The following is a 67,162-nucleotide window of genomic DNA, read 5'->3' as shown; positions in this document are numbered from 1 at the left end:
CATGAGTTAGAACCTAAACACAATATTAAACCCTAATTGTCCTCAGTGTATTGGATAATTATCATTACAAATACTATAGCTCCAATTAAAGAGCTTAAATTACCCCGACCCTGAGTGTTTGTGCTCAATTTGACAGAAAAAGTTACAATGTGCAAATTCTGGAAATTAAGCCAGCGCTAGCATGAGACTCAAACCACTCCGTTCAGCCCTTAACCTGCATCCTTGTGATCACGAGAACGTGATGTATTGACTTCTCTGCAAGGACTGGAAGTAATGGAGCTCTTCAGTTGCAGGTGTCAGGAGCTAGCTAGCCTGTGAGAAAGCCACAGCGACATCTTCAAGCCAAGCAACAACTGCCACAGCTTGAGACTGAAGCCATTGCAGAAGTACCTTAAAGTACAAACGACGGTCGCTAGATGCTCCAACTGACTCCTTCTCAAGAAGCCTCAACTTCTCTCTTGAAATACTAAAACAATCATTTTTTTCAACAAGTCATTATGCGTCAATTGCTAAATTCAAGCCCTTTAATAAATGTGCTGGTGGTCATTTAGGAAATTATTGCTCCGTTAATAAGATCTGGTACTTGCTTATAGTAGGTTTGATGTCTCCTGTGTGGATGTTGATTGACAGCTGTGATTGATAGTTGACTCTGGGACTCACACTGAGTCGGACTATTGTAGCAGTATTTCACTAACTTTAATGTTACTTGATTATGATGCCTGCCCTGTGAGCACAATTTAGCTGAAATAGCTAACGTTAGTCCAAGTGTGCAACGCTCAGTGTTCCCAGTTAGCTAACGTTAGCTTCAGTCCGGGGTAGCGGGGTGTGTTTCCAGGGCATGAAAGGCAACACCCCGCACATATATGGAAGGTCCTGGCCGCAAAGGGAAAAGATGTAGCACACCTTGCTATGTGCATCTGCATATACAGGCTATGCTTCCAGCAGCTAATGCTAGCTTGGAGCCTCGGTATGAGAGGAGTACTTGGTCAGAAGTGTGTTCACATAGTGATTGACAGCCGTGAGCTCCCACCTTTGACTTTGGCCTGCTGTGATTGATTAAAAGAGTGAGGCTTGCTTAACAACTTGAGAAGGGAATATCTCCGTATTGCTACCAGGCTGTTCAATGAGCCTGAGTCACGGAGGCCATCGACAACATCTCTCTGCATTAAAACATGCTTTGGTGCATATTTCAGCTAAAAAAAATATAAGAAAAGACTTACATACTGGAGCTTTAAAGTTAGTTTTCTGTTTGAATAGCAAAGACCATGGCCTACAGGTTTAATTTTGAGACTGTTATGGTCCTGTTTGCAGTCTAACTCGATGTCCCTAGCTGCCATTCTCCACTGGTCCTCCAGAGGTCCTCAGACTTTTCTCCCTTTTTGTTTGGACTGGACTGAGTGGGAGAAAGCTGTTTTCAGTTGTATCTTTTAAGACTTCTGGCATTATATAATTTTAGTTGCCTTTATTAGTTAGACTGTATTCATTGTGTTTCTGGGTTTTTGGTTTTCTGTTTGCCCTGTGTTTTTCCTCCTGTGTTCATGTACTCATCCTCAGCCTGCTTTTCACTTCACACCTGCCCTGCATTCAGTCTTGTTAGCCCTGTCCTGCTCAGCTTCCAGCCTGTCCTTGTGCCTTGCCACCTGTTCCTTGTTGTTTCATTAGTTTGGTTTGTATTTAAGTCCTGGTTTTCAGTTCAGTTTTGTTGGATCCTTTCTCCAATCTGCTCAGCGCTGCATTCTGTTTCAGTTTTGCGTTTGACCTGCAAGCTTTGTTTTTGTCTGCTCAAGCTTGAAATAAAGGCAGAATTATCACCTTTCTGAAAATGTCAGCAAAAACTGAAAATGTATAAGCTTCGTAAATGTAGAATTTGTGGCAGAGCTGTTGTATTGGATTGCTTTAGATTGACCAGGTGTACCTAATGAGGTGGCCAGTGAGTGTAAGTTTATATTCAAATGACAAAGCCCTCTAGCAGAAATTATGAGTCTATCAGGAGCAAAAGTGGAAGTAGTGTAACATGTGAAAGAAAATTGAATAGTAGGTTATCGTTTTATAAATCTTTTGTATATATGTTACAAATGTTTTCAAACTAAGGAGTCAATGTTTGTTATCAACTGAATGTGATGTAATGTCATCGTCATTTTGGGGACACATGTTGGTGAAGAAATCCTACTCCTAGGCTAGTTGAACTCTTGAACCTGTTTCTATCTGAGGGTTGCTTGCTGACCTCTGGGGTTAGCTAGAGATATCTTTGTCTTAAGCCTACTGTTTTAGAGACCATACTTGTTTGTAAGAAGGTGTAACGGTTTGTGGAAGTGTCCATTTAGGGACCAGACTGTTTTTAGCTTTGCTTCTGGAGAGGTATAAAGCTGTCTAGTTTGAGTTCACAATCTTTAGAAAAAGGGCTGGCTTTAGGGAAAGGGCCAGCTGAACAACATGCTTTCTCTCCAAAAATACAAGATGATTGTATTTTTGTTTGTGTTTGGACATTTGTATAATTGTTACTGATGATGTGATGGATTGTACAGTGTTTACAACTGCTTCAACAAGTAACAATGTTTAATGCTTTCTTTATGTCTCCACGTGCCTTCTTTCTCAAGAGAAAATTTCCACAACATTTGGGGGCTCGTCCAGGATGCTAACCCACTGGCCTTTTTCCTGGGAGAGTTGACCTGTCCAGTGGCCAGGACCGATCCTAGGAGATTGCAGAAACCTCGGGGACCTATGTAAGTTAGGGTCTTTTTGCGAGAAGGCTGGGGTCACCTTCCAGGAAATGGGGACAGTGGTGAGCAATCTTTGGTTTGTTGGTAATTGTGATTAATTCTGTGGAAATTGCATTTGTTATTTGCCTCCAAAATTCTTAGGAAAGGGAAGGGAGTTTAGTTCGAAGGCATGCATTGGTGGTTGTTGAAGTTTTAATGGCGTCATAGATACTCTAAGCTTAGAGAGGGAATTCCTAGGGAATTTGCCTAAAGTGAGAGAAAAGTGTTCTCTTGCCTAAAAAGTGCACAGAAAAGAGGCAGGGTTAGAGTCCGCTGCCAGGGTCCCTTTCAAGGTTAGAGTCCTTGATAAAAGCTAATAGGGGTTAGAGTCCCCTGGGCTAAAAGTGCGAGGTAAGATCGGGAACAACAAACGTGAGCCTGCGTACAATACGAGGTGAGATCAGAGTTCCATCAATATGTGAGCCTGCGTAACTAAAAGCCATATAAATAAAAGGGGTTAGAGTCCCCAAAAAGGCCTAAAATACGAGGTGAGATCAGAGTTCTATCAATATGTGAGCGCTTAGTACGGTTCGAGTCCGTGCTGTACAGTACTGTTTTTCTTTGTTTGAGTTACTGCATTTTGCTGTGCGGGTATGTGTCTGCAGCTCCTACCTGCAAAGAAGTTAATGAGAGGAGAGTTCAGAAAAGATTTAATTTTCCAAAGCAAATGTTAGCAATAAGTTGTTAAACTCGGGAGAGTAAAGGAAAAGTGGACAAAACATTAAAAAAAAAGAAAAAAAGAAAAGAAAAGTGAGTTATGATGGCTCTGTTGCCAAAGTGGCATAAGAATTCAGGATTTCCTCAATATGGGAGTCTACAACATGCTTCTCTTAGGAATCTGAGATAAAAAAATAGGTCTTAAGTAAGAAACCAAAGTTATTGAATATTGTTTGTGTTTAAGTGGTTGTACAAGGGTTTGTTTTATTGATGCATCACATGATTAGGCTCTTTCTGATGATGGAGATGTGCTTAGATTATGGAACACAGGAGGGAATCAGTGAGGAACTGAAGAGACCTACAACTCTGATATAGAATTTGTGTATGACTGTTTTGTTGTTGCATTGCACGGTTAAACATGATGTGTGTTAAAAGGGTAGACATGACATGCTGTAGCTTCGGCCCACACCTGTTTCAACTGTCTTTAAGTCGTGTTTCAACTGTGATGTTGTTATTAATTGACTGTGTTTGAGTTTTGGACAGTTTGGTTGGACGAAATGGGACGGTTGAAGACGTCATTGAGTGTCAAGTCACTTTGAAAGGTTTTGTGGGACAGAGTAAGCAGAGAGGCCTACACACAGGCAGGGTCTAAAATAACCCTGTGCAGCAGTTACCCCAACTCCTTCACATGAAGGCATGTGGTCATGAACGACACTGAACTGAGTTTGGACAGCAAAACTGAAGCTGCTTTGGGGCACCAGGGCTGTGAGAAAGCCACAGGAAGGACCAGGAGGGTTGTGTGGATAAGCCTGGTGTAATACAAGGACAAAAGGACTCGATTCAACACTTGCTATAAGCTAGTGGCTGCAAGGGTCTGAGCAAGACTGGTTCTGAGAAGAGCCTGCTTGAACTCTGACTGCAAGAGTTGTTCTCACAAGGCTGGGACGAGCAAAATCAAGTTTCTGGGACAGTGTTGAGAGGTTTGGTAAGATCGTCACTATCGAACGCAGGTATATGACTCTGGGACAAGGAGAAACATCAGAGCAAGGGACATTGTTCATCATCATGGGACACTTTTCATCTAGTTATTGTACACTGAGTGTTGTATAATACATGCAGTTTCATGTTTGAGAATGTCTTAATGTAAGAAGAGTCAAGGATTTGTGGGTTGTCAAAAGGGCATGTCATGTTTACCTTTTTGGAATGTGTTGAAAGAGGTTTAATTTTACATCAGATGTAGTGCTTTTGTTGCAATGTAATGATGATTAAGTGTTTAGGTGTTTAGGTTTCAAGGAAAAGTATATATGTTACAAATGTTTTCAAACTAAGGAGTCAATGTTTGTTATCAACTGAATGTGATGTAATGTCATCGTCATTTTGGGGACACATGTTGGTGAAGAAATCCTACTCCTAGGCTAGTTGAACTCTTGAACCTGTTTCTATCTGAGGGTTGCTTGCTGACCTCTGGGGTTAGCTAGAGATATCTTTGTCTTAAGCCTACTGTTTTAGAGACCATACTTGTTTGTAAGAATGTGTAACGGTTTGCGGAAGTGTCCATTTAGGGACCAGACTGTTTTTAGCTTTGCTTCTGGAGAGGTATAAAGCTGTCTAGTTTGAGTTCACAATCTTTAGAGAAAGGGCTGGCTTTAGGGAAAGGGCCAGCTGAACAACATGCTTTCTCTCCAAAAATACAAGATGATTGTATTTTTGTTTGTGTTTGGACATTTGTATAATTGTTACTGATGATGTGATGGATTGTACAGTGTTTACAACTGCTTCAACAAGTAACAATGTTTAATGCTTTCTTTATGTCTCCATGTGCCTTCTTTCTCGAGAGAAAATTTCCACAACAAACACTGTTATAGTCATAAGTCTGTAGAGGGAGGAGATCAGGGTGGATAGATGTGTCAGTAAAATGTCAGACTTTAATAAGGGTGACTGATGTTTCTTTCACTCCTCCTTAATGACAACATGGTTTTACACAACTGTGAATGTGGCTGTTTAAAGGTCACTGACCCGGAGTCAGTGGACGGCTGGAGAAAGCTTAAGAAGGTTATTCACATCACAACATATTTGAACAGATACTCTTTTCTCTATTTATCTATCAACTTTATCACATGGTTGAAGTTTTGCACTTAAGTCACATGTTGACGCCTGAGCAAGTTCCATTTGCCGAAGACGGCTGTGAGATATGGTTGAAAGCCCTGGGAAAAAAAAAACACCAAGTGAATCATGAGGTTAGACTAGTTTATCATAATGAAAGCATTTGTGTGGAATATGCACAGGCTATGAAAACAACCCCTCCTTGGGACAATTAAGCCCATATTTATCTGTCTTTCTTAAGGTGGTCTTAAATAGTGTGAAATGTTTTCTCCCCCACAATCAATCACTGACATGATAGATTTCCAAGGTGGACTGTAGGGCTGTAGTCGACTGGTCGATCAATTGGTCGAGATGCTCTCGTCCGACCAAATTCTCATTGGTCGAATAATTGCTGTGCTACTTTCATAAGGAGAAAAGTGCTACATCAACAGCCTTCCAGGATTATTCTATTGTTTCCTGTGACGGGAAAAGTGAAGGGGGTTAGCTCCAAAGATAGCAACAATGGGTTAGCCCAACCTGAATATGCAAAACAGAGAAATAGAGAACAGAGAAATGTGTGACTGCTGAGTTCTGTTTTTACTTATATTCCATATTATATTTTATATAATATAATTATAAGATGTTTCTGTTATTACATGTATGATTATTATCCTATTTTTCTTTTGTTCCCCCTTCTAGTCTTTGTGCTAAACTATACATCCTGGACGAATCTCTATAGCGGACGCACAGATTAAATATCAATGTCAATCTTCATCAATCGTCTGATTCTGGCTAAGGAGTCAAAAAAAGAGGATTTTCCAAAATGTCAACTTTAACAATAACTTAAGTTTAGCAGAGTCTACAAATGTGGTAGCTGTCTGTGTTGATGACATGTGGCCAGATAAATTAAAGTGTGGTCAGGCCTTCAGCACTGAAAACAGATGTGATGTTACATGACCAACAAAGGTAACTACCAGTCAAAAGTTAAAGAACACCTCAGTTTTTCCAAATTGGCATAGTTTAATGTCTCAATATACTCTGAAATTGAAGCATTTAACAAGTAAGCAATTGGAGATTAAAAAAAAAAATCAGCGAATCTTTTTGTTTAACAAGATTTTTAACTAATCAAAGTAGCCTTTTGCAGATTATCGTGTTGTACGGTGAACACCTGACCAACTAGGTGTAGACCAGAGGGTACTGCATGGCTCTGCAAAAAGCTGTGGTAGCCATTTTGGACCAGGGTGCCAGTTGCCAACTCTGGATCCAGTAAAAGAGCCGCAGTCATGCATCCTCATCCATGCTTTTATACAGACAGAGGAATTGTTTGCATCAACTTTCAAAGCATTGCTATTAAAAAGCTGTTGTTAACCCATAACTTGATTCCTGAAATTTTACATAATTTTTCAGTTTTTGGTACCCATACCCATAAATATGGGCTGATCTTAGTTTTTTTCCGGTGGATGTTTACCGCGTACCTTTGAACCCATTTAAGGTTATTCACTGGACTTGAACTGCTTAAATTAAATAAAAACTGGAAAAATGGTGGTCTTGTAAAACTTTTGACTGGTGGTGTATATTATTTATGCATCAAGACAACACTGTTTCAACTCCACTGGTTCATTTTTAATCTTTGCTGGTGGTTTTTAAACATTGTGCTTTTGGTCTGTGTCGCTTTACTCTTTACCATGTGGCTTTAATGATTATATCAATAGACTGAAATTACTCAATACAGATACAGTAATGCAACTCTCTCACCTCTTCTTTAAACACGTCAATGTGTCCCTTGAGGGGATGCTGATGCAACTGAAAGAGTTTCAGTAGATTAGTAATAGATTAGTGTTTGCGGAGGAGGAGGCAAATACATTACATAATCACATTACAATTACTGAGAAAATTGAATGTAAGTATAAAATATCATCTAGTTGCATGTTAAAATCTGATGTAGTAGTATTGGTTTAACCTCAGGAGAGCATGTTTCTGCCCATTAGTTATACAACACAAACTTCACAATCTTCACGTCTGATTCTGGCTAAGGAGTCAAAAAAAGAGGATTTTCCAAAATGTCAACTTTAACAATAACTTAAGTTTAGCAGAGTCTACAAATGTGGTAGCTGTCTGTGTTGATGACATGTGGCCAGATAAATTAAAGTGTGTTCTAGAGTGTTGTCAGGCTCTACAATGGAAATAAAATATCATATGGAAAGTTCTTCCCAACACTGTTGCAGAAGTTCCCACAAAGGTCACAATGAGCAACACCTCGCCCGTTACACCCTGTCATTTGATACATTGTTATTATAAAAAATACTAATTACAGCTGAAGTGTCAACAGGGGTTTGAGTTGTGACTTTGACCTACAGGTCTGCCAGGATTCACATCGAAACACGAATCTTGTCATTGATGTTGAAACTGATGAGGAAATGATTGCTGTCAAGATAACATATCTCAGTTGAAGTGTGAGTGGGTGTAAAGCACCTATTTCAGCCTCACAGTTTGTTTTAGATGTGAGTAATGACACTGTCATGCCATTTTCCTGCTCCATACATCGCAGGTTGAGATAATGATTGAATGTCGATACAATTATACAAGTTTCCTCTCTCTTTGTTAATGTTGATGGATATTTCAGTGCTTGCAGGATGCGGAAGCTGACACTGACCACAAAACATGTGATGATGCCTCACTCTGCCTTGAGAGGCTGCTGATGCACTTGAGTTTCAGTGGACTGGAAAGAAAAACATTTTGAGGGGAAATTAAATAATTGTAGGATAATGGAACGATACCAGCTACTGGCAACTCCTACATTTCATGTCACTGCTTGCCGCAAGTTTGAGATTTCATCTCCGCCCGCACATGAACACTGCATCACCTTTTTTGATGAAGCCATTCCTCCAAGAAACAATAATTCACATTCCACTAATTCCTGCAATATCTCTTCTCACACAATTTTCCCATGCAGGCTATGTGGGCAAGCTATCACTTATCTGATACTTTAAACTAACCATGTAGTTTGGAAAGCTTATTGGCAGCACACATTTTCAAAGCAGGAAGCTCTTGTTGTCAGTTTGCTTCGGTGCAAGCTGAAATATCTTAACAACTATTTCAGGGATTACCATGAAATATTGCATAGATTTTTATGATGACCAGAGAATGACTTTCCCTCTAACATTTTCGCTTATCTGGTGGAATATTTCAACATCTACAGAGGGATTTTGTACAGACATTCATGGTTCCTAGAAAATGTATCGTTGTGACTTTGGTGACTTTTCCCCTAGTGCCAGCATGAAGTTGACATTTGTGGTTTTAAAAGGGATGTATCATGCACATTTCCAGTTCTATATTTTTTATTCTGGGGCTCTACTGGACAGGCTCCAATATGTCCAGAACTCAGATGCCAGGGTTCTTACCCACGTCACCCCCACTCTCATTCACCTACACTGACTCCCTGTGAAATACTGCATCTCCTACAACCTCCTCCTCCTCACTTACAAATCCCTCCACTCCCTGGTCCCCACCAGTACCTTTCAGACCTCCTCCACCAACACACACCTTCCCGAAACCTGTGGTCCTCAGACTCAGGGCTGCTCTCCGTCCCCCGCACCAGCCGACGCAATTTCAGAGACAGAGCCTTCAGCGTGGCAGTCCCCCACTCTGGAATTCTTTCCCTTCCGAGATACAAAACGCTCCTACCCTGGACTCTTTCAAATCAGCCCTAAAAACCTACCCGTTTGCTCAGGCTTTTGGCCCACAGTTAACCAGTTAACTTCTCAGTTGCTTATTATTTAAGCTTGGCTTAGTTTTCTTTTTCTCCTTTTTTGTAAAGCGTCCTTGGGTGTTTTGAAAGGCAATGCAATTATCTTTGCATGATCTACAGTTAAAAAAAAACTCTATACTCGCTCTTTATGCAGCCCCTTAGCTCAGCCTCTGTCTGAACTAAGGGGCTACGTTTTAGCTCCTGTCTCGTTAAGGCCTCCCTCCTGATGAGCACACAATGTTCTGACTTATTTTTCTCATTCTTTACTCAAAACTCAACTCCTAAATTAAAGCTGCAAGCAGCGTTGGTCGGAACCTCGCACTCTGGCCCGTCGGGATCAGATCATTTTGCTTTTTAAAAATGAGGGATATTTCTTACAAGTGTGGTGTGCTTTAATTTTGAAAGTTTGATTTGAAAGTTTTGGGCCCATTCACTTGAATTTCAATTAGTAAATTGAAAACTCTTGATGAGTTTGTGTGTAAAACAAATTATTTTCCTAATTTTCATCAAGTCTATTTTTAGAAAATGAAAGACTTTTAACCCACATGACCTGGTGAAAGTTTGATTGACATGTGTACTGTCAGGTGTGTAGAGACAATAAGTAACTGCAGCTGGACACAGAAAAATACTCATATGTTTGAATGGAGAGTGTGAGCGAACCCACACCTTTTTGAACATTTACTGCTTCTGCATAGTTTTAGATACAAACTTCATTCGAAAAGTCTTTAGTTTACAGTGCCATATAACCGCAATGTCCCTGGGTCAAATCTGCCAGGGGACCCTTTCTGCATGTCGTGCCCCCTTCTCTGTTGAATAATGGCAAAAAAAAGGTCCCAAAAAACAAATCTTTAAACAGGTGGTGTTCTAGGTCTTGCAATTACATCACAGCTCTTCAACAACTCAGAGCTTAAATCAATGTGATGATTCACTGGAGACGTGACTTTGCACAGGTGGCTTGGCTTGATATAGTATAATAACCAGGTATACATCAATTATTTTTAAACTGGTGTTTCAATAGTGTTAAGTAAGTAAATAGATGATGTATGTTTGATTCCAGGAAGTCATTGCACCTTGATGTTGGTAACCACAAAATAATGCTGGCCTATAAGCTGCTGTAAAACCACAACTTTTTAAGGCAAGGCAAGTTTAAAAATATTAACCCACAACTTGTCCTCAGCTGTGATTTAAAAGAAGTGAGAGTTGCAGCAGACCTGCAGGAGTTTGTTCCAGATATGTGGAGCATAAAAACTGAACGCTGCTTCTCCATGTTTAGTTTTTACTCTGAAAAATACTCATATGTTTGAATGGAGAGTGTGAGCGAACCCACACCTTTTTGAACATTTACTGCTTCTGCATAGTTTTAGATACAAACTTCATTCGAAAAGTCTTTTCTCGCCCCGCCTGTGATTTTATGAGTGTGAGTGTGTATTGCAGAATGTTTCACAGCACTGAGGGAGTGACATCATCAGGAGCAGTTGGAGAGGAGGATTTTAGAGAACACTTCTTGTGAAATCTCCTCATAAATCCCATGACTTTGGTCAAATCTTACATTAAAAATCATATTTTAGTAGGAAATTTCGTGGCGAATCCATTGATACAGGTTTGAAAGTGGTAAGACTTATAGTTTAGATGTCATTTGACACAAAGTCCATGCCCATAGATTGCCTCCCCATTGGTTTACATTGTAAGGTGTGATGTGGCACTGCAACTTTCAGGGCTTATAAAATCCAAACCGTTCAAGTTATTACAAAGATTTTAACAAATTTTTTTCAGCACAGTCACCTATTAAAGCTTGAAGCCTATACCATTAACGCCCTCGGAGGAGATAGCGTTTGTTTGGGGGCAAAAATTAGGGCAAAGTCTTATTTTGAAAGGCTAATTGCGGACTTCCTGATGGATTTAGGTCAGGGGTGTCAGTGTATGATTTGTAGATCTTGATACGAATAATTGAGTTTTGGTTTGATCTCTCTACGACATTCCTATGGGCTGTGGCGGCCATTTTAGTGACATAGGTGGTGCTAGAGAGAGAATCTTGGCATTTTAGGGGTTAATTTTTACATTTTATCAAAGAAGGCCATTGCAAATTACATTCTTTTGGGTCACAATTTTTGATAGACTCATCTTCAACTGGGTACCTCCTACAGTTTCGGATTCGTCTTGTTGCTTTGACAACCGATGTGAAACCAAACACAGGTCTCTTTTGTAATTCTCTTACTTCAGGTCGTTGGCATGCAAATCCCTTGTCTACACCCTTACAAAAGATATCAATAAAATCAAAAGGTGTTTCCTGTTACTCACTATGTGATATCCATTGTTCAACGGTGCATGACTTAAGATTTGAGATTTCTCTTTTCTTTCTAAAAAGAGGTGGGAGTGCTGCGGCAGTTGAATGTTTACAGTGCATGCCACATAACCGCAATGTCCCTGGGTCAAATCTGCCTGGGGACCCTTTCTACATGTCGTGCCCCCCATTGCAAAAAAAAGGTCCCAAAAAACAAATCTTTAAACAGGTGGTGTTCTAGGTCTTGCAATTGCATCACAGCTCTTCAACAACTCAGAGCTTAAATCAATGTGATGATTCACTGTAGACATGACTTTGCACAGGTGGCTTGGCTTGATATAGTATAATAACCAGGTATACATCAATTATTTTTAAACTGGTGTTTCAATAGTGTTAAGTAAGTAAATAGATGATGTATGTTTGATTCCAGGAAGTCATTGCACCCTGATGTTGGTAACCACAAAATAATACCGGCATATAAGCTGCTGTAAAACCACAACTTTTTAAGGCAAGGCAAGTTTAAAAATATTAACCCACAACTTGTCCTCAGCTGTGATTTAAAAGAAGTGAGAGTTGCAGCAGACCTGCAGGAGTTTGTTCCAGATATGTGGAGCATAAAAACTGAACGCTGCTTCTCCATGTTTAGTTTTTACTCTGAGAACAGAAAGCAGACCTGTCCCAGACCACCTGAGAGGTCTGGATGGTTCATAACGTAGCAGCAGATCAGGAATGTATTTCAGCCCTAAACCATTCAGTGCTTTATAAACTAACAGCAGTATTTTGAAATCAATTCCTTGACAGACAGTGTAAAGATTTGAGAACTGGAGTTATATGATCCACTTTCTTAGCCTTAGTGAGCACTCGAGCAGCAGCGCTCTGAATCAGCTGCTGCTGTCTGATAAATTTTTTAGGGAGACCTGTGAAGACACCATTACAGTAGTCGAGTCTACTGGAGATAAATGCATGGACAAGTTCTTCTAAATCCTGCTGAGCCATAAGTCCTTTAATTCTTGATATATTCTTCAGGTGATAGCAGGCTGACTTTGTAATTGTCTTAACGTGGCTGTTGAAATTCAGGTCTGAGTCCAAGATTTTGTAATGCACCGTAACTGTTACAAATATACTGAGACTGGTTGACGACTTAAAGCCATTAAAAAAAAACATGACAAAACATGTTCCAATTAATTACAACCTGATGTATTACCCATAAATGAGGCCATTGTGACTCTATGTTTTCAAGCTAACTTTGCTCTCTCCAGCTTGATTATAGAGATTCGCTGCTGCGCCTCCTAGATCTTTCCAAATAACAAGATGCCTGTAGCAGCCATTATGGCTAACTGCATAGGGAACTACATCTGGGGCAACTTGCAAAGATTATTGAAATAGGTCTTTCCTTCCATAATCATTCCTCCTGTTGATACTAGCCATTAGAAGATTCCTTCACTTTCAACATAAGTGTGTGGGGCCAAAATCCACAGTCCTCCTTCTGTGCAAAAATGTATTTAAATGTATCTGGAGCTAATATGAAGCGTCAAATCAAGTAGATATCTTTCAATGTTACAGTCTTTTTAGACTGCTGAAGCCTCATATAAGTTTCAGATCAACTTTTAAATGCATTTTTGCACAAAACTGACTGACAAGATGAGTGGACACACTGTGGATTTTGGCCCCCATCACTTACAGTGAAAGCACATTTGAAAGGGCTCTTTTAAGAGGAAACTTTGGTATTTTTTGACCTGGGCGTTACAGTTCTTTTCTTAATCTATCAAAATACAGACTTATAGATAACGTCATGTCTGTTTTCAGTTCTCCTGTCCAGGAGCCATCTTTCCCAACTGACCCCCAGATGACATATCTCACCCTGTCTCCAACGAATTTTAATTTCTACATCTTCCTCTTTACAAATAGAACTGAACTGAAAAGCTGAACTTCCTTTAACCTTAGCTGATGAGTCTTGTACTGCAGAGTTGCAGTACAAGACTTGTACTGTCTTGTACTGCAGAGTTGCAGTACAAGACAGGAACAATTCATCATGATCTATGTAATATAGTAACACTCATACACAGTGTAATCATAATTTTTATAACATTCTGTACGTTTATATACCAGCCATTACGGTAAGAGCATGTAAGAACTGATTTCAAAACAAAAGCAACGTTATGGTGAACATGATTTCACATTCATGATTTCACAATAGAGAACAATTTGTATCCATAAATGGTTGCAGCTCAGATAGATTAACATTACTTTTTGGAGTACCCCAAGGTTCTATCCTTGGTCCTCTACTATTCTTGATTTATATTATATATATTATATATAATTACTTGCCCATGGTTTGCAAAGATTTTTTTCCTATTTTATTTGCTGATGATACTAATTTCATAGTTACTCATGCTGATTACTAATCCAGTATGCAAACAATGGAATGTCCCTGATCTCTAAATGGTTTCAGATGAACAAACTCACTCTCAATGTCAAAAAAATCAAATTTTGGGATATTTCGCAATAAAAACAAAAAATATCCAAAAGATGATGCTAAAATATTCATTAATGATACAGAAATATTTCAAGTCCCATTTACAAAATTCTTAGGAGTTATTGTAGATGAAAGACTAACTAAAAACTTATTGAACATGTTTGCAAAAGGTCAATGAAAATGATTGGGATATTGAGGAAAGTTTGTTCCCTGATTCATCCTTCTTATTTAACTCTGTATTATAGTATAATCTATCCATATATCAATAATTGTAATATTGTTTGGGCTGCTACATATTCTTCACACCTCAATCAGTTATTTTCAATCCAAAAAAGGTTTTTAAGAATGATTTCAAACTCTACTAGCCAAGAGCCATCTGCACCTTTTTGTTTAGGAAATTTAAAATTTTGTCAATTTATTCTGTAAATACTCTTCTAACATGCGTGTTTATGTTCAAATTCATATATCTCTGACAAAACCTTCCAGATACATTTCACAATTTTTTCCTTTTATCATCAGACATTCACCCTTATTCAATGAGGCGATCAAAGGACTTTCATTTACCTTATTCTCACACTTCCAAGCATCAATTTTTTTTTTAATCAAATATAGAGGTCCTCATCTCTGGAATTCACTAAATACAACTTTGAAGTCATCATCGTCTTTAATATCATTTAAAACACATGAAATGAAATGTGAAAAATGTATCTTTTATTTAAATAGAATTTTGTGTGACTGGGTATATATTACCCTTCTTGCACATTTAAAGGGTTCAAATTTCTGATTTGCTTATTTTTTCCTTTCTTTCTTTTTCTTGTTTTTTTGCTATACACGTTTCTTTGTCTATTTGATGTTATATTGTTTTATGACTATGTTTTTATGACTTGTTGAAATGAGGGGGAGGACTTTGTATAAGCCCTCTGGGCTCCCTTCCTCTCCTGCACAATTTAATATAATTTTTACTGTGTAATATTTTTATTGTAACCTCTGTGCAAATAAAAAAAATACTATATTTGCCAAACTGTAAACCATTTTAAAACCAAACCATTTAAAACTTTCCTTACTAAATAAATTATATCTCTAAATGATAAGACAAAATAATAATTGGGTTACTCATAACTGCCAGTTAGCAAGTTAGCTCGGTTGCTAACTGGACATAAAAAAGTTAACACAGTTTATTCAGGAGATGTTTTTATACCATTGACTCTTCTCCCATGAATGTGGAGCAGTTTATACTCCGGCACAGTAGGGGTATATAAAAGTGGATATTGCAACATTTATGATATTATAGCTTCTTCCTTTTTGGATTTTCTGTTCTTTCAAACATCAGTGCTGTGCGGTTGGTAAACGGTGCAAATTTACATGTCAAAGTTCACCAAAGTTGAACACATGAAAAAATTACTTCTCTTTCCTCAAATGGAAACTGAAGCTTTGCTTTGTTCATCTTGTGAGTGGCTGGGTGCTGGTTTTGTTCAGTTTCGGTGAGTGTTATTTTCCTTTTCTTCTTCTTTCCCATTTCCATGTGTTATATTACATTTTTCTAAAGATGCTACTTTGTATAGTGCTTATTTTAATGTTTTAATGCACATTAAGTCAAACCAGTTCTCTGATGTCTCCCAATTGATCAGAGCCAATTTTAGTTACTGGCTGGATCAAATTATTCTCAATATCATTTTGTTTTTTAACCTCTTTTTTCCTGACCACATTCAAAAATGTCACAAAGTCAACATAAAATTCAGAAATGACAGCAATGCCCATAGAAATCTGTCTAAACTTCACCCAATATTGTGGGTTGTCTTTTAAATATTTCTGGAACATGAACTTTTTCCCTTAATGGTCTAAAGCTGAAAGAGATCTTAAAAGAACCACTAGAGAACCTTTAATTTGCATTTAAAGACTTCACATGGCTTTTATCATGGCTGCCACTTGGATACTTCAAAGTGACTTAATCTATTTAGGAACCTTCATAACCAAAGACTTTTTGACCAGATACCGTTGTTTTTTGTCTAATCTTTTTAGCTGTTGGTATGTAGGTGTGTTCCCATCCACCTGTTTTTATTCACATTTTCAATTTGAGTGGAAACACAGAAAATTTGGAAATATTGCCAAAAGGCGACATGCGACAAAGTGCAATGGAAGAGAATAACTCATGATGTACATGAAGCATGTGATTTTAAATGCCCACTGAAAGATTCCAAAGAAGGAGACGTAAACATTAGATGTGTGTGGAGCGATGAGGAGACTGTAATGCTCCTCATATTCATACATGAGACAAACATAAATGCCATATTTCCATCATCTTTTTTCTTTTAAAATGATGTCATTCTGTTTCGCACCAGCTGTTTGTTTTGACAACTCAACTCCAAATATTTGCAAGACGGCAGTGGATGTGAACGTCTGTCAAAGTGAGACATAATTGTAGTCATACTTGATCCTATATTTTGCATGTCTTATTTTTATTATATGCATCTGGTTTTAGTGAGTTGCCCTGCATGCTTTTTTTTTATATGGTTTTATATTTTCTGATATTGTGTTTTGACTCGGACTGAGTGAATTGAACTTGATCAAGTGATGGACTAGGTGAGAACACCGGTGAGTGATTGGATGACACACCCCCCTTCACTCAGGATTGGCGGACTGGACTGAGCTCCTTGATTTTTGGCTGAGTGTGAGAGGTGAACGGAGGTGGAGAAGGAAGGGAAGAGAGGAGAAACTTGGAGACACGGGGAGTGACGGATGTGAGAGGCTTCGCTCCACAGAAAATCGGTTGCAGTTGGTCGTGGGAACCTGAGGACGGAGACTACTCTTTGAAGCAGCGTGGATACACCGGAGGAAAGGTGCAGCTGGGACAAGGAAGCAGACAGACCACAGCGGGTATTTTTAAAAGAACTTCACACTTGTGTGACATGTGCATTAATTGAAATTCTGTTGAAATTTGCGCTATACTTGGATGGAAACCCAGCTAGAGTGAATCTGGAGTATCAGTCTTCTGCATTTAAGTCAACTTTGAATGTTGCTTATTTATTCATCAATATATACTATATATAATATTGATTGACAGTGTTGTGGGCAACATAACCAATTAACTCCTCAACTGTCATCAGATTTTGATTAAATTGATTGGTGCAAATAAAAATAAACTGAAACAAAACAACCAAACAAACAAACAAAAACCCCTAAGGCAAAACCTACAATAAAACTATACAGGAGTGCTACATTTGATTACAATACTTCACTTTTCTTTCACTTTTCTTTCTCCTTTGCAGTCGCTTTTTTCAGTTTTGCTGCTAATTTTTTACTTTTGGGGGGACAAGTCAATGGTCTAAAGTGCAACAAAATTTATTTCCCCCACCAACTTGTTCTGTTTCTCACAACTGACAATCTTAAAAGAAAGTAAGAGTCTTTTAAAAATTTTTTTAGCTTATTATTAGCAGGGGTTAAATTGGGCTCAGCCCCAGCACATAGGCTTGTCATCAGGGGATGCTTAATTTCGCTCATCTTCAACAATGTATATATTTTTTTACACTTTTCTCTGTCTTAATAATTCAAAACATGACCAATGACTGCAGCTGCAGCTGCTGCTGCTGCTGGGCCAACAACACATCTCTCTTGTTCCTGTTAAGTGTACCATATTGCCAAAAATAAAAGCCTTGGGCTGATGATGGACGCATTTGAGGTGCTTAAAGGCCTGTCTGAGGCTGTGTGGACTGTTTGAATCAATCAATCAGATAAAAAGGCAGCTAGATGTTTTCAATTTTTACCATGAGCAGCAACCCAGACAGTAGTCCATTGTACAAAACTGCATGTGAGGCTGTGCAGCAAGGTGCTTTTAAAAGGTGTAACACTACAGAGTGACAGAAGGCAGAAGGTAATATCCCAGAATATTCTATGAAGCACTATGCAAAAGCATGCAAACAAGAACAAGAGGAATCACTCTTTAACAAAGCCAATGTGTTGGATAAAAACACATGGCCAAGCTCTCCACCATTAATGTTTGGGGAAATGAAGTAAGAGAGCTATATAGTCTTCTGAAAATAGGATTCTCTGGTAAGCAAAGTTTAGAAGACATTTTAAGGGGAATGCCAACGTATCAATTAGGGGTGTGCCTGAATACAAATACATTATTCAGCAAAGCACAAATAGTGGGTTTTATATGAATGAATGAATTTGTTTCATACAAATATTTAAAAAAATATTTGTTGAGGGTATTCCCCAGAGATAAAGCTGAGCTACAGATACGAGCAAAGCACTCCCAACGGACTCTCCAATAACCTGTTGTTCCTGTTCTCCTTTCTACAAAGTTAGGTTGTACTAAATGAAAGGTGCAAAGCAATAATCACCTTTGAAGTTCCTCCCTACATGTTACACAGTGTGCTGTCTCTGTGTTATGGGTGTATAAATAGGTAGAGGTCTGTCTGCAATGAGTTGATGAGTAAAGTTTTAGCTCAGTAATCAGCGCAGTTGTCTATGATCTGGGAGAATCCAGTTGTGGGGACCTCCTTTGTAAGGTAGTTTATTCATGAACACTTATTGTAACACTTTCATTTTCTAAAATTGAAAGTGTCATAAAAACAAAAACTTTTATTCGAATACAAATACAGACACAAATAATTTTGCTGCCTCAACAAATACAGATACACATATAAATACTGGGATCTCTGCACATCCCTAATATCAACGCAAAAATCCCTTCTGAAACTTAAACATGCAGTGGAAACCACTGCTGAGAGCGGTGCAGAGTGAGAGAGGTTTCTAGGAAATTAATGCAGTTGTGACACTGTTGTGCTCTGTGAGAGAACATTGAATAGTAGGTTATCATTTGATGTATTTCTTGTATATATCATGCATGTTACAAATAGTGTTATTAAGGTCAGTTTGTGTTCCACTCCTGTTCAAAATTCCTCTGCGATGTGTCTATTCTAGTTCTATTTTCGTTCTTTCCTGTGTAAAATGAGACAGTTGGGTGCTTACAGTTAAAACAGTTTTGTTGTATTTTCGTCTGAGCCAGTGGTGATGAATCATAGTTTTGCAGATTTCTATGTGTCAATCTGATAAGCCTTTAGAGGATAGTGTTGTTTGTTCTTGATTTAATATGGTAGCAATGTTATTTTGTGATGGTTAGGGTTAGGTTAGGTTTTTGTTTCTATTTTAGGGTCTTTTACTAATCTGTATGGGTTAGGGTTAGGGTTAGGGTTAGGGTTAGGGTTCAAATTCTGTACAGAAGTATTTAAAGGACTGGTTGAGTGCCAATTTTTTCAGATGAAGAAAAGATAGCTAGGTGATGCATCATACTTCTGATTACATTACTTCATAACCTGACAGTGCTCTGTGTTTATTGAGTAATCAAGCAATTTTCCACTACAGCTCAAAACTGAAAATTGAAAATGTCTCTAAAATGGCTTTAATTAATTAACCATTAAAATAGTTGGGCCTCCTTTTTACCTCTTTAGACGCCACAAAATATGTCAGGAAGTGGGTTGCTACCAGATGGTCTACAGACCATTTAGTATGCAGACAAAGATGCACCACAGGCTTCCTTATAATACCATAATACCCATAATACCTGAGGCACATTTTGATGTGTTCTCTGTACAAACGTGTTTTTAGCTTCATTTTCTGTGCCATGATAATATTCGTTTGAAACTACTACCTGTTTCACACGGGGGGGGGGGGGGGGGGGGGGGGGGGGGGGGGGTAATGTAAGCTGTAATGAGAGCTTTGTGTCAGAGCCGAGACTGAAAAAGTACGCAGCGAAACTGAAAAATTGAGAACTGAAACCAAACAATTAAGCACCAAAACTGAAGAATTGAGAAATTAAAGACGCAGCAGCAATAACAAATAACAAAGACAAGTTCTGTCAGCCAAAGAAGGGAGGAGGCCTATCATAACCAAACATAAAATATTCCATGAACCCCATTCTAGCATATTCAAAGATAGTTTGGCAACACCATTCCTATATTAGATACAGATACACAGGAGAGAGCACTTACACAGAGATTTTTTTGCCATCAGCTGTAGTTTTATGTGCTGCCAACAGTATCTAGAATGACTTTGATTGGTGTTTTAGTGTTCAGAGCAGAGGTTTGTCTCACCTTGTTATATTTTATTTACAGTTTGTGAAATGATATCAATCAGATTGATATCAATCAACCCTGAAACCACAGGGCCCTCCCACATAGCAAATCCCAGTTTGTTGTCCTGAGCCACAGCCGCACTGTGCCTGTGCCTCAGGAGGTAGAGCGGGTTGTCCACTGATCGGAAGATCGGCGGTTCGATTCCTGGCTCCTCCAGTCCACATGCCAATGTGTCCTTGGGCAAGACACTTAACCCCAAATTGCTCCTGATGGCTGTGCCATCACTGTATGAATGTGTGTGAATGGTTAGTTTCCTCTGATGGGCAGGTTGGGACCTTGCATGGTAGCCCCTATACCCATTCAGCGTATGAATGTGTGTGAATGGGTGAATGTCATTCGTAGTGTAAAAGCGCTTTGAGTGGTCAGAAGACTAGAAAAGCACTATACAAGTACAGTCCATTTACCATTATTAGTAATAATATAAATAACCATATACAGTACAGACCAAAAGTTTGGACACACCTTCTCATTCAATGAGTTTCCTTTCTTTTCATGACTATTGACATAGTAGATTCACACTGAAGGCATCAAAACTATGAATTAACACATGTGGAAATATGTACTTAACAAAAAAGTGTAAAACAACTGAAAATACGCCTTATATTCTAGTTTCTTCAAAGTAGCCACCTTTTGCTCTGATTACTGCTTTGCACACACTCTGCATTCTCTTGATGAGCTTCAAGAGGTAGTCACCTGAAATGGTTTTCACTTCACAGGTGTGCCCTGTCAGGTTTAATAAGTGGGATTTCTTGCCTTATAAATGGGGTTGGGACCATCAGTTGTGTTGTGCAGAAGTCAGGTGGATACACAGCTGATAGTCCTACTGAATAGACTGTTAGAATTTGTATTATGGCAAGAAAGAAGCAGCTAAGTAAAGAAAAACGAGTGGCCATCATTACTTTAAGAACTGAAGGTCAGTCAGTCCGAAAAATTGGGAAAACTGTGAAAGTGTCCCCAAGTGCAGTCACAAAAACCATCAAGCGCTACAAAGAAACTGGCTCACATGAGGACCGCCCCAGGAAAGGAAGACCAAGAGTCACCTCTGCTGCGGAGGATAAGTTCATCCGAGTCACCAGCCTCAGACATCGCAGGTTAACAGCAGCTCAGATTAGAGACCAGGTCAATGCCACACAGAGTTCTAGCAGCAGACACATCTCTAGAACAACTGTTAAGAGGAGACTGTGTGAATCAGGCCTTCATGGTAGAATAGCTGCTAGGAAACCACTGCTAAGGACAGGCAACAAGCAGAAGAGATTTGTTTGGGCTAAAGAACACAAGGAATGGACATTAAACCAGTGGAAATCTGTGCTTTGGTCTGATGAGTCCAAATTTGAGATCTTTGGTTCCAACCACCGTGTCTTTGTGCGACGCAGAAAAGGTGAACGGATGGACTCTACATGCCTGGTTCCCACCGTGAAGCATGGAGGAGGAGGTGTGATGGTGTGGGGGTGCTTTGCTGGTGACACTGTTGGGGATTTATTCCAAATTGAAGGCATACTGAACCAGCATGGCTACCACAGCATCTTGCAGCGGCATGCTTTTCCATCCGGTTTGCGTTTAGTTGGACCATCATTTATTTTTCAACAGGACAATGACCTCAAACACACCTCCAGGCTGTGTAAGGGCTATTTGACCAAGAAGGAGAGTGATGGGGTGCTGCGCCAGATGACCTGGCCTCCACAGTCACCGGACCTGAACCCAATCGAGATGGTTTGGGGTGAGCTGGACCGCAGAGTGAAGGCAAAAGGGCCAACAAGTGCTAAGCATCTCTGGGAACTCCTTCAAGACTGTTGGAAGATCATTTCAGGTGACTACCTCTTGAAGCTCATCAAGAGAATGCCAAGAGTGTGCGAAGCAGTAATCAAAGCAAAAGGTGGCTACTTTGAAGAAACTAGAATATAAGACATATTTTCAGTTGTTTCACACTTTTTTGTTAAGTATATAATTCCACATGTGTTAATTCATAGTTTTGATGCCTTCAGTGTGAATCTACAATTTTCATAGTCATGAAAATAAAGAAAACTCTTTGAATGAGAAGGTGTGTCCAAACTTTTGGTCTGTACTGTAGATGTTGGCTGCTGAATATATATGAATTTATATATGATAACATTACGTTTGTTGTTTGTTTTGGCCTTAACAGGCTGCAAGCTAAAGCTAATGTACTATACAACCAGCATTCCTGAAGGACTGATTTAGGTTTAGCTAACTAGTTAGCTAAATTTGAGAATATGAGAATATGAATCTCAGCACTGCTGATGTATCTGCCGCTTTTGCTTCACAGACATGAAGACACAGGACCAGACACAGGATGATTAAGGCGTCACATTCTTTATATTCATATCTATTCATGTATCTATGTGGTATTTATAATTACTAATAATAACCTAAGAAAAATAAAGAAGACCCTTCTGTTTCTATTCTATAGTATTGTCAGTTGCAATAAACAGAATGAGATGGTGGTGGTGGTGGTGGTGGGAGGGGGGGAAATGTAATGTAAGCTGTAATGAGAGCTTTGTGTCAGAACCAAGACTGAAAAAGTACGCAGCAAGAAACTGAAAAATTGAGAACTGAAACCAAACAATTCAGCACCAAAACTGAAGAATTGAGAAAATAAAGATGCAGCAGCAATAACAAATAACAAAGACAAGTTCTGTCAGCCAAAGAAGGGAGGAGGCCTATCATTACCAAACATAAAATATTATAGGATCTCTTGAAATGGCTAAGCTTGCCAGACACTGGGACGGAACAAATTCTGAATCGGATTAGGTCCTGATTGAACAGGAACTCACTTCTCCTTTTAAACGTATTGAGGCTCTTGCACAAACAACAAAAGAGGAGAAAAATAATACAATGAACCCCATTCTAGCATATTCAAAGATAGTTTGGCAAGAGGCACATAAAATATGTAATTTCTCTGATAATTATCAAAAATATGCATCCATATGGTACAACCCCAAAATAAAAATAGGTAAACAGATAATTTATTGGGCTCAGTGGTTAAGAAAGGGTATCAGAACACTAAATGACCTATTTGAAGGGAAGGTTAACCTCCATTGAGAAAAAAAAACCCCAATAGGGAACTACTTACAACTGCCAACAATGTTTCATAAAGCATCAATGTGGTAAGAGATACAGATGGGTGACAAATTAAAGGAAGCACAGAAACTCAGGACTCACTGGATAATTTAACCATCATATACGTTTATGTTCTGACATTCAGTTTCAATAATTTCTACTGTGTTTCTGACAAATCTGACAGGTTTTTTCTTTCATTTGGCGGACTGGTCTAAATACCACAATACCTGTGAGCCTCAGCTGCTGTTGCTATGGAGATGAAGCCAGTCGGAGGTGTGAATCAATAGTAGTAAGGAATTCAAAAGGCTTTGTTTTTTGAACCTGGACTTATAGACAGTCAAAACCCGAAGTGAGTCTAATATCCTCCGGCAGTCTGTTTTTGCTACATAGTAGCTAAATGCTGCTTCTCTCTGGGAAGAGTTAGCAGCCTGACGTACCTCACTATTTAATACATGCATTGAACTTGGTTTGTAAATTGTACCTCCCTTCATCCTACATGTAAACATACTATACAAGGAGCATGAAGGTGCTAAACAAATATCATATATATATATACAGATAGACAAATTAAAGGAAAAACCGGTCCAGGTCTGACTGCTTGACCCCTACAGTGAGGGGATCTGGTGGCTCTGTTATGCTTTGGGGGGCATGGTTTGGGTCCACTTGTCCCCTTAGATGGAAGCATCACTGCAAAATGAATACAAAGTTGTTCTGAGTGATCATCTTTATCCTATGATGACACATTTCTAATCTGATGGGAATGGTCTCTTCCAGGATTTCCCAATTCACAGATCACGAAGAGTCACTGAGTAGTTTGAGTATGAAGATGATGTGAATCATATGTTTGGCCTTCACAGTCACCAGATCTCAACCCGATTGAACATCTTTGGAAGATTTTGGACCGACATGTTTGACGTCGCTCTGCACTGTCATCATCTAAACACCAATTGAGAGAATATCTGTTTGAAGAATGATGTTCCTCAACCTTCACATTGATCCTACAAGTCTCTGGGAGTCTTCTGGAGGGATGCTAGCCATTACACTTCTAAGCAATTCATCATTAAACTGGATTTTATCCATTTTTTTACTGTTAGTCTTGTGAATTCTGTGTATTTACTAATCATTGTGTTGTACTTCCTATGAGGCCTTAAATTGATCTTTACTTGTAATAGTTTGTTTCCTCCTGGCTTGAGGGACACTGTAACTAACTGACAGTTTATTGTTACTCTTCTTATTTCCAATGCCTTTGTTGTAACCATTGGTTATCTCATCTTCTTCTGATTTGTAATCACTGCCATCAAATTGTTCCAATAATGGTTTTACAGCATTACAATGGTTTCCAGTAAAAACATTTAAGGACAACTGCTGTCTTTTATTGGAACAGTGTTTAACTTGCTGCATAGCTGTTCACCTACACGCGTAGTGAGGGCAGAGGTCAGTTTCTTAAAATAATAATTTAAGGTATTTTGACAAAATTATCTTCTTAAGCTCTCTCATGTCACAGATGTGATGGAAAGTTTCAGCAGAACTGCTATGCGGACCTTGAGTTGAGAAGATTATTTGTCAAACCACTATTCACAACGTCAAGAATGAACTTGCACACTCCAATTCAAGAAACCATTAACAAAAATACTTGTGTATATTAAATTTATATTATTACACATCAGTATCAATATTGGCCTCAAAAAATCCAATTATCAGGTTATTATCAGGTGGCAGTGTAAATAAAATTAATGGTCATCAAATAATTATAAAATTTCTAATGAAGAAGGCAAAAATCAAAGTCGTCAAGTTGTAACAATTTTTAATTTCCTGTCATGAACTTGATCAAGCACAAGAAGCCTTTCACAACACAAGGAGAGACAGAGCATAATATTACAGAGATGATAGATGGCATTCGTTTGCACCTTCGTGTCACAGAAGGGTGAACAAAACGAAACAAACAAACAAAAAAAAAAAAAAAAAAGCAAAAATAAAAACTTGGTTCAACTTGTTTTTCCATAGTGATAAAAGCTACAAAAAAAACTAACAATGTTCAAATCCTCTTGAGAACATACAGAATTATAATACAGAAACACTACAATACTTTTATCTCCCCGTCCCCCACCCTTTATATCCCCCCCACCCCACCCCACCCTCTACGTTACTCCTGAAGCAGAGGGCAGTACGATCACAGATGAACAAATATCGAGTACTGTACACAGACACGAGTCATCACGGCTCCACTGAAACCACAACTTTCTCAGGAAAGTGCCGGCAAGCCGCCGTCTTACCCACAACCCCAATCAGCAAGTTTTATTTTCAAGAATTTCAACTACAATACTGATTAAATACTGTTTGTAGAGCGTGCAGTGATGGTGAAGAGCTTCAGCCATCACTTGAGATCCCAATTTTTGTAATTCATGCTCTAAAAGTTTCCATTTGTCACCTCATAAGTGCTTTAGGGATGAAGCCATACTTCAATTTTGTGATATAGAGTAAATCTAATGTATCTGCCAACAGGGAGAAATTCTTTAGCATAGAAACAGAAACACAATAGTCTGTTTTTATAGCGCTGATTAGTCATTTTGTCAGAGAAACTACTTGACTCACAACATTGGGGTTTTAAGCAGACTTCCCGAAACTTCCTGTTCTCTCCTGTCTAACCATTAAGAACGATGTGTTGTGTTTGTGTGTGTGTTTGTTTCGGGAGTTATGTGTTTTAAACATGTGAATATGTGTGGCTTCTGCTAAAACATAATTCATACTGAATTTCTTCCCAAATAGTGGACAGAGCTATATTTAGCTCAGGGACAGGTCTTTTATTTCTATTTTTTTTTTTTTTTTAATTTTAAATCCATGTTTTTCCAATCTACTCTCATTTATTTATAGTGTCAATTTGATTTTTACAGCTTCTTGCTGTTCAATTCAAACTCAACACTTCCTCCATCTGTTTCACATTAAAAAGAGGTTCACTTTTATTTCAGGAACAGTTGCTTAATTTCATGAAAACATGGCAGTCGAGCAGATTGGAACCAATTCATTGGTGGGAATTGTTGGTAATACATCCCCCTAGTTACAACCGTAATTCTTTTTATAATGACTTGTTTTTTTGAGAATTTATAGTGTATTTATCCATGTAATGTCTATGTGAGTGTATGCAATAGTTGTGTGTGTGTGTGTGTGTGTGTGTGTGTGTAGGGTGGAGGTATTAACATCAGCAAGAGAAGCTGCTGGGTGTATTTTTTTTTTTTTATTTTTTTTTTTTACAGGGGGAATCATACATTCTCTGGTTCAATTTGATTTTCATTCTTCTCACCAGGAGTAAAAAGGTGAAAGTGGAGGGTGGATGAAACTTAAATAAGACACCAACTTCATCTTTCCAAAGCTGTTACACAATCCTCCCGTTGACAACTTTACAGCGGCAATTTTGCGACCCATAACCCATCGTTCAATGTATCCAATTTCTGCCCGTTTTTCTGGCAGTTCTTTTTTTTTTTTTTTTTTGGCAGTGTTATGCGTCAGATTTCTGTTTTCTAATATATCCCGGAGGGGAGGGGGGGGGGGGCGCAAAATGTTGCAAGTAGCCACGGGTATATAGATTGTTGAACTCCTTGTACAGTAGTAGAAATCCTTCATCAGGAGGGTTTACTTGTTTCTGAGGAATGTTGGTTTCTGTTTTGCTGACAGAATTAGGCTCATTTGGATCAGATGCTGTCGCCTGTGTCGACTCAACTTAGTTTTTTTTTTTTTTTCCTTTTTCTTAAGTAAGTTTTTGGTTTTATAAGAAATCTTAGAAAAATCTGACACCCTTTCGAGAGGAGATTGCAACCATTGACCGACGCCTGATTGATTGATTACCTCGAACCACATCCTCTCCCACATAAACTGCAACGTTTTTTTTTTGGTTGTTGAACATGTTGCACAGCAAAAAAAAAAAATTTCCCCAACACCACAGAATACCTCAGAGATACTCCGAAGTAACTCGTCTTTAAACTTCTACAGGTGTTTTTTGAGACATTTGATGATTTGTAGAGGGGGGAAACAGAGAGGTGAAAATGTGACAGACTTTTTTTCAAGGGTCAAGTCAAAAAAAAAAAAAAAATCGTAGACGGATCGTCCAGACTCAGATGGTCAACAGCTGTGAGCCGAGCGCTAAAAAACAAAACAAAACTCTATTCTACAACAAATCACTGTTACTTTGACAAAGGTGTGAAACCGTAGAGAGAAAAGCAACACTTGAAACTAACCATACAGCCGTCTCGTGTTTGACTGATGTTAATGGGAATCTTTTGTATTACGTCAAAAAGTAGCAAAGGCTCAGGATTGAACTTACTTTCCAAAAAAAAAAAACTGAAAAAAATGCACAACCTAAAATAAAAATAGAAAGAAACTATAATACACTGACTTGACGGTTCCTTTGAAGATGTTCTTCTAAAAAGGTGTTGAGCTACACACCTCTAAACGAGCTCACGGACGTCACACCTTCCCAAGATGAACTACAAAAAGAAAAAGCTAGCACATGAACTCCTATACCCATAATGCCACATTCTAAAAAAAAAAAAAAAAAGGCAGTTTTACAGCCAGAGTGACCCGACTAATCTACAGAAACACACTGTAAACATGTTTTTTTTTAAAAAAAAACAACCCAACAATGGAAACGGTTTGTTGTCCTTGATAACTCTTGAGATGCACTTACTGTAGTAATGTCTGAAAAACTCTATGAATCACAGTTTTTTAGCTGCCGATACACATCCAAGTGATCACATATGCTAACCAGGCAGTAGATAACTTAACGTGCTCCCGTGAAATCATCTGTGAGTAAAGCGGAGGTCGGTTTTTGTGGTAAGAAGACGGATATCATCATGTTGGACCTCCGGTCCTTGAAAAACTTTATATTTATAATGCAAACTAGTGAGATTGAAAGCCAATAACTTACTCAAATATTTTTTCCCTGAAATGACCCGTCAGGCTGTTGCTGTGATGTGATTTTTTAGTCATTTTGCCTGGTGAGATCAGGAGAACCCGTCCTTCATTCATTTTTTTTTGATGTTTTTTTCATCTTCTGGCCTATTTACAAGTGTTTCGTTTCAACTACACGAGACACAAAACTATACAATATCTGTATAAATAGTTTCCAATGTAAAGACTATTACATTTGAATGTGTGACAAAATGCGGCATTCCTGGAGTCAAACTGTGTGGTGGTGAAGAATGTTTTCCTGGTTAATGCTATGGGATGTAGCACATTTTCTGTATATGCTACAAAGCTAAAAAAATCTGTGTAAACCCTGACGTAATTAGTTTGGTTTTACATCGGTGTGTACATGGGCAGATGCAATGGTCAGATGTATTTGCAGCTTTTTTTAAAAAACAAAAACAAAAACAAATATTCCATTACTTACATATATAGCTGCTTCAGTTTTCATACAATATACTGGCTGGTGGCAGCAGTTTTAAGACAATAAATGTAGTTTTTTATTTTTATTTTTATTATAAATAATTCGTCGAGCTATAAGTTTGAGGCGTTGTGTGTTTGTTCGCACGTTCCTCTGAGGTTGTCACACCTGTCCGTACTGCAACTATAAAGAAGTCAGTGGATTCTTTCTATAATGTTAAAAAAAGCCCTTCTAGAAATTGTATCAGAGCTTCAAAAAAAAGAAAACCCCCCCCCCAAAATAAAAATAAATAATCACATTTTCACCTTTGTGTTTACACCCCAGGGAATTTCTGACTGAAAAGACAGAGCGAGTTTTAGATACACTGTGTTTGAGGAGGATGCAGTCATATCTGCATCTGCATCTGTGTGTTTTTTTTTTTTTTGAGGACAGGGGGTTGACGGCGGGATTTCCTCTCTCTGCCGGCCGGGTGGTGACTAATGTGGGTTCAGACAGCCTCATCACCGCCTGCTCTAGGTAGTCTGCAGAGGGGGAGGTAATGAAAAATAAACAACACGTTAGCAGAGAAAATAAACTCGTACAGATGATGTCAAATGATTATTCACAAGGCCTTTTAAACAGTCCGATTAGCATTCAGAGGCGACTACTGTTTACCTGCATAGTTACCGTTGCTTACTAGCGCCGTTGTTTTGCATAGTTAGTGCCCTGAATTCAAACATCTTTTGTGCATTATTTATTGTGAGCATGGCAACTTCATGACACACTGACATTTGCATTGATTACTCTTCCCCTCGACAACTAACGATGAGAAATATTTACTTAATAGTGGGAGGAGAGAGACATTTAGAGGACCTTAACAATCTCCATTTGTTGTGCGATTGTCTTGTCAAACACAGCGTGGTGCATGAAAAACAAGCCCCCAACAATCATATTTATAATTCATGATGAGGAATAAAGGGAAAAATACACCTACGTCTGTACTAGATGGCCCTCTAGGTAGGTGAAAACATGTGTCATGGCGAGTTAATGTGTGTCATGGTGCGGGATGATATGTCGCTGTCTTATTTTCCCGGCATCAACCCTCTGGGAAAAAACGCAATTTTATTCCGTTTGCTCCCCGGATTGACATACTGCAGCTGCCACGCTTCCGTCTGTATGTTGGAGTGCATGAATAAAGTCCTCCATCACTGTATATGTCATTTTATAATGTAATATTAATCCTTTCATGCATGGCGTCCACTACAGTTGACAGATATTTGGAGGCCATTATGAACCATTTAAGTTGTAGTACCAGGTGTTGAATCCCCAAAGTGTTGTCTACAATTCCATCTGAATATCATTTTTGACTCTCGCTGTGATTTTGAGATATTAAAACATAAATTTTAATAGTTTTAATAGTGTACAAAACCTTTCAGCTCTCTACTGTCAAACAGATCATAAAAAATATGCTAATAATCAAAATCCAGACAGTTTCAATGCCATCTGAGCCATAAAAGTAACAATTAAGCGCCACTGACAACATTGTGTACTACGATGAGAAGAAAGCTGACCTCTGCATCTTGTGAGCGGAGCAGGACGCCGCCGGGTCTTCCTCCCCCGAACCTTCGCGTTCCGACTCGCGCTCCCGTTTTCCTGTGATGCTGCTTCTGTTGTGCAGGAGGAGTCCTGAATGTTCAAAACAAAAAGAAATCTTTATCATTATCTGAAACGCTCTCCTATTGGGGATACAAGAGTAGTAAACTGAGAAAATGTGAGGTCTAGTTAGATGAATCTTTGGTGATTCCCCTACGAATTCCTACATTTCTCCATCTGAAATTAGAGCATCTAGTGGTACAAGAGGGACAGAGTCAGGTCTGTTTTCTACCTGGGTGTTGAGGCACAGCAAACTCGTGGTAGAGTCGGCTGCTGGTGATGGTCTGGTTAGCGTCTGGCACTGAGTGGTATCCTGCAACACACACATCAAACATTTTGTGTTTTGTGATAGGGCTTTAAAGTTAAATATCACTATCAAATGTTACAGTTACACTCATATAGTCTTAATATAATGATTTTACATATATGCAAAAAAAAGCCTTTTATAGTTAAGAGTCTTTAAGTCTTGCTGGTTGCTTTAAAAAGCTGTGATGGAACTGAAATTACAAGGGTTCATCCTTTAGGGCGGTGGTTCCCAACCCCCCCCCCCTCAAGCTGCACACCTGGACATGACCACAGAACATTTACTACCATGCACCAATTAAATTATTCAATTCTGCAAGGTTATTATGGATTATAAGGTTTATTATAGGCTATTTTGTGGTATAACCATGAACTGTCTGGCCTCCAACAAGAGTACACTGTGTTTTAACTAAAGACATCTGTCGTCAACATCCACTTTCAGAGTGGGTGTTGTAACGGGAAATAGCTGATCACTCAATAAAACACACAAATAGAGCATTCTTAGGTTATGAAATAATGTAATCAAATAGTACAATCAGAAGTACAATGCATCATAGTTCTGGAGACAATGATGCATGCTGCCTTGCTATCTTCTCTTTGTCTGAAAAGTTGGCACTTAAATACTACTTTTACAGAATTCAAGACATCTGTTTACTAACCTTACAGGTCAGCAACCAACCATCAACTAACCTAGGAACAGTCTTTCTTCACGACCATATATGACAGTACATAAGCATGCACCAAGTAGCATCACAAAATAACATTACTACCACACTATCCTCTAAAAGCTTATCAGATTTACACATAAACATCTACATAACTATAGTTTATCTTATCACTGGCTCAGATAAAAGTATAACTATCTAAAACATGTGTGATATATTCAAGAAATACATCAAATGATAACCTATTATTCAGTTTTCTTTCACAGTGTCAGGCCATTACCTGAGTTGTTGCTAAGTTGTCTATTTTTTTTTCCCATTTAGTACTTAACTACAATGAAATACAGACCAATACATTTTGTTTTCTGTTTTATTTCTGCATATTTACTCAGCATAAATGTGCAAATTTACTGAGCATGGATCTGTAAATTTCCTCTCAGTATGCATAGATTTTGATATTTCTCAGAGAATTTTGGCGTAATGGTTGTACAAAAGAGAAGGAAATGGGGGGGGGGACCTTTTGAGTAAAAAATTCAAACAATGATCATGAAGCCTTTCTGAGTAAGTTTAGATTGCATAGACAGCGATGAGAAGTACTCTAGGTACTTCCCTAGATGGATAGGCTACTTGTAGCAGTGGAATGCGTTGCGAAAACCGCAGAACAAAGCCTGCATTAGGGAATGTCAACAGTGCTGTTCTTGATTTGCCTATTTAAACAATGGGTACAACTGGTATCAATGTTATAAACAGACTGAAAGTGAAATGATAGTAATGCTATCAGGAAACATCCATGTCAGGTGAGGAAATACCATGCTGTTGCTGTTGTTGTGGCAGCGGTTGCATTTGTTGTTGCTGTTGCCGAACACCGCTAGGCCCCGACTGTTCTTCACTGTCAAAGTTAAGTAGGATGCTCCCGCTGCCGTTACCTGTTGCAACGGAGCTCCCCGACACTCCAGGCACTGAAAAAAAAACAAACAACACAGAGGAAATGGGTAAATAAACACACCATCACTATGACGGCGCCAATAAAAAAATTCCTCACAATATTATTTGTATAAAATTGACTTACAATGTGAGTTGTTGTTGTTGTTGGTCCCTGGCTGCTGCTCTCCAGGAGAGTAAGCCATCATTCCTCCGTTCCCGTTCCCATTCCCATTGGTGGACGGCACTGACGCCAACAGGCCTGAAAGACGTACAAAAGATATTTGTTTGAAAATTTATTTTGAAGACAGATTTTAATTCCCTGAGGAGACAAAACTCTAAAATTGTTTCCATTTGGCCATTTAACAAGGACAGATGGTAGGGGAATGCAGTTGATGGCCTGACAAAATATCTTGAGTGCTCCATGTTGGGAAACACAGGTATGGTTTTTTAAAGATTCCACATATAACATATGCAATGTAGACACCAGTACAATACAAAGACAAAAAAAGAGATATATAATTAGCGCTTGAGAACAACCCCCTTGAGAGGATACAGCATTAAATAAAATAGACTCATATGTAATGAAAGAAAGGGAAGCCTGAGAAGCTGTTTGCAGTGAAGCCACAATGTACAAAGTAACAAACAGCACTGATTTGAGAAGAAAAAGAAAAAAAGAGCATGTTTTTACAATTGTTCACACTTAAGTAGAAGACAGATAACGGTAAGTTGTACATTCACTTAATGAGGTTTCCCAATTTTTCCAAGCTGACTAAACCAGGAATTTACAGAAGGAGCATCAGGGAACTTCCATTCATACACAATTTGTTTGCAGCCCAGTATGAGGGTTGTTTGGATCTGTTGACTCTGCATGTGAGGGACACAGATCTTTAAGAAGACAAGGACACCGGAAACAAATAGACTAGGAGAGAAGAGATTTTTTACCTCTGAGTATGCTCAATATGGGTGCTAATTCTCACCCAGAAGTCTCGTATGTTAGGGAAGTCCCATAACATGTATATCAGAGTACCCTCTCCAAGATGCACCAAGATCAGACTCCCAGACTGTTTCAAGGGAGGAGGCTGAGTTATCTTGGTGGCGTAGCAGCATTGAGAAATATTAAGATGCTTAGCGTCCTAGCCCAAACACCATTAATATCTGTATGAAGACGTCTACGGTGGAGTGGTGGTGTGGAGGGGAATCCAAATATTTGAACAAGCAGATGTCTCTGTTGTAAATAACTGATATAAAGGTCATGCAAAAGACTCTTTTAGATTGTTGACAGATCGAATTCTAGACCCAGAAGTCTCGTATGTTAGGGCAGTCCCATAACATGTATTTCAGAGTGCCTGGCATTTCCTGTCTGGCATTTCCAGCGTTCAGGGCTATCTCTTAGTTTAACCTTCTATAATTTTGATGGTGTCCAGTAATGAACGAGTCTGGTTTTAAGATCTCTGGACATATTTTTAAAAATTTCTTAATACCAGGTTCTACTTTTCTGTGAATGACACACCCAGATAAGACTCCCAGACTGTTTCAAGGGAAGAGGCTGAGTTATCTCGGTGGCGTAGCAGCATTGAGAAATATTCAGATGCTTAGTGTCTTAGCCCAAACACCATTAATATTTGCATGAAGACGTCTACGGTGGGGTGGTGGTGTGTAGGGGAATCCAAATATTTGAACAAGCAGATGACTCTATTGTAAATAACGCCAATACTGATATTGAGATAGCACAAAAGACTCTTAGATTGTTGAAAGATCTAATAGTGCTCCTTTCATAAAAGATCACCAAATACCTTAATGCCTCTGTCAAACCACGATTCCAGATAACAGGTGAGTGTCCTTTACATAACTTGTGGTTTTAACCAAATAGAGGCTGAAATGTGACGGTGAGGGTCAAATTTGCATATAGCAGCTATTCTCTTTCACAACCACTGCGTAATTGATAAGACTGGGTGAGTCTGCTGCGACCAACAAAGTCAATAGGGTGAAGTGGTCTACACAAGGAGCTCTCAATGGTATGGCCAAGGAAGACCTCGTTCTAGGGGTAAAGACCATGAACCATGTGATGGAGACCAAGCCCTCCCTGATCTACTGGTCTCTGTGTTTTTTTTCCCCAAATTCAGTCTGGGGTGTTTACCATTCCAGAGAAATATGTCACAAAATCTATTGAATTCTTACGTCAGGGGGATGTTGATGGGAAGTGACTGTAATAGGTACTTAAATTAAGATATACAATTTATTTTAAAGACACCAGCCTCAAATTAGTACGTAAAAGGTCTGAAAGCTGTGGGAAGAATGTAAGAATGAGATATTTTATGCCAATTGCGGGCCGATAAATAAAATCACCAGGTTTAAACAAGTTTTTGGGGCAGTAGGGTGTAAGAGCAAGTGCCTCGGATTTTGCCCAGTTGACCTTCTAACCTGATAATTTAGAAAACAGATCAATCGTTTTAAATAGAGATAGGAGAGACCATTGAGGTTCTGTTATAAAAAGTAATATATCATCTACGTACAGCATTAGTTTGTGTGTAGAGTCACCTGTCTGGATACCAGGGAAGTTGGGGTCGTATGACTGCCGCTGGAGGTTCAAGCACTAGTGCAGAAATCAAGGGACTTAATGGACAGCCTTGTCTTGTGTCTCTACTGAGCTGAGAACAATTGTGAGAGAACCCCGTAAGTTATGACTGATGCTCTAGGAAGGTGCTGCTCATCGCTCACATCATATTAATTAAACGTCTAAAGTTATCAGCCGAGCTATAAGGATAGCTAAGCTTTCTCCAATTTTCATCCATCTAACATTTTATTTTATGGGCGTGTAATGAGTATTACACCCTCAAGGGGGTGCTATTGTGTTCAGTCTTGTTACACTTACCCAGTCCCCTGTATCGGCTAAGTTGCTGGTAGATCTGCTTCATCCTCTCGATGTTGAGCCGGCTTGCTTCTGCGTGGTGCACCATGGGCTTCGGGTAATGGACGCCGATTATGCACTTGGCGGCCGCCTGCACGGACTCCGGGGCGTTCCACGGGTCGTAGATGAACTTAGCGGGAAAACCTCGAAGGACAGGTAAGTATCGCCTGGAAGCACAGGGAGACATTAGATACGCCTGCTTGTGTCAACGTGACGAGGAAGATTACAGAGTAAAACTGGGGTGGGATTGATTCAGGGATGCAGAGTTATTCTTTAAAACTAACACAAAAACAATGTACAAAATTTTAGTATCTTAATGTAAAAGTTGAAACAAAAGCTATGTTTCCACTATTTCAAATATTAGTTAGAAAAAGTTACAGTATTTATTTTAATTGTGACATTTAAAATGCAGTCCAACTGTATTTTTTGGTAATGTCTTTGATAATTATGCATACATCTGATACTTTTTTTTAGGTTTTTTCATACTAAGAAAAGTATTACTCAAACAGATCTGAGTCATTTTATTAAATGATATATATATATGCACAGCCCATGTATGTTCTATAACTGATAAGAGCATGCTGGTCTTCAACACTTCATGCTTACAAGTATTATGGAAAATAGGTGCTACAAAATGAAAGCTACAAACAACCACAACACTGCACAGTATGGCTACAGTACATGAGAGTATGAATACAAAGTCACTGCTCTACAAGTCTGAAAGCTTTTCTGGCACTGAAGTGAGTTATCATCACAGTGCATGTGGACTTAAGTTCAAAACGTGATGGAAAAAACCAGGGGCTGTGGTCCCGAACAACATTTACTGTAAGCTGGTGTGTAAGCAGCCACACCACAGACAAAAAGTGTGATCCTCCAAGAGAATGAAGCCAATATAAAAAACACTGACTGCAACAAGATAGAGAATTCAACATCTCACAGTACCATTCCAACCTGCTGGAGTTTGTTTTTAATCCTTGGCTGTCGTGGATTTGCTCCATGTGACAAAGAGAGGCCACCTACCTAGTGCACTTGGTCCAACCTTACCCAGTCCGAGGAGGGGAGACAGACAGGACAAAGGAGGGGGGCAAGTGGAACTGTGGAAAGCGGCACAGTGCAGCGCTGAGAGGCAGAGAGAGAGGGGGTGGGGGCGGGGGTGTGGTGCGGCCTTGGTGGACCGACACACACAAACACACACGACGGACGGCGCTCCGGGTTGCTACGGAGATCGCCCCATCGCAAGAGAGAGAGATCACTGCCGATTGGGTTGATGATGCTAGGAGACTTCTACTGTAACACGCGGTTAGAAAGCAGAGTGTAGTGACCCACCCACCCGCAGCCCACCCTACACCCCACCACCCAACCCTGAAAAGAGCAGGTGTATAGTGGAAAAGTTCTGCCATCGAGAAATCGAGATATTTACTTTAAATCTACTTTTTTTGTCTTTGATTTCCCCTTCAGCTGCCCTTGGGGCTTGAGGGCAGCAGTGGCTTAAAAAACGCCCCAACACCTGAATATTTATGGGTTTAATTCTTCCAAGAGCTCAGCGTCCACATCCCTGTGTCCTCAGTTTATGTCAGTCTGGAAAAAAAGTGACTAAATGTCTACTTAAATTAATGCTGAATGTTCCTAGTCGATGACAGAAGTCTTCCATTATACCTCACAGCTCCAGGCCCCCACCCTCCCTCCAACCTTCCCCCCACCTCCCTCCCCATGATCAGACAGTGGTGGACTGAGAAAAGAGCTCCTGCCTGCTCCCCCTGTCCTTCAGACTGTGGTGGTTGTCTTTTAAGTGGTCAGCGGGCCGACGGCCCCCCTGCTGACTGTCCCCTCCCACAGCCACAGCGCCACACTCTGGGCTGGCCCACTAGGGGGCCCCCTCATTTCACCAAAAGGGACTACAACCCTTTTGTCAGGAAGATAAGCAACCTGCCAGTAGCAAGCAGTCCTGCAGAGGACAGCGGGTGGTTTATGTAGTGTATGTGTTAAGTGACTCTGTTGTGTTTGAGAAAGAGGATATGCAATGAGGGGAAGTGTGTGATGTGCTCAGATACAATGCATCATCTTGCTTTTTTGGTTCTTGATTTTTTATTTATGATATAATGTGAAAGTTGGACTTGCACTTATTTGTTGATTGTTTTGTCTGTGGTGTTGTTTTGTCTGTAGACTTGAGTATGCATGAATGACAGTAAATCTGAACGTGAAACTGAAGTCTGGCTTATTGACCAATGCAACTAATGGACATGTTTCCCCAAATGGGAAGAATGCTTTTATTTTGCATATACTTTAAACAATTTTAATGTATACAAATTGAGCTGTGTCTGATCGCAAGAAATTGTAATAATATAATGTGTGTTGCTTGTGTGCGTGAGTGTCTATGTTTGCATTTCTGTGTGTGTGAGTGTGTGTTTGTCACTGTCTATATTTACCAGCCACTGCTCCAGGTCCACCTGAGCCAGCAGGGCTGCATTCACATAAGCAGAGCACCACTGAACATTTCACAAAGGGTTGGATGAGGGGCTTTGACCAGCGCCTGGACAATGGACCATCTTGCGTGGCACGACACGGGTCACTAGTACCAGCGCCATCCGTGCATCACTGCGATGGCAGAGCTACAGCTGGTCCAACGCCTCTCATCACTACCCTCTGGGGAATGCTTCATAGTCCTCTACCTAACGAATGCAGGCAAGGCATTTCCCTACTAAGCGGTCAGAATCCCTTTTGACGAAATGAGACGCTACCAAGTTACAAACCCGCCCAGAGGGTGCTGCTGGGGCGCGAGCAAAGTCCTGTCCCTCAGGGTTGCACAGGTAAGTAAAAACAAAAACGGCCACCGATTTCTCAACTCGATCCCCTACTTCCATCCAAGGTAGCCCAGGCTGGCAAGCCTGGCTGCACCTGGGTGGAGGGGCGTGAGAACGGCCAATCATCTTAAAAGCAATCAGCTACAATCTACGAAGGGGAGAGGGATAGCTGAACTTTCTCCCCAATCCACCAAAAAAACAGATGAGCCAAGACACAAACACAGAGCCACATCCAGAGAAAAGAGAATAAAGAATCTACGCCTTTTCAGTAAAATTGATCTGGTGTCAACAGTTATATATATATATATAAACTACAGATACGCCCGCGTACACAATCACCAAACAGACATTCACAAACAATAACAGGGCACGCAAAGAAGTGCACTGTGAACACTGATATACTGATAAATAAGACATGCCTGATTCCTAAAACTAAAGTGCTGAAGTTTTAACAGAATAGAAAATGGACTGATGGGCAAAAATAAGAGGAGAGGAGGAATGATTCTCTTTCGTTCACTTACCCAGAGATCTGGAGGTCCCCCTTTATCCCTCCATCTCTCTCCCTGTTTTTGTCTGGTAAATTAACCCTATGGTTGTGTATGATGCGTGTGCGTGTATGAGTGACTCTTGTCTATTTGCGATCGTTATAATAGAACTGAACTGAACTCTGAGAACCACAACATTGTTATTTTCTGAAATAAGTAGGACTGTAGGAGATGGCTAATTACTGAAAGGTGATACCAAGAATAGCATTATATACATAACCTTGTGACAAATACAGATGTGAAGACTGGAAATTGGAAAACCTGAAGTCCCTAATTGTTACAGCTGCCCAAAACAAACCGCTTTGCACCTGCATTAATGTGTGTACTGATGTGTGTCGGGTCCCGAGTCTATACAAGCATGTCTGTGGCCCTTCCTGCTCGCTCAATTTCCCTGCATGTGTGTAGTCCAGAGAGAAAGAGGGAAGAAGGTTGCCATCCAGGGGGAGGGGGGTCAGCAGCTGGCACCAAGGGGGCGATGCCAGGAAAGGTACCCACCTGATGAAGTCCCCGTTGGGGTCGGTGCGTCGGCCGAAGCCCACGGGGCAGTAGCAGTGGAAAAACTGCTGGAAAAATGAACTGCAGGACAGCCACATCCAGCTGCCTGCATTCACGCTCCAGTCTGCATCTAGAAGCAACTCCTCAAAGACCTGCAGCATCAAAAAGATGACAGATCATATAGATGTTTGATGTATAAAATCGGTGTACCAGAGAGCTTTCAGGGTACAAAACCTTGACAGCCATATCGGAAATCATCACAAATTTACACCGACTGGCCTAGAGGTGATTAACGTTTTGTTTGTGAAGCATATGTTCCTCCCTCCTCACCTTCATCCCTTCCTCCCAGCTGATCCACAGGTCCCCTCTGGTGAGGAAGCAGGCCACTGCGTGCCGGGCTAGGTGATGGATCCAGCCCTCCTGCCTCAGCTGCGTCATGATGGCGTCTATCCAGGGAAAGCCTGTCTTGGCCTCGGCCCACTTAGCGAGTGCCTCGGGATTTTTGTCCCAGGGGATGCGGACGCAGATGGGGTTCCCCTCCATCTTGTCGAAGCGTGGGTTGTTGGTCGCTGCGGTGTAGAAGAACTCACGCCACAGTAACTGGCCATACAGGGAAAGCGGAGGGGAGCTGTTCTTTTTCACCTGACAAAAAATAAATATAGGATTTTAAAGCATGCAGTGCTGTCGTAGGCTATATCTACATAGACTGAGTGACTGACACAGGCCTTCTCTGTTTTGAATGTATAGTATATAAATCTATGAAGCACATAAATATACTATACATCTATCTAAATCTGTTTCTCATTAGGTATTTTACACACTGTCCATAGGAGTTGACATAAAACAGCTTCAGTCAACGAGAGCTACACTGGAAGAGTTGTAAACTGACCTTTCGGTAGAGGTCGGTGAGCTTGAAGTAGAAAAGGCGACATGAGAGGCAGCCGAAGCGCAGGTAGGGGCTGAGGCCTGTTGGGCTGGCCAGCAGGGAGTTGGCATTCATCCTGGGACGCTCGAAATTAGCCACCCACGCCTGGAAAAAGAGACAGAGAGAGAGAGAAATACAAGAGGAGAGGTAGAGTCAGTCAATGAAAACAATTAAAAATCTGTAATTCCCATAAGATTTATACATTTCAGCAGAGTTTGTGTGATCGGGAATACTGACTTTTCTCTCCAGATGGCGCTCTATCCTGGTCAGAGCTTCAGTCTCTCCTCCCGGCCACACAGCTGAAGGCAGGCCCTCGGTGTCAAAGCCTGAAAAACATTCATCTGAATCACCTTCCTGGTGTACAAAAGTGTCATACTTGTCAACAATCCTTCTGTTATGTCAACCGGTTATGTCATATATGCTGAATTAAAATCTCATACAGCTTGTAGTTTCATCCTGGCAATTAGCAGGTGCTTCAACCCTGCTAACAATTCCTACAAGGCATGACCAGCCATGTCTAATTGGTTGCCTTTCTTGCTTCTCCTTGTTATTTTCGGTTTATTCATACAAATTTGACAAATAATACATATGCTTAGGTAACTGTTGCGTAATAGTCTTCGGCTGTACACCTACTGCTGTGAAAGTATCACACCCTCAGTCGAGCAGTGGCACTGCTCCCTTATTAGAGGAAGAGTGGGAGAACATTATGACCTTTTCTTGCGTGCTGCAGTACAAAGCTGAACAACGTGAAGTTTTCCACTCGACACAGCCCACAGCTTTATCAGTTTCTTAACGTATATCTCCCAACTCTCTCCTCTAGACTGCTGCTGTGTGTTTTTTAACCGCTAACTGCTTTCCATTTGCTGTTTGTATACATGTGTTGTCTACTTATTTTTAATTTTAAATTAATTATAAACCATTGTACCGCATTTCCAACATGTTTAAAAATGTTTGGTATAACAAGTATAAAACCATGTATTGAAAATTGCATACAAAGTTTAATGTATGAGCCATCTACAAATTAAGTAACAGGTTCAAAGCTTAAATAGAGACAGCAATATTGCTCAAAAAAAAAAAAAATCAAGATAGGAGCTTTACAGCAGTTATTATCATGCCACTCTGTCATGCAATGCATCATAAAAATACATTTAAAAGGGAATTCCATCAAAATTGACAGTCAAGTGGTTTTAGCAGTTAACACTAAATCTCTTTTTTAACTAGTAAATTATGCGTACAGTTCCTTTATTGTACTACCAATTGATTCTGGTCCCATTTTATAGAGTTCAACCAAAAGATATTTTACTTTTTCAGAGAGAGTCCAGTAATTCTGACCTCTGGACCTGCCTGGAGGGTTCTGTTGTCTGAGTTTGAATGCATTTTTTAAATGTGTGAAGTCTTTAAGGACCAATGTGTGGGATTTAGTGGCATCTAGTGGTGAGGTTGGAGATTGCAACCAATCGATAACTCCTCTTCCAAGCATGTAGGAGAACCTATGGAGGCTGCGAAACCTGTGAAAAACGTGGAAGGCCCCTTTCTTGATCGAGTGTTTGGTTTGACTGTTCTGGGCTACTGTTATACAAAATCTCAAGTTAACTGCTCACTAAAAACTATCGAGTGTTTGTTATGTAGGGAGTAGTGAATAAGTGATTCTGTACAGTCACTATCATACTCACATCCAGCAAGATCGGTATATAGCACTAAGTAAAGAAACTAAAGAATCCCATAAACTGTTGGTCACTTCTTCTCACTTTAATAAAGACCTTCATCAAATCAATTTACTCAGCAATATGCAAAAGATCCAGGAGTCCCCTGGTCATATAAACTCTAAACCTAATTGACTCTGTGCTGAAAGTCTCAAACAGGACGTTTAATAAATAAATAAATAAAAAATTCCACCTGCAATGTTTTGGGAGTAATCTTGTTAGCTGAAAGGTGTCTTTTATTAGTTCACCAGCTCTTGACTGATGACCCAAAAAGTTAATTAGGGACTCTTGAGTACAGGTGAGAGCAGCAGGTGGTGCCAGGACTGTAAGAGTGTGAATGGACTGTGTGGCTTTCTGTGAATGGAAACCAGACATCTGGACTGACTTGAGTGTAAGAGGGTTAACAGGTTACTTGGCTAATTTAGGGGACAAATAACAGCTTGTGTGGAATAAACCTTCACAAAGAGAAACCAGACATCTGCACTGACCGTATTAGAGACTTAACACCTTAAATGTCTTTATTTAAAGGTTCCTAGTAAAATACTCGCACAGGTGTGAGCAGCAGATGGCTACAGTGTAGTCAACTGTATTAATGGCCTGTCACCGTCTGCCAATGGAAACCAGACATCTGGATTGCACCTCAAAAAGGAGGTGAAGGTGTCATCTAATTAATCCAATAGTCAGGGTTTAGATGAGATTTACTTTTAAATAGAGAAACTGGATTGGTGGTTTAAAGACAGTTAATGAGCTTACAGTGTTAATTTAGGAAGCGATTTTCATTTTGTTTCAGTCTAAATCAATCTTAAATGTGTTTTTTATGGATATGGCGAACAAACAAACCCTTAGTTTGTTTTGAATTTTGTAATTTTCAACACTGATGTTTTTCATTACAGTAAATGAACACTTAATTCTTACTACTACTTCTTTCACTATATGCTTGTAAATTCTGGTCAGGTGTGTGTTTTTCTCACCAAGCTCTTCCAAGGACGGGACCCCGTACTTGTCTCCGTGGTCTTCACAGATGGGGGTGACGCAGCGACCCATCAGACTGTCCGACAGCGTCTCCACGGGCATCTCAGGAGGATCCAGTCGACTGATCAGGGTCTGAAAACGTTTGTAGGTAAGAGGAGGCTGCCCGCCATTCAGCTCTATGATCCTGGAAGGGACAGAGACAAAGACTGGTCAAATCTAATCTGCAAGTAGAACAAAAACTACTGAAGTTTCTCTCAGAAACAGACACACGAATCAACATTTCTCTTGCAAAAAATAGTGAATTTGGAAACTCATTTGGAATTTAAGCGTCATTGACTGATCTAGACCTATTTTTACAGCCCTGTTTTTCTCATGTTAGAAACTGTTATTAAGATACAGATAAAGATCAGTATTTTTGGTAAAAAGTAGATTACTTTGTCACTATTCTTGTTGCCAAGACAACAGCATGTTTTCTTTCCATGAAGCTCTGATGGATCAAAATCCATTTCAAATGGTCAGTCAGTAATCCTAAAATTAGATGATCAAAAGGAAATCAGCTTAAAAATAGATGTATACAAATAAATTAAAAACACAGAAACTGTTTTTATGGCCATCTATCATGGCTGTCCTGTATCTGACACACACACACACACACACCTGTAAATGATTTTGTGCTCCTGTCTTACTCCACATGGACTCAAGATGGCGCTACTGACTGCAGTTGGACTCATGTCAAGCAGTAATCTACTGCTTCGTTATCAAAGCTGGGTTTTATGTACAGTTTAACTTTTCATTTGACACCAAAACAGGCTTTTGTAAGATTATTTTTGGTTAATATCAGAGTTTCATGTCCACAGTGTAAACCAACTTATGAAAAAAAACCTTTTAGAGCAGAAGCAATAGAACACAAAAGAGCTGGAGATGCAAAGCATGTGCTGCCTGCAAAGACAGATGGTTTGATTGTTTTTAAAAAGGCAGCTGTGATGTAATCTTCTGGTTGGCTGTTTTACAAAGAGATATGAGGAAAAAGAGGATGCAAATATGGATATTTGGATACGCGGAATATATTTGATGTATAGAGCTGCTTGATCATTCGGAAAAGCATACAAGGGATACCTTCTAAAGCTGTTGAACATAAAGATGTGCAGCAGTTGCCAAGAAAATCCAAGAAATAAAAAGTATCTTCATATTCCTATTGGTTGATAATATTATGTGCATTGAAAATAATATTGAGACCTTGTGTTAAGATTCTTTAATGCTCTTTAAATTTGAGTTCTCGTGAGGTCTTGGACCATCATCTGGCTACATGACAGTTTACTCAACAATCCAACGTCATTGACGTCTTTACAGCTGTTTGTCTTTTTCTTACTTGTCCAGGTCGTAGAGGGTGTGTGATATCTTGACAATGACCTCCACGCCTGCCTCCATGGCCAGCTTCTTGATGGCAGCGTCTCTCTCTTTCCCAAAAGGCTCTGAGTCATATTCAAAGGTCAGTCGAGAGATCTTCCATTCCTGAGAGAGAGAGAGAGAGAGAGAGACAGAGAGATTAAAATTTCCAAGAGGCCAAGGTGACATCTTAAAACTACTTATATAAAAACAACAAAAAGCAGAAAATCCTAATGTTTCAGTCACTTGAACAAGCAACTCTTTGGCATTGGTTGACTTTGTTTGAATGAGATTATCATAACTGTCAATTTTCTGTCGATGCTGACCTTAAAGAGCCGTGGGAACACGTTGGCTGGTTGGCCCCTGATGACAAAAAGGCGGGAGTTGAGCTTCCGAAGGCTGGCGTCTAGATCCTCCAAACACTGGAGGAGAAACCTGATGAATGACGACAAAGAGGAGGTAGAGAAAGAGTTGAAAAATGATTTGACTATGATTTGTAACAATTGAAGAAATGACAGAGTTTCACTATGCATCCTGGAGGAAAATCATATTTCTTATCTGTTTTTACTTTTTCTACATCTTTACAAAATATGTATGAAAGAGTGAATTTCTATCCTCAGATCCTTCTGTTTCTTCTGCAGCTGTTAGTTTGGTGTTACTGGGTCTCACATTTTAGTCCCTGCTTGATGTCATATCGTACTGTGAAAGCTTTGACAATGACATCAACTTGTTTTTGTTGGAATAGTCTGTCAAAAATTGCCTGCGGTGTGTGTTTGTGTTTTGGGCTTTATGAGGCATACGGCAACCCGGTGAGAACAGATTTCCCTCTCTGTCAGACACACGTTTGAAGCTTTAATGGATCAACATACATCAGAACAAAATAATAAAATACAATTCTTTCTGTGTGTCTTCTTCTCTGTAAAAGACCAAATAAATACATAAAACATATCCAAAATTGTGTCTTGTGTTTGATGTTTGTATTGTAAATTACTGTATATTAGCATTTACATCAGTACAAACCCTGAACATGTGCTTGGACCAAGTCAATCATATTTGTCCTTCGGAAGCTGATGAGTGACAACTTGCTGATAAGAACAACAACACGTCAGTCAGTGATGCATGCATCCAATAATTGAAAATGCATAAAATAGTCTTTCCAGAGCCAGATTGCGGTCATCTTTGTCATTTTGAATGAACCATACTACCATTGACCACAATCTAACAGCTCAAATTACCATAATGAATATGGATATGAAATAGTCACCGGAGGAGGATGCTCTTTATAACAAAAGAAAGCATGTGGGCGCACATGTGTGCAGATAGGAGGCTTCTGCCCACTACAAACTAAAAAGGTTAAAGTAGAGTTTCTGCCTCTAAACGGTTTCCTGATGGCCATTTGTGACACACACTTCCGTCTGTTCTAAACAAGCGTTCCAGATGGTGAAAATCCCGACTGGATGTGAGTCAAAACACAGTCCCTCAAAATCGATTGAAACAGAACTTTTCACGACTAAACCGTAACGCAGGACTTCACAGACAAATGTGTTAAAGAGCTGAAAGCTCTCCCTTTGCTGGACCCCAATGAGGCAGCCCCTTTCTTAGAGGAAGATGTATGGGGCCTAACGGCATCCCAGCAAGGGTGCTCAAGACCTGCGCCAAGAAACTGTCACCAATTGTTCGCTCAATCTTCTGCAAATCCTACTGGTTTGCCACAATACCCACCCTCTAGAAAACTGCAACAATCATCCCAGTACCCAAAAAAACCCTGACCCAAAGAACTCTATCATTACCACCCCATTATCCTCACATCCATAATAATGAAGTGCCTGGAGAATCTGCTCCTATACACCATCCTGCCAATTGTCAACCAACAACTGGACCCCTTCCAATTTGCCTACAGGGCCAAGAGGGGCAGCACCTGGATTCCCCTGGCACGCTCTCTGTCAGCCAGGATCCTCTTTGTAGGCTTCAGCTCTGTTTTCAAGACCATCAAAATGCACCTGATGATCCAGAAGCTACACCGACTCAACAATCCTGCCATCTGATCCCTCTCCTGCACAATTTCCTCAGTGACAGACGGCAAGCTGTTTGGGTAGGCTCAACATCAGCTGCACTCACCACCAACACCAGAGCGCCGCAGGGTTTTGTGCTGAGCCTGTTTCTCTACATGCTGTACACCAATGACTGCACCACTTACCTCAAATACTCCGACGACACTGCCATTCTTGCTCTTCTCAAAGATAACCACTCTGTTCTGGACTATCATAACACTGTTGCACACTTAGGTACCCCATCCTCATCAATATCGGAACAGCTGAAATGGTTGACAGCTTTAAATATCTCAGACTCACACTGGACAATAAACTCAGCTTTGATCAGCATGCAAAGGACATTTAAAAAAGGAATCAAACTCAAAGGACATTGTCGTCCTCCCCATCTCCTCCTACTGTTGTACCAAAGTATTATTCAACTTATCCTGCTCTAGTGCTCCACCTGTTTCTTCAACATGCTCTCTATCACAAACCACATCAAAGTCACAACCATAACCAACACTGCTGCCAAGATAATAGGTCCATTGTAAGGCCATCACACGCAATGCAAATACAACAGCACAGAACATCAAGTACTCACTCAAATGCCAGTTCACTGTACTGCCCTCTGCGTGCAGATACAGGTCCCTGAGGTGAAGGCTTTCTGCTTCCGCAAAAGCCTAGTACCTGCAGCCATAGCAACCCTAAAGAAGATGACTCACTGTTTTCATGTTGTTTTGCCCATCGTTATTGTGTGCTGTTGTGTTGTACTTCATGTGTTTCTGTCATTGTGTGATGATGTGTGTAAAGTGTAATGTTGATTTTCCCTTTAATGTACAGTGCTGTGAAAAAGAATCTCCCTCTGGGGACGATAAAGTCTGACTAACTAACTAACTAAATGGACCAATCACAGCTTCCGGTCAAGATTTCTTTCTTTTTTTTTTTTTTAAAAGAATGGTTACTGATGCTGACAGATGATGCTAGCAGTTATCCCCGATCTCTGTCACTAGCCATGCAGTGCTTGTGTGTAAGAATTTAGGTTTATCTTGACTGATTCTTTAATGTTGGCTGTTTAGATCAGATCCACCTTGTTGTTCCAGGACAGTAACTTTTCCGGTTGGGCTACTTAAATTCCCTTTTCTGAGCTTCTAAACAAACTCATCTTTAATTCACCTTTATTTAAAATTAATCAGCTAGGCTTTTAAGTGAAACCAAACATTATGGTTATATCAGTTTTCTGTTTTAGCTTCTTTATATTGGCTCCAAGATGATCTTTGCAATGAGTTCTATCTACACTTGAGGGTGTTTTACTTTATTTGACCAAGGCCTACTACAACCAAACAATCAGCAAAAGGAGACTTATATTACCCAAAAACGTTAAATTATTAATACTGTCAGAATGTCAAAGTCTGTATATGTGATTATAATGTAATGCAATTAATAAACACCTTAATAACATGTGGCTGATAACAGTGGATTCAACATCTACTGTGATGCTACATTATTCTCTTGTGGCTGTTAAAAATTCCAAGATAAGCAACAACAGAATGATGACAATGTGGACAAGATGAGACTGAAAGTCACAATCACAATGAAATTAAAAAGACCAAAAATTGAAACTATGTTATTGTGTGCGGTCCATAGTACTTTGACTTCACAAGTCTTCTAAACTTAAAAATAAAACTTTTTATTCTGCTTTGAAGTACTGATGTTATTTCAACTGCACTTTGGCAGAAGACATCAGCTGTTAATTAATTACAGTGGATTTATTACCATGGTTACCACAGATTCAAGCTCAGTAGAATAATGCCATTTTTTGGCTGGAACACAAGGGCCAGACCTATACATGTGAAAATCTGTGCCTGACTGACTGAATGTCTAGCATTTCATACACAGTCCAGCTATATACTAGGTTTTGACCTATAAAATGTAATCCCTCCAGGATCAGAGTACAATAAGTGCAGAACAGTAAGAAGTAGAACATGTGGAAGATGTGCAGCAGTATCAAAGGAGAACAAGACAGTGAAGCATTAAACCTCATTAAGTGCTGTTAAGTTAATTATGTACATCTCTGTGAACAGACTTTAGCTTAAAATGCAGCTCACTGATTTAAGAGTTTTAACAAAAACAAGTAAAAGAAAGCACATGCCACCCATTTGAGCATCTTTGCATTGACTCACTTTTTCTTTTAGGTGATTTAAAAATTTTATTACTGGTTTTAAAAAAAAAAAGTTCTGAAAAGTTTGGCACCTTCATACTAAAGTGTTGACTGTCTGTTGTTGTATATTGCCAGCCTCATGTCATTGAGCTCTACAGCACTAAAAAATAAAAGACATTTTAAGACTCACCTCTTTCATCTTGCTTTTATTAAATCTTATCAAAAGCTTTTAATCATTTAAATTTGATTTAATTTTAATTTTTATTGTTATTCTACCCTGCTGTATTGCATTTTAATATTTGTGTTTGCCACTCTTTAATTTGTTTTATTTTAAATGTTTTATACAATTTGATGTCACAAGTGTTCCATTAGTTTGAGATATGTGTTAAAGAATTTCTTCGTAATGACCATTAAACAATAGAGACCGGAGCCGAAGTACCAAAATTTAACAGAACTTGTAAAAGAAGGAGCGTTTCACAATGCAACACACAGGATGAGGTTACAAAGAAAAAGGCTCTCAGTGGAGCGCTTATAACAGGGTTTTATACACCTTAACTGGGCGTTACAGTTCTTTTCTTAATCTAGCAAATACAGCCTTATAGATAATGTCATGTCTGTTTTCACTTCTCCTGTCCAAGCGCCATCTTGCCCAACTGACTCCCAGATGACATGTCTCACCCTGTCTTCCACGAATTTTTATTTCTACATCTTCCTCTTTACAAATATAATGCTGAACTTCCTTTATCCTTAGCTGATAAGTCTGCTGATGTTGCAGAGTTGCAGTACAAGATAGGAACAATTCACCATGATCTAGATAAAATAGTAACACTCATACGCAGTGTAATCATAATTTTTATGATGATATGGATGGAAAATTATGTGTTTTTATAAAAAAGAAGAAGGAAGAAATAGGATACTTTTGCTTAGAGTGCCTAAATACATTTTGCTGATAATACTACTGTAGTATAGTATAGTATAGCATAGTATAATACAGTATAATATAGCATAGCATAGTATAATATAGTATAGTATAGTATAATATAGTATAGTATAGCATAGTATAATATAGTATAATATAGTATAGTATAATATAGTATAGTATAGCATAGTATAATATAGTATAGCATAGTATAATATAGTATAGCATAGTATAATGTAGTATAATATAGTATAGCATAGTATAGTATAGCATAGCACAGTATAGCATAGTATAGCATAGTATAATATAGTATAGTATAGTATAGTATAGTATAATATAGTATAGTATAGTATAGCATAGTATAATATAGTATAGTATAATATAGTATAGTATAGTATAGCATAGTATAATATAGCATAGTATAATATAGCATAGTATAGTATAGCATAGTATAATATAGTATAGTATGTTTTGACTAATTTTACATTGTGGTAAAAAGATCTAATTTTTTTTTTTACTGAAAAAACTGACATAAGAACTTATAGCAAGCTAATAATCATGTTTGGTTTCTCTCAGTTCATTTTTCATGTTCGGCCAACAAACATGGCCGCATCACTTCATTACCAGAGGTCAAACTGTTGAGCACTGGCAGTCTAGACTGTGTTTCAGTCTGTTGTGTCTGACCTACAGTACTGATCATTAGCAGAATCAGGTGGCCTCGCAGACATCCAGGCAGCCAGACGATGTTCTGCTCAGTTCTGTTCCCTCCTGTCTGACCTCGTTGGCCTGATCATTAAACCAGAAGAGGACTCACTGGCAGGCAAAGCTCCATTTGCTCCCAATCCGCACGCAGAAGGGCAGAGCTGGGCAGCAAGGTTGCACACAGTTAAGGCATGTGACCACTTATGTATGAGCCAGACAGAGTTATGAAACTTGTGTGGCAGCTTCTACGACTGACCATCTGTGTTGGTCTTTCACCTGAATTTCAACACAAATTTCAAATTAGGCTTTTGATTTGAAGAAAATAAAGTCTGCAGCATGCACGACGTAAAATATGTGCACATTTATAAGATTTAACAGCTTGAGAACTCAAAACTGACATATTTAAAGGGATTCTTTCCTGCCAAAAAACCAAGTATGAAATGTCTTTTAGCTTATGTGAACCACTGACCTTTATTTCTGCAAAAATTTTGAAACCTGTGGGGAAAAAACCACTGGAAATCTGGCTCTATTGCTCAAATACCTTTGCTTTTTAGGACAGGTTGCAACACTATCACAGACTGTTGATTCATTTCATGCTGAGGCAGACTTCTGTTACATTGTGATCTCACAAAAAATGGTTTTGTGGTTACACCGCTGCATGTTTACATAGAAACACAGTCAACACCTAAAGCAACACAGGACGCACAGACATGACTCATAAAACCATCCTTAAAAACGCCATTTGTCACAAAAATGATAACATTAAGTCTTCATAAGTGAAGCTAAGCAACTACGCAAACCATAATCTAATCATCGTGATATGTATCTTATTTCTCTCTCTCACATTTTTTTTTTATCTGCCCTCCTTTTACCTCAGTGGACAAAATTTGCTTTAGAAACAATAACACTGAAGTTCAGCAAATCATTTTCAGTAAAATGCTATTAGCTGTTATGTTTGTGTGTGTGTGTGTGTGTGTGTGTGTGTGTGTGTGTGCATGTGAGCATGCACATGAGCTCACACGTGTAGTGGATAAGCATGTATGCCCACGTGCACTCATGCAAGCCTTTTTTTTGTGTGTGCGCACGCATAGAAGCATTAGCTCATGTGTGTGGTACATGCACACAAATTAGGAGTATCTGTGTGTGTGTGTGTGTGCTAATGTGCACACGCGTGAGCATTAGTGCGTGCTTCCACATTTGTGTGTCTGTGATTGTTCTTCTGGGTTTGTGTTTGTGTGTTGCTAGGTTAGCCACTTCCTATTGATGTTCCTGGCTGCCGTTTTGTGTGTATTTGTGTGTGTGAGTGTGCGTTTGTGCTGGCTGCTGCGTCATACATCAGTCTTTATATAACTGTTCTGGCCTACATCTGTCATAACAGACACACACTGCTTCGACCACACCACAACACAATCCCTTAGCCTAGTAACCTCATTCCTGGCTGTGCACGCACGCACACACACACACACACACACACACTCTCTCTCTCTTTTTCTCAGTGGGAGAAGTGAGAGAATAACTGGGCAGTTAGAGTGTGAATATGAACCAATAAACCTTTCAGAAAATATGTTTTAAAGATTTTCTGCGGTGAAAACGTTTCCAAAGTCAGCTAATGTCTTATTTTGCTTTTTAACAGGAACATTTTTGCAAATAAACTCCAATGACCTACTGAGCCTTTTATAACAAGCAAAGGAATAACACACTGACAACAGTGAACAAGTATGTAGAAGAAAGTGTCTTCCTGAGAAAAACGACCAAAAACGACATATAGTTAAGTTTGAGTGACATATGCCATCTAGCAGCTGTGGTAATTATGACCCAGAGCAGTGGTGAAAATACAAAATCATTTTAAGAATGTGCTGAGTGTTGATATCTATCTAAAAAAGGAGCATCTGAGGGCACATTTATTTTCCTTTTAAACTGAAAGAAGTGTGCCAGTCTGAAATCTAGGTCTAGTCTAGGCCAGCTGGAAAATGTGGGTAAAGAAAATGAATGAATAGAGGATATTTTTCTTTCATTCGGTTACTCGGTGGCCAATTTAAGAGACTTGTGTGAACTATGAAACTGTCTGGAGAAATAAAACAGAATGAGTAATCTTCACAGCAAGAAGCAGGAATAAACTCAGAACCAATTTCCTTAAATGTCCATGTTTGGTTCCATGGTTTTTTTTATGTGGCTGCAGCTACTTTTGAATTCAACTCCCCTTTAATATATTGAAAGTGGTTCCTGTTAATTATCATATTAAGTTTTGCCTCTTGTACTTCTATAATAAGTGTATTATCAATCACATGTGTAGGAGCCTTTTGAATTTCAATGTTTAAGTGTGTTTTAAACGAACATGAACTCATTATGAGCTGTAGGTGGCAGGGAGCACGTGGTTCTTATCTTAATTCAGTTTTATCTCAAACAAGATTTCATAAGTACTGTTTTTGTAAATATTCAACTTGTTGCAATAAATGGGAACATCACCCAAAGAAAAACAATTTTTGACATTCTTTACTTTAAGTGGATTTGCGTGAAGAACATTCTTCAATCCACCTACGTTAAGTGAGTAATTAAGTTTGTTGTCGTCACTACAACATGTACCGAGTTACTAAAATCATCCGCTAAATAGATCGGTCAGAAATAAATGCAGTTGAAACAATCAGTCAATTTATTGATTAGTTGCATAACTGCATCTTTGTAAACATCATCCGATCGTTACATTTAGAGCTGCAACGATCAGTCTATTAATCGATTAGCCAATTAGTCTTTTTTTTTGGTTGCAGCTTCTCAAATGTGATTGTTTTGAAGATTTTCTGTCATAAATGATGGTGAATTGAATATCTTGATCAGACATCATGAGCTCTAAGAAACATTAATGGTCATTTTTCACAATTTTCTGACATTTTATAGACAAAATGATTCAGATAGAGATTTTACTGGCAGTCGTTTTGATGATTGATGTCTTTGTCTCTATTGTGACACTTAACAGATCAAACAGTTTCTTATTATTAATTGCAGTCCTAGAAATAAATATTCTTGTATATATTTGGCTGATGAGAGCAGTCTTTTGTTAATGTTACAGTCAGAAACAATAACACCCCTTTCATAACCAAACATCCTGTACTTTGGCCTCTGAAGTGGAAACCGTGTCAGTGCTATTCTACATCAAACAGAAGAGGCTGCGTATTATTCACATATATTATATGCTTCCCTTGATGTGTTTGTCACTGCTCCATAATTTAATCAAACCACTACAGACCACTAAAATCTTGCACTTCAGTCTATCCACAACTTGTTGAGTTCTAGCACATCAAGCTAAATAATATTTAGGAAACTAATGTTAGGCCTAATTAAGTTGTGGAATGGAGATGAAATCTGGCTTTCATTTTTAAATAAATTAAACTAAAACCTTATAAAATTTAACTAATTAAACCATTTTTCTGCAGTTCAGTAGAGTTAAAACTATTTATATACAAAGCAAATGGAAAAAAAACCTATTCCTTTACAATTCATAGTGTCAGAAAACATTTATTGCACAAAATTTAGGGTAAAGTAGTTTTAGAACTCGATGTTTTTTAGCACTGTGCAGAAATAAGAAGTAACATCAGTTTTCTGCATTCTTTTGCAGTTATTTCACCGACAGTGCGGTGTAATAAATACAGTTTACAAGAGCAAAAGCTCAACATTTACACACATTCAACAAAAAAAAAAAAGAACAGAGTGTACAGATCAAGAGTCTGAGATCAGTCTGAGGACTAACTAAAACTCTTGGCCTTGATCTTCTCTTGCTGACTGCAGAAAGCATGTTGTGGTACGTTTCAAGCTCAGGACAGAAAGTAACCTTCATCACTGGTGGAGAAAAAAATCTTATGACGTGTTAACTCAGATCTTGCGTATTTTAGCAGATACTGATTTTATTTTCAGATGGACGTACTGTACCATGTTCCCTCATTCATCTTTGCCTGGACCTCCAGTGTTTTGCAGCTTGTATCCGCTGGCTAACAGGCCACGCAGGAAAGCCTCACCACAAGTAGGTCACGATCACATAACCGCTCAAGTTTCATGCACTGGCACACTAACCTACATCTCTTTCTCACATTTCCCCATAGACAGAAAAACAATTGATTATCCTTACTTTCATTGGTTTTTGCACCGACGTTCAATCCCTTTATCTTGTACTCTAAAGGTTTTACATGACCATGGTGGAAATACTTCTTCCATCTGTTGTCTGCTCATTGTGGCTCTGGCTCTCCATCATTAAAACTATCCTGATATTCAAGGAAAATAATGTGACTGTGACAAAAATCCCTTGTTGTCAAAATCTTGTCACTGTCCTGTCTAGCTGTGTTTCCCCCAGCCAATCAGCTCCTTGCCTGTGTTCCCATCTAGTCACCTGTTCCCTATTCCCTTGTTAGTTCAGTTTGTATTTAAGTTCTGTTATTCAGTTCAGTCTATGTTGGATCATCTGTTCCGTTTCGCATCGCCTGCACTCCTGAATCCTTCAGTTCTTGATGTGTACGGTCCACCTGCTCCGTTTCCATTTAACATGTTGACATCTTATCTTTTGATTTGTTAAAATCTTAGGTGAATTTTGGTCAGAAAAGAGCTGACTACATGGCCTGAAAATGAAGAAATTTTTGGTTACACACTGCCACCAGTAAAAGAAAATCAAGGGAAAATAGACAGTTCAAGCACAGAGCAGGTAATGAGCTACAGTAATATTATCTTCTATATGGGCTGATAAGTTTTCAGAAGTGGAAAATAGGTTGAAACAAACTGAGGATACGTCCTAAATTAAATCAAGGTTCCTACTTCCTTTAAACAGGAAGTTTAATTGTGACAGTGGGATGAAGAAACATCACTATAGCAAGTTCAGGTATTTTTGTCTTACTTCAGTATCAATAAAGATGATCAATAATAATAGACTTTGTTTTACAGTCTTGTGAGTAGACTGCAATTTGGGAGAGCTCGCTCCCATTTCAGCACACTTTTATCCAACATGACCCCTGACATTTTAAATCATGTCTGACCTTTACATGAGATGCTTCAAAAACACTGAGGAAATGGGTCAAGAAAAGCATAAAAAGACAATAAATAAGAAGACAAATTCTTGGAACATAACTCATTAAATCTGTATTATTAACCTACATATAAAATATGCCTGTAAAAATAATGTCGTTCATGATAAACCTGCAACATCTCGCTGTTTAATTCAGTGAGGATTTAATTTCTGGCATGAAAAACATCTAGTCCACCACCTGAATTTAACTCAAATGATGCAGTGGTCAGGCTCTTAGAGTCATTATAATTATTATAATGCTTTAAGTCGTTACATTTACTGGAGACATTGACCTACACTCTAAACTAGCTGTCGGTTGCAGCCGAAAATGGGGAAAATACGGCAATGTATGCAAAGATTACATCTTAGAAGAGGTAATTGCTTTCTAATCCTCTATTGGTCTAATTTACCTAATTCTTACAGTCTGTCAGGTGGAAAACATAAATATAGTCATTCATTCATCAGTTTGTTTCCTGAGTTTCCCCATTCATAACATGGGATGATCATTTTAATCACAGTACAACAGACCTACGAGGGCATTTTAAATCCCAGTTTAAAAAAAAGGTAAAAATAACTGTGCTAATTGGCTGATAGTCTGCCATTCACAGACCTGCAGGCATCAAGGCAGCTGGACAGGTTTTAGTGCCGCTGTCTGAGCGTATGCTGGCTATTTAGTGCTGTAGGCATCGGTTTGATCTACCTCAATTTGCTCTGTGTGTCTCTATATATGGGACAGTGAGAGGTAACACAAAATAAAACACGTCTGTGTGCAGAGATCAGTGACCTCAATTCTGTTTGATTTGTATAATTTAACCACATTGGTTCGTCTTGTGACCCATGACGCCGCTTTTTAGCTTCTGCAGATGAAAAAAAAAAGCCTTGAGTCTGATAGCAGTGCGTTTGTTGTACGTCACCGTCTTAGCCCAGATAAATGGACCACATTCTGTTATTTCCTGCCTACTTCAATCAAAAATGTGAAATGGGATGAATACTTTTCTTCTCAGCTGAGAAAGTTATCAGACCCACAGCTTTACCAACATAAATGTCTCAAATTCCCAAAACTAAATGCCATCTTTCACAGCCCGAGACTCATGATTAACGGGAGCAGTAGTAGCTACCGAAGCACTTGAAATTGCCTTGAGAGACACTTGTATCCACATGTGATGCCATTAAAAACTCAGGCAGGCATTGTTCAAACACAAAGAGCTGCATTTTAAACTCTTCTGAAGATCCAAAAGGTTTAGAAAGTCACAAAATAGTCATGTGCAAGTGCGGAGTAATGTGTTAAACGTGATGGTACAGGTATTAAAACTTATCAGGCTTTATTTCACTCAGTAAGTCTTTCATGAAGCATCGGAACAAGCAGGTACAGACTAGATATGTGATATCATGCAGTGAGGAAAACCTCTTTTTCTTTTTTTAACTACTTTAAGGGAAAATTTAAGGGAAAAAAGGAAGTGGAAAACACATTAAACATGTTATTCCCCATTATGTTGGCAAAAAATGATAGGACACTTGTACAGAATAACTGATAAATCACTAACTCACCATTAAGCCAGATTGACAAAAATACAGTATTTGCTTCATCAGTGACCTACAAATTATGTTTTGGAATTTGTGGGTGTCAAATGGGCATGTGCGTCAGTAATGTGCACTTCCTGCCTGGACGCCACCGCCACTGCTGCCACCGCCACTGATCTGTTTACATTTTTAGTATCCTAATCAGCTGGATATCACTGGGTCACTGACTTCAATATTGACTATTATTGTGCAGGGACTACAAATAGCACACTTCAGAGCAAAAAAAGGACCAGTGAGCAATGAACACTAGAGTGATATATCGATTCTCCTCCCTGCAGAGTAGATATGACGATTTACAAACAGACTCACGTGAAGTCACACACACACACACACACACACACACATTTCCTCAACAAGGGGTCAAGCTTTGGAAGCTTCGTTTAGAGAAGGCAGCCTCCCTGTCCAGCGAAGTGCCGGCTGACCTCTTTAATGGGGATTATGTGAGCAGAGACTAAAACAAAAGGGCACCCTGTGGTTGTGAAACCAGCTGAGTGAGTCAATCCAGGTCAACGCTGTACAGACTTATTTATTTTGTCTTTTTAAATCCACTCAAATTAAGAAAGGGATCTTTTTTTGGACAAATCTTTTGAAAAAAAAAAAAAAATTACACCTAATCGCCAAACAGAAGTCTTAAAGATGGTTTTCCATTCTCAAAATTGTGACTTCTCATGTAGATACACAAGACAAAAGTAAAAAACCTCCAAATGTTTACCAGACAATGAGAAAAGATATCCTTCCACCATAAACTAACCTAGCTTTTTAAAAATCTAAAAGCCTAACAGACAACAAATAAAGCTTCAAAAGCAGAGAAATGCTGACATCATGTTGTGTGTTGAAGCACTGCAGCTCTGTGATTCCCTTTTTTTTTTTAAACCTTTATTTATTCAGGGAAGTTTCACTAAGAGGAAGCCTCTTATATTGCAGGAATGCCCTGATCACACAGATTATACACCTGGAAGCTGCCCAGTACAACCACAGTCTCATCTACTGGCCACTGTGCAGGCCACCACTGCCCCCACTGTCAAAGCTTCCAGCAGTTCTACTGTGACTGACTATCATCCTTTTTGTACAAAAGGAGTAAAAAATATGTGTAATTCAAAGCTTATAATTTGACTTTACTCCCATAAATGTAAAAGGGTTTTAAAAAAGACTAAAAGAGCCTGGGAGATATTGTGAAGCAACATCTGTTGACAGTTTTTGTTTGTTTCCAATGAATCAGACACATTAAGTATAACGCAAATGAACTTTTCTTATGATGAAGGTGTTCAGTACAGACGGTGTTTACAATGCTTATTCTTTTTTCTGCAGGAAATTAACTCTTTAAAAAAAACAGCCAAGATGATTTTGACTTGTTGCTACTTTTTTGTATATAAAACATCCATATTAGTATATAAGCCTATAAATATAAGTATGAATATATGTGTTATGTCAGTATCAATAGCTCTCAATTATAAAGTTGAGTCATATGACTTCAATCAATACCAAAATATAAGTACAACCCATTTTTGTCATGATATGATAAATGCAGACTTCAGCGACCTGGTTACAAATCACTGCTGTTCCCATAATTAATTATTGTACGTAATTTGCAAACATATGCATAACAGTACATCATTTGCATACATGCAGCAGTCAAATAGACTAAAATGTGAGAGATGCACTGATATGAAAATTCTTGATTGTTTAAAAAAAAACATATGTAGATGCCAACACTGTAAGTTATTTATGCCTGTTTGTCCATTTGTGTCCATTTGTCTTAATGATGACCTAGTACGACCTTTCTAGGTGACGTTATTCTGCGGCACGTGAACTCAATGTTTTCTCCATCGTGCCATGATCTGCTCCTCTCATTACAGTTACATGTTTGGCTGCAATAATAATAATTATGAATACATTGCTATGAAAAGTCACGTTTAACAATCTGCGACACACAGACGATATAATTTAACATCACTTTGCCAACTTAAATGCCTGGTGAACAAGCAAGCTAGCTTGCATATTACGTAACGCTAAGCTAATGTTGTTAATGTTAAATATTTTCCCAGAGTTGGCAGGTCTGTGTTAACTTAATCCAATTCACAATTTCAACTTTCCACATCCAACCCAGTCCAATCAGATTAGTTTTGTATTATGATTTGCTTGAAATCATTTATTTAGGTCAGTAGTTTCCAATTTTTTTGGCTGGTGATCCTTTAAAATGAGGTAATGTTTCATCACTGTTTGCATATCTCTGATGACTAATCAGTGGGGTTTTTCTTTTTTTTGTTTTTATGTCTTTTCCTTATTTGAAGGAATTCTAGGGAATTTCGGTTAATTCATAAAAATTAAAAAAAAAATAAGAGGAAAGTCTCAAAAAATGAACCTAATTTTGTATAGCAGAAGAGTTTTTCCTGCTTTTCTATCCTCTTAATCATCTTGCAAACCCTCAAGTTCATCCTGTGGGGGTCCTGACCCACAGGTTGGAAACCACAAATTCAGACGACAGAATTTTGTAAGATCATAACATGATATGATCATATATGACATCGCAACACAAGCAAAGTTTCCCCAGAGAAAACCTTCTAATGAACAGATACGACATAAAAAACAAAACAAAACGCATCTTACCTCCACCTGTTGACACCGACGTTGGAGGAGCCCGCGAACCACGGGTCCAGGAAGTAAACACAACGCACCGTGCCCGCCCCCCGGACCGCCTCCCGTAGTGCTGGGTTGTCATGGAGACGGAGACCCTTCCGGAACCAGTGGATGGAATTTGGGGCCATCTTATTCTGACAGAGGAAAGTGCAGAAGAAGAATCACTGGATTGGACTAAACAAACAGTGAAGGGCTGGGAAATGACTGAATGGAAAAAAGACAGTTCTGTATGTACGGAACAGAACATGAAGCTGTCAGCAACTTGTTTTATTTTTTTATAAACACTTCACTCAGTACGAAACTGAATGTCCCCGTATGGGAGATAACGGAAACATCGGAGTGGTAACAGTTGCCAACAGTGTGGGACGAGCCAAGAATAGAACAAGAACACCATCACTCCACTGCGGGCAAAGAGTTTTCTGCTTTCTATTGGCAGCAGAGACATTTCTATGCATATAAGGCTATTGAATCACACCAAAAGCAGCTAAAATGACACTCAACTTCCAAACTAGAGCAGCCAAATCATCACAAAGAGACATTATTTAGAGCTGCAACCATTAGTCGATCGACATAACATTTATCATCAACTATTTTGACAACTAAATCATCATTTTTTAAGCAAAATTGCTTCACATTAGCTTGTTTTAGACATTTGTTTGGACAAATCAAGACATATGAGGGTGTCAACTTTGACTCTGAGAAACTATAATGGACATTTTCCCACTATTTTCCATCCATTTCATATACAAAACAATTAGTCAAGACAATAGTTTAACCATATCACTCCACTCCTAATTAATCAATTATCAAAACTGTTGTTGATCATTTTCTGTTTCTTAGCTAATCAATGAATCGATGAATCATTCCAGAACTTAATATTGGTCATGAATATCATCAAGTTGGGGTTGCAACTAACTATTATTTTCATTACCGATTACACAGTATATTTGATTTTATATCATAATATCTATTTATTTCGTGATGTACAAAATTTTCCAGGAAATCAAACGAGAAATTGTTTATCAAGATGCCAAAATGCCTAAATATCAAGATGTCAAAACACATTAAATAAACAAACAAACATCTAAATAAAATCTAATATTGCCATAAAACAGTGCTGTTCATTGATTTGCAGAGATATGAGTATTTTTTTGCTTGTCTCTCTTTTATAAATCATTGTAATTTGAATATTTTTTGGTTTCAGATTGATGAACGTGTTGATCTCTGTGAACTCATAACTACTTTGTACTTAGCAGACTAAATGATTAATAGATAAACTAAAGGAGAGATCAATAGAAAGTAGAAAACAATCCATATTTGCAGCCCTGTGTCAAATCAAAGAGACGAATACTCCCAGTACTCTGGTGTCTCAGTGTTTAAGGAACATAATGATCCTGGTTCACCAGCTTGGGACCTTTTTGTTGCAAATCACCAGCCTCCTATTTATCTGTGCCAACTCCTTCCTGTCTTCCTACTGTGTGTTATATCCCGTAAAGATGAAAAAAACCCATAAAAATGATCTGACAAGGCTTTAAACACAGACACGTTCTGCCTGCTGTATGCTGTCAGGATTCTCAATGGTTGTTCATACATCTTACTAACTTGGCTTCTTCCCAGCAGTTATGCGCTTTCTCATCTCACAGGTGGTCCGCTGCCTGTAGCTGCTGACCGCCTGCTGTCCCCTTCGGTCCAGCGTGACGCCCACTGCTACTACTATTATTATTATTAGTCATATTTGCCCACTTCTACCAGTATTACTATTAGTCATATTTCTATTATTGTTGTTGCTGTGCTTCTCTTGAGTCTTAACCCAGCAGCTGAAGACAGATGGCCGCCCACCTGTGAGCCCGGTTTTGCTCAAGGTTTCTTAACGTTAGAGGGGAGTTTTTTTTTCTTGCTAAGTGCTGCTCATGAGGGGGGATGTTGAGTCAGTCTAGATGTGAAAAGTGCCCCGAGATAACTTCTCTTGTGATTTAGCCGTGTATAAATTAAAAAAAAAAATGGACTTGACTTGACTTGTTTCTTGGTTCAGTGTTGCATAATTGCAACATACTTTAATTTCAAGTGGAGCAGAAGCATGATGAGACACAACTAGAGCAGAAAGATGATGTTATGTGATCTCATGAGGGTGACTACAGGGTGCACTCAAACAACTGCTGTGGAACTGCAACAATTAGTCGACAGGAAATTTTAATAATCAAATAATCGTTTCAGTCATTTTTTTAAAAGTACAAATGCCAAACATTTGCTGGTTCCTGCTGCTCAAATGTGAGGATTTGATGCTTTTCTTTGTTACACATGACAGGAAACTGAATATCTTTTGACTGCTGGTTGGACAAAACTAGAAATTTGCCAGAAATTCACTATTTTCTGACTTTTTATAGTAAAACAAACATTCAAAAATATGTCAGATTAATCGATATTGAAGATAATCGTTAGTTGCAGCCCAAGAAAAGTATTTTTCATGAGCTAAAATCATGAAAGATGACCATTTTCTTGGGAATATGTCGCTACACAACTGCTAAATTTTCAATTTACTGCACTTTTGTGTATCTAGGAACACCATTAGTGTGACTCCCATAACCTTTGTGGATCTCAGTATACCTGGCAGGTAAACTGAACAGCTGATGGCAGTGGAAAGAAAAACAGAATGTTCCTCACAGATGGGCGGGTGATGAGGAATTTAACTGGATAATTAGCTAGGCGGCTAGCTGACTTACGGCTCACCTGCAGGTTAATTCTCTTGATCTATTATATGTCTTCGCTGACTCACTGGCTGAGTAAGAAGTTAACTTAGATCCTGTTAACCAGCTAATTCAATACAAATTGAGATTCAACAGATTATAATGTTCAAAAAGCATTTAAAGAAGCAAATTCAGACATTCTCCTTCCTCTTTCTCTCATTTGTCTTCAAGTCTGATAAGACTGCATCAAAGCAGAGAGAGACAACTTCTGCATCTCCATGACAACTGAGCAAACTCCATCAGCTGATGAAGACCATAAGATGCAGTTGAAAGCTCTAGTAAAAGCTAGTAAATAGATCTTAAATTAAGATCATTTGGTCAAATTGCTGTTCCCAAGCTCAAGAACGAACTATCATGCTAAAACAACACAAGACAAGTAAAATTTGCATCCGCTCAGATATCAGAGTAATCATTTAATTCACACTTCTTTTAAAACTGGGTCACTGATGGAATCTTTCTGTAACTGGATCCAATCCAAGCATGAGGACGTTTTATGCAGCTTGTAAATTTAATATTTTAACAAATTTAGAACCCACTGAGAACACCCAGAGGGATGAGCAATGTGTCACGAGGACACATTCAGTTTTCTGCCAATATATTCTTGATCACACAGACTCTAAGCAGTAAATGAATACCATCTATTTAATTATTCACTGCTTACTGTAAGGCTTCCATGTGCTACTAGACCTTTAAAAAGGTTCCTGGTTGGATCCAACCACCAGCTACAACAATCCATCAAGAGTGATGACAGGTAGAGTTTTCCCTGGGAACATTGAGGCCATACTGGGCGCCGTGAAGCGAGTCTGACATATAGTGACATTTGTAGGAGTTTCATCATCGGTTTAAAAGAAAGATGCATCGTCAGCATGAGGAAATTATGCAAAGAAACACATGTAAGATTGCTTTTCCTTCACAGAGCTCTTCTCTGTGTTGATATGGTTCCAGGGCATTACTACATGTGATGAGCCTGGCTTACTACTGCAGGACATAATCACTCGTCACAAACAGAAACATAACTCATCACATTCTCTGCTACATGTGCTGATTTTTACGGCGTGACATTTTATAATTTGTCAAGTCTCAGTATGACACAGTAACATACAACCGACAGCTGGTGACCAGATATTCCGGGGATCCTCTGTGACGTGTAAAAAACGATTTGTCATCAGTGTTGACAATACTCATTGTGTCTTATCTGCAATTCATAAAGAAACGACTCCGACTACAGTAACAGCACATAAACTGAACATTTTTTAGAGTGGGATGGAGAAGGCGGCAGATGGGACTCCAGCTGAGTGTGAGATTGGGAGGAGATGGAGGGTTTTGATAAAATGTAGAGCTGCGACGATTAGTCAATTAATCGCCCACAACTATTTTAATAATTAATTAATGGCTTTGATTCATTGTTTAAGAAAAAAAAAAGCTAAAATTCTCTGGTTCCAGCTTCTTAAATGTGAATATTTTCTGTTTTTTTCCATCTTCTATCATAATAAACTGAATATCTTCAGGTTGTGGACTATTGATCAGGTCAAAACATTTTCGGTTGCATCATGGACACAGTTATCAACATTTTTCACCATTTTCTAACATTTTATAGACTGAAAACTAATCAATAATGAACATATTGATAAATAATGAAAATAATTGTTTCCAATAAAATGAATTGAGGCTTATACTGTAATTAGGGCAATGGAAGGTCATTTCAAATCCATTCTTAATCATTTACAAATATCATCTTAATTAAAGATTCAAATTCAAATTACAGATTATTTTGAAAGATCATGTAATGTGACCTTCACGGAACACTGTATTAAATGAAAAATGACATAGCTCCACCCCACTGTAAACATAAGCATCCTCTGATTTAAATATAGCTTATTCAGCTGTACACTTGACATTAAAACTATAATCATTTCTTTAAAAGCCATGTGATGGGGTTTGTTGCCAAATCTTAAGTGTCAAGTCACAGTGATGGCTCCTATGACTTCTTCAAATGGAAATTAGGTCACACTGTCTATCCTTTGAATGGAGGGGTTGATATTATATCCAACTCATATGAACTTCACCCATAATTAATACCGAATAACGTCACGTATAAACAGCTGTTGAACATGTCAGGGTTGGTTTTAATGAGTCTAAACGAGAACAATAATAACGGACTCAAGGTTCAAATCTCTGGCAAGGAAACAACATCTCCATATAGATCAAAACGGGGTCACCAGAGCGATGCTTATGTAACTGGTGGCGCTGTTTATAAAAGTATACCCGCTTTCCCCCTTAAAACAAAACCTTTAGAGGCGCCAAAAAGACTCGCCTTACCTTGAACTGGCTCCCCGGAGGTGATATTTATGTCAAGCCCAAAGATAGTAGCATTTCTTCTCTTGGTTTTGATGTGCGGGGAAGTCTTGTGTGCCGTTTAAGTTGCCTCTTGCTTCCCTGCAGGATACCTGCGTACTGCTGCTGTACTACTTTGTTTCATAAGAGATTGACTCATTGCGCATGCCTCACCCAATTTATCCCACTCTCATGCTGCGTTCACGACGCAAAGGGTGAAATAAATAATCCCTGTCAACAGTTTGAAAGTGTCCACATGTCAGTTATTGACGTTATCAGAGAGGAAAATAACCGCAAATATATCGCATAGATACGCGTAATATTAGTTTAAGAATGGTGAACACGAAATGTGATGGAAACCGCTCTTTTTGTTTTAACCGTTTCGTGTTATTCAAATAAATACCGTATTTCAAGTGGTTTAGTGCAGATGTTTTTACGGTAACTGTGATATCAGAATGAGAAGACTTGTAAAAGATCAACAAAAGTGCAGTAGGTTATATATTTTTTTTATCTGACAGCCAAGATGAACCGTAATACAACGTGGGAAAATTCATAAAGTCCTCCTTTCCCATAATTTTGAACGCAGCACCGGTGCTGTTGAACGTGAACGGCGACGTGCTTCCAGTCCGGCCTTCCTATTGGTCGGTTTGGCGTCATGAGTAAGATGCCGGGTCACGTTTAAGAAGCATGGAAATGCGGAAGTCCATTCATACGGCAGTAACCGGCAACATTCATTTAAACATATCTGGAATAAAAAGCCCTGAATAAAGGCGCCGACCCAGTTTGGTATTTATTTTAAGGAGGAACCTGGTCTGTTAAAACGCCAGTTTATTTATGTTTTGACATTTTACAGAGAGTATTAGAATCTAGGCTGGACTTTTAACCTCCAAAGTGAGAAAGATCACTCAGTGATTAGGTTGCTCACCCAAGTGTTTAATTCTAAGTGTGTTTAGTGACACTTGACCCTTACATACTGTCTTCAGGGTCAGATTTGACCCATTTTTACATTTGAGAGAAGTAAAAACATCCAACACTTTTAGCCTGAAATTTGATGACTTCTCCTAATGTGACCCAGAATATACAAAAATGGAAATCATTAAATTCTCCTGTTTTATGTAATATAGTGATTGTAAATGTTTTTTCTCCATAAACAGAGAGTGTAAAACTAAAGAATTCATTCTCTCTGCTCTTTGAAAGCTTCATTAAGGATTATTTATTATTATTATTATTATTTATCTGTGACTGATGAGGTATTCACAAATGATTTGTTGTTCAGAAATGTAGTATAATTATGAGTGGATAACATGAATGGTCATAATATGAACATTATGTAAGGGTTAAAGACACAGAAACAGTAGTTTGTAGTTCTATTTTATCTTAAATCTTTCAAAATAAAAGGCAGCTCCCTTCGTTTACGCTGAGTATAAATAGAAACCACAACATTCAAATTATTTTAATGAGTAAGTCAATAATTGAAACTGCAAAAGATCACCACAGTTGTGACTATAGCACCCTAAACATGTCTTTTGTTTTCTTTTTGCAAATATGCTTTTAACTAAAATTGAAATTAGCACAGAGATCTGCTTACATAGATATATAGCCTTTTATTTTTAATATTTCCTTTTTTCTTGTATGGTTCTCATTATTACAGTTATATTTCATTGTTAAACTTAACTTTTTGCACATTTTATTATGTTACAGATGTGATTTAAAAGGAATTAATTGACTTTTTCAGCAATCTATGCACAATAACACATAATGGCAAAGCAAAAAACAAAATTTTCCAAATGTATTACCCATAGCCTAGTACAAGTATTCACAGAGTTTATTTAGTACACTACTGAAACACCTTTGGCAGCAATTACAGCTTCAAGTCTTTTTTCATGATTTCTCATGATTTGGTTGCAATAAGTTGTATGTAGTATAGTGTAGTTGTATAGTGTGGTATTATTTTAGTAATATGCAAACCATTTGTTGTAGATTGTAAAACTTGAACAACTGCTTTGGCAATACTGTACTTAATAAAGCTTATTCTAATCAAGCAAATTTCAGTTGGAATTTAGATAGATTGATGTTATTGCATCTGCATCTTGTCATAATAAAACCTATTTGAATGACAAACATATGAATTACATTATAGTGGCATATGTGTGGCAGACTGATGCCACATGTTGCACTTTGGTGTATGAACAACAATCATATACAGTACATTAGTAAATTGCATTTTTTTTTAAAAGAATCAGACAACACATCACTATACAGGTGAAGCACTGAACACAGAATAGATTTGCACCCAACTAAACCATCCAATTATCCTAAAATAATAATAACACTCATAACAATGGCTGTACACTTACAGAACGGAAATATAATAATGTTGGATTCGCAGCACATTCATGGCACATCTATGGTGAGATAGGTGTAATTTCCATAAACCCAAGTAACAGGGGATGATAACACCACCATCATTTATTCTTGGCATGTTTATAGGTGTGCAAAGACCTGAATCACTATCAGAATCAACTCTACTGGGCAATATGTTGACACATACAAAGAATGTGACTCCAGCTTTCAGTAACTCTCAATATACTTACACAGTGCAGGAACAAATCTACAAGATACACATAACATATACAGTGAAACAAAGAGGTCAAACAAAGGTAAGCAAACATACACATGCAGCTGCTATGTGCAGACAAAAGCTGGATAACAAACAGGACAGACTGTATATTGTAAATACAGGATTATAATAAAAGTGACAGTTCAAAGAATACTGGAATAAGTATTGTATGCATTATAAGTTACTCTATTTATAGATGTGGTTTGATTTGCATGTACTGATGGCTGTAAGATAATATAACATTGCAGGGTTATTGCACAGGAATTGTTTTTAGACCTCACAAGGCTGTTGTATGAGTGTTATGGGGAGGTTTCATGGTTTTTTAGAGAGTTCTGGCAGATTTAAACTGGTCGTAGCAATCAAAGGACTTTAGATCTGTCACTTTCTGGCCAGGTCTCTGTTAATTGCAGTAGAGCATACCCAGGTATGATGTTAAAAAAAAAACAAGTCTGCATATTGTGTGGAGAGTTTATTTCTGTCTTTCTGTTTATTTCTGTCACCAGATGGTCGAGAATCTGTTGGTTGAACCCCAAAATGAAAAATCCCCCCTA

At 38.8% G+C, this 67,162-nt stretch overlaps 1 protein-coding gene across 2 annotated transcripts; it reads right to left on the bottom strand.

The window, feature by feature from the left end:
* Positions 1-28,565: 28,565 nt before the first annotated feature.
* On the bottom strand, positions 28,566-64,125 carry LOC121895579 (cryptochrome-1). 2 transcript variants are annotated; one of them, XM_042408881.1, is made up of 15 exons: positions 63,977-64,125; positions 58,884-59,047; positions 44,172-44,280; positions 43,829-43,971; positions 42,459-42,643; positions 40,022-40,110; positions 39,749-39,889; positions 39,190-39,501; positions 38,860-39,011; positions 34,983-35,185; positions 32,256-32,369; positions 31,996-32,145; positions 30,454-30,534; positions 30,140-30,254; positions 28,566-29,110 (listed from the first exon to the last, which is right to left on the bottom strand). In XM_042408881.1, exons 2-15 carry the CDS (start codon positions 59,039-59,041, stop codon positions 29,077-29,079), a joined length of 1,986 nt encoding a protein of 661 aa, XP_042264815.1. In that variant the 5' UTR covers positions 59,042-59,047; positions 63,977-64,125; the 3' UTR covers positions 28,566-29,076. The 2 variants fall into 2 exon arrangements, with proteins under 2 accessions (XP_042264815.1, XP_042264816.1); XM_042408882.1 differs by lacking the exons at positions 28,566-29,110; positions 30,140-30,254; positions 30,454-30,534; positions 31,996-32,145; positions 32,256-32,369 and adding an exon at positions 34,657-34,758.
* Between the last annotated feature and the right edge of the window lie 3,037 nt (positions 64,126-67,162).

This window comes from Thunnus maccoyii, chromosome 4, assembly GCF_910596095.1.
Source record: "Thunnus maccoyii chromosome 4, fThuMac1.1, whole genome shotgun sequence".
Lineage (NCBI taxonomy): Eukaryota > Metazoa > Chordata > Actinopteri > Scombriformes > Scombridae > Thunnus > Thunnus maccoyii.
The sequence above is the reverse complement of the archived record's forward strand: the minus strand, read 5'-3'. Positions and strand labels throughout refer to the sequence as shown.

Excerpts from the sequence above, each read along its gene's own strand:
- LOC121895579 (XM_042408881.1), bottom strand. The coding sequence starts at position 59,041 with ATGGCCCCAAATTCCATCCACTGGTTCCGGAAGGGTCTCCGTCTCCAT. Across the intron at positions 39,890-40,021 it reads AGCGCCATCTGGAGAGAAAA|GCGTGGGTGGCTAATTTCGA; the intron begins GTCAGTATTCCC and ends CTCTTTTTCCAG. Across the intron at positions 32,146-32,255 it reads CAACAACAACAACTCACATT|TGCCTGGAGTGTCGGGGAGC; the intron begins GTAAGTCAATTT and ends TTTTTTTTTCAG.